At 39.8% G+C, this 72,089-nt stretch overlaps 1 protein-coding gene across 1 annotated transcript; it reads left to right on the plus strand.

Moving 5' to 3' along the window:
* Positions 1-30,931: 30,931 nt before the first annotated feature.
* Positions 30,932-55,266, plus strand: LOC129883545 (uncharacterized). Its single transcript, XM_055958183.1, has 8 exons — positions 30,932-31,522; positions 31,797-31,853; positions 31,970-32,031; positions 32,296-32,371; positions 33,059-33,187; positions 33,935-34,177; positions 44,033-44,219; positions 55,100-55,266. Exons 1-8 carry the CDS (start codon positions 30,932-30,934, stop codon positions 55,264-55,266), a joined length of 1,512 nt encoding a protein of 503 aa, XP_055814158.1.
* Positions 55,267-72,089: the final 16,823 nt, after the last annotated feature.

Raw genomic sequence — 72,089 nt, forward strand, 5'->3', positions numbered from 1 at the left:
TTTGAGTTAAGTTTTCTTTTCTGGGTGACTCCGTTATGAACATCCAATCATCCATTTGAACTCTGAATGTTGATGTCGATTATCTGTATATCATTTCTGCCATTTCTGGGTTGTTTGTCAATAGTTTGCTTAATCTTGTTTGGCATACCAGCTTAGTCTTTTCCCCAACAGGGGGACTTATACACTCTGTCTTACCACATCTTGTAGGGGGTCATCTGGATACTAGAATGGTAGCCCTTCTTATAGGCAAACTCAATAAATGGTAGACGATCATCTCAGTTACTCTTAAAGCCAACCATATAAGGCCGCAATATATCTTCTAACGTCTGATAGTATGCTCAGTCTGTTTAGCAGCTCGAGGGACAAACTGGGGTACTAAGATCTACTTGTGTTCCCGATCTCTTCTTGGATTGATGCCAAATGTTAATCATTTTTGAAGTAGATATTATCTGGGGAAACCTCACGGAACCTTACTATCTCTATGTTCTATAACTCCACCTAATTTCAGCTGCATAGGTGCTCTTGATTGGAAGCAATTGAGCTGATACCTTAGCCTACTCACAATAACCCATATAGCACCCTACTCTTACAGAGTATAAAATAGGTTCATAATGACGTTGATAATTTGGGAACCGTTAGCCTCGTATAGTCCTTCTCGACTCTTTTTAGAACTTTAACTGGCATTCGATCTTTTGGGTCCTTCTTCCCCTCTTTTTTCCAATCCTTAGGGTTGGCTACCGAATAATGCTGCAGTCCCCCTCATATAATGGCTCTCATAGTCATTCTGTGCTTTGTCTAACATGATCTGGTATAATTTCGAAGGAATTTTGGCATAGAAGCTTGCCATCCTATAGTAACCAGCTAGTTCTGCCAGTTTCACTTAGACCCTTTCACAATTTCCCGTACCCCCGCTTGTAATCCTCTAGACACATTATCTTGTGTCATTCTTTACCTTTACAAGAATATGAGAGGGTACAAAAAGTATCCTAGCGCTATCTTGTTAGTTTTCATGTTTTACCTTGCCTTTTTCTCCCTTATACTACACTCAATGTTGGGGTAGATCTTTGGTCCAATCATGGCCATGTTTTACTTCACCCATAGTACTAATTCCATCTCGGTAGTTTGGCTTAACCTATCTTCGCATCTCTCGGTAGTTAATTACAACTTGGGTTCCTTCGCCTGGGATAATAGCTGTGGGGACTCCGTAAGGTCCTACCACTCCTTTACCCTAGAACTTTACACCTTCTCGGCTGAGTAGGTAGTCTTTTATTGAAGGAGCAGGGGCTAATATCGTTAAACCACAAGTAACATTCCCTCCAGAGTCATCTGGCGCTGGAGTGCGAAGTGAGTCTTGTAGTCCTGATCATATTGTGGAATTTTTGACCTTGGGTATTACTTCCTGTTATCCATAAATTACATCGGTTGGTACCCTTACCTTTTGGGTTTTGCTTTTTCACCCTCAGAGTTGGCTGCCAAGTGGTGTCGAAATTCCCTCGCCCAGTGGCCCATATAGTCCTTTTGTGGTTTTCCTCTCATTAACTGGTACTATGTTGAAGAGATGTGGCATTTGAGTGCGTCGTCAGTTAGCAGTTAGCTAATCCTTCTAGTCTTGCTTAAATCCTTTTTACAATACCCTCAATGTAATGTATAGTACTCCAGGAACATAATCTCATGTCGTTTCTCCGCCGTTAGTTCTGATTCTTCCATCTCGCGTGATCATACCAGCACTAACGCATTAAGTTCCATCAGAATTTCGAAGTTAAGCGTGCTGGGGAGAGAGTAATACTAGGATGGGTGACCTCCCTGGGAAGTCTTCGTGTCGTATTTCATTGTAATCCTTGCCATAATGTGCGGGGCACTCAACTTAGCTCTAGATTTACCTCAGCGTTGTCTTGCGAGTCTTTATGTTTTTCCTTATCCTTTCCTCTGTTATCTTGTAACCAGTATCGGCGTAGACCTTTAGCTCTACTATGACTATGTCCCCCCTTTTTTGGTCATTTTGATTTAAATTCTCCTATTGTATTCCCCCCTTTTTCGTACACACCCATTCATTAGGGTGGGCTACTGAGTAGCGCTAAAGTTAGTTCATATCATGACCTTTGGAGCCGCTTTGAGTTTTGGCTATTATTAGCTGGCATAGCTTTAACGGAATTTGACATATAAGCTCCCCTATCCTCTATTCACTTTGGGTTCTCCTCATTTTCTACCACAGGAGGCTTTCTATTCCTTTTTCTTTGATTATTTATCTATCGCAACATCATTTGCGACTAACTCTATAACCAACATTTTGGCTTTTGGTCTAGCATGCTGTCATTATCCTTCGTAATGTCTCTTAAGTTGGTCGATATCCTTTCATGGTTACACTCTTTTGTTTTTATATGCAGTCGCCTTCTAGTGTTATGTTGTTCAGGGTCTCGTCACAAACTTCTTAACGCTACCTTATGTAGCATTCTGGCTTCTATCCAACACCTTTCTAACTTTGTTCAGCAAGATATCTTATTGAAGTTTTGACGTCTATCTCAAATATATTGCCATATCAATTGCCTCCTCCTACTTTTGCCATTTTCTCATTAACTTCACCCCTTTAGAGGGTACTCGTACCTTCATCTGCTTGTACCTTGCTCTATGTCTCTTTGTCCAGTCTCAATTTCACCCAATCTCTTCCTCCAATCTACTTGGTACTGCATCATGTCTCCGTCTATTTGCATATTTTATAATCAGAATATCCACATACGGAACCTTGGCTATATTACAAAGCGACGAGAACCTTTCCATATTTAATGTGATGTCTTGTCTACTAATCGGTACTTGAATAATGTGACCTAAGGAACAACTCATCCAAGGCCACCTTCGACTTTTCCTTTTCCCAGAATTACTTTACACCTATAGTCGTTCCAACTCCAATTAGGCAGTGCTAGTAATCTGATGATAACTATTTAAGGTTTTCTTGAAGTAGTAGCTTTATCCCAACCTATATCCTTTGCTTCTTGGGGAGAATAGAAGTTGCCCCATTTGTTCCTTAAGTTTTCCATCCTCGTCCCTTAAGGGTTCCACTATTTCTGGGGCGACGTTGTGTACACGCGTCATTTTTTTTGTATCTTAAGCCCCATGCTCTTACTGCATTCTCAACGCAGGCCTTTAACTTAGTCAACGCGTACTAAGTGCATCTTACTAGTGGTTCCACTTTATCCCTGCATACTCGTATCACACTGTTCAATTTAATCTTATATATCCCCCTTTTAATTCGTATTCGTGTTTAGTTCCTGATATCTCTTTGAGGTGCTTCTATTAGAAGTTCTTTTCCCAATTATGTCACGACCCAACCCCATGGTCCGCGACTTGGTGTCCGAGCTGGACACTAGCATATACCCCTGGTAACCAAAAGTAAACCTATCGCCTGGTTGGGTCACAGCATCTCAATAGGCAACACAACCTATAAGCCGGCGAGGCTATCGTAGCTTGTGGGGTCGTCCCATTATAAACATACACGTGAGCCGACAAGGCTGCCTCGAATAAGGGAACATCCCAAACAATAAGTCATACAGGCACAATTGAACACGCATATATACACAACCCACATACGTATCTATAGACCTCTAAGAGTATTAGTGATAACATAAGGCAGGACAGGGCCCCTGCCGTACCCCTAAATAAACAAATATATACATCAGAGGTTTAGTACCAAAAGCTAGGCTCCGATATAGTGGAGATTTTCCTAAACTTGCCGAGTGAAACCCTAGGCTGGCGGATCCCCAAAGCGCGCATCTATACCTGCGGGCATGAAATGCAGCCCCCCGAGGAAAGAGGGTCTGTACGACATATGTACTGAGTATGTAAGCATGTAACAATATATGAAGAATTACAGTTAAAACAGGGATACAGGGGCAATTATAATATTTAACCATTCACCGTGCCTGTATTTTATGAAATAAAGTTGTACATACTATTTTCATGTACCATACTTGGCCAGTTCAAGTACTCGGTTTTATAAACACATTATCTATCATGATAGGCATATGCATATTATTAGGACTATGGGACGTACAACCCGATCCATGTATATAGTAAACACATGCCGAGGAACGACGGCCCGATCCATATGTCACATGATAACGCTGAGGTACGACGGCTCAATCCGTATCTAATATATTAGTGCCGAGGAATGACGGCCCGATCCGTATATATGCATATCATATACTAATGTCGAGGTACGACGGCCCGATTCGTATAATGCATAATCTATCGTGGAATGTATGACCCAATCCTTGAATAGCAAAATGTGACGAGGTACGTTCGGCTTGATCCATATATATATCATAATGCATATACGTGTACGTAAAACTCCGTAAAATATCAAACATCCCACATATATCATCCTAAAGCATGTTTAAGAGCCCTAGGTATAGGAGCTTACACATCCCAACACTATTCAACCTATAGGAGGCATAAGGGTCGTAGTTCAACTACTTCAACGTCCTTATCATTCAGAAATGGGTACAAGTTATGAGTTATATACAGAATTTATAAATGGAGCTATCTCCAAATCCATGTTCTATAGTACCTATCGTCCAGTCTTTCTAGAAGTAGGAAAAGACAAGCTTTACATGTACAATTTCCTATCACATGGAAGACTTTAAAAAGTAATGACTCAACTTGTTACAGGAGTTCTAATCAGTAGGAAGTGAACAAGAGTCTTAACTCACCCTCAGAGTTTTAAGAGTGGAATAACTTTAAACTTCATATACACAATACTTACATCTAAGTCATGCCAAAAGAGAGGAAGAATAACTTTACATACACTATTTCTCAGCATATAGAAGACTTGAGGAATGGAAGCTTAACTACTTTAAGAGTCTTAACATTCAACAGTGAACACAAATTATGAATCATGAATCATGTTCAGAGCTCATGAATAGAGTTACCCCAAGCTTTCTACACATATCACTTGTCACTTAGATCTAAGACATGCCCAAAGAAAAGAACACATAGGCTTTACATACTTATACCAAAATATGCCAAAAGAAGGAATAGCTTTACATACCTCTTACGGATTAATATTTACCGTGTGAAATATGAATGTCAACAACCCTAGACTTTTCAGCGTCTTAAGTTATACATGAGTATTCATAGAACTCCTTTCCTCGCTCGCTTCCTCGATTAGTTCTTTAGTTAGCTAGAAAGTTAATGGAAACCGGGCAGCACCTCCCCTATAACATACCCTATCCGAATTTCAAATTACATCCCTAAGCAATACAGTCAACCAACAACAACAACCTGCAGCATATATACAAGAAATTCACTTCAACGTTACATAATACAAACTCCAAGCGACTCGCTCAAAGCTACGATAACAAAATAGGGTTTTTAGTTTCTAGTTCGTAAAACCTTTAACTGTACGAAGTGGAGGGTCATGTGGATTCAACCAGAAGCTTCCACACCTATTTTAGAACACTTTTAGGACCTGCAACACATCACTACGCACCTTCGGCCACACACCACAAGCACAACACCTTGCTTCGATTACAATTTAACTATAGCAACTCCAATTTGATTTATTTTGAACGTCAAGCATATCTATGGAATTTACCTATTTCTAGCCACTTAATAAACGTCTAATACACTTCATAACAACACCATAAACTCCAAATTTGAAGGAAAACCCTTACCTTAACCTAAACTTGTCAAACTCGCCAAAATTATCAAAATGTGAATTCTGGACAGCTTATTGTCTTGTATTGTCGGTTAGTTTTGAAGGGGTAATTGAGGGAAACAGGATTTGTGTCCTCAATGAAAGTTATAGAAATATGTCTTAGGGTCTCATAAAATTTCGAATTAACCCTACAGCAATTGTTTACAACACGATATGCCCAAAATACCAACAACAGTCCTTGTAGAATTTCTAAAACGAAATCTGGGCAGCAGCTCCCCCATGCTTCACCACCCTTTTTCCAGAAGAGAAAAGCAAAAGTGGGTTTTAGAGGCTAAATAAAAGTTATATCCCTATGAAATATATTTCCAAAAAATCTTGAATCACTTGAAACGAAGCCTTACACAAGGAGTTATACTTATTTTACTAACAGCAGTATCATTAAAAAATGGGTCTGTTAACAAGAACAAAAACCTCATCTTTTCCCTAACGATAATTTTTATGTTTTTAAACACCGTCATATCACCGTAGGATACCTAAATAATTAATTCACGAAAAGAAATCGGGGAACTTACCTTTATTTTTCTTGGCAAACTCGTAGGTCTCTCTCTTGTGCTCTTAAGTTTTCCTTCAATTTTTCCAAGTGAAGGATGCTGAAAATAAGATTAATTAGTCATCACTTAACATATATATCCCCTTTTGGAAGGTGACACATGTCATCCTCTAAGGGTGACACATGTCACAACCTTAAGCAGCCATGTCACCTCATGCAACCAATCACATGTTGCCATGTGGCAATATGGGACCAACCTCAAGTAGGTGCATCACCTACTTAGTCAAAGTAGGTGCATCACCTGTTTGCTTCCAAGTAGGTGCTACGCCTCCTTCCTCCTCTCCCATGGGTTCATAATCTCGTCTTAGTTTAGGAGCCTATATAATCCTTGCTATGTAAGCTCAACATGTACTCCATTGGCTTAGTTATGTAAGTCGTCCAAGTTGGTAGCTTACGTAGGTAAGTCGAGTCCTACGACTTGTTATTTTGGCCTCTAACTCATTTCAAATCCTTATAGACCTATTTCCAACCTTCACTCTTACGGGGCATCACGTCCTCCCTTTCTTAGAGTTATTTAATCATGTTATAGATAATCTGGGTCACGGGACAACTTTCAAGAAGCTTAAGAAGACGTTCTGAAGCATAAAGGTATGGGGTATAACAAATTAGTCGGTGGAGAACTATAAACTATTATCGTAAACCATCTTTCAATCATTGTTGGTTTCGAAACCAGAACCTCTTAAACATCACAGTACTTCCCTTTTAATACTTGCCCAACCTGGTCTCCTTCCAAGTTTATCCTCAAGTTATGAACAACTCGTCTAATTTACGATAGGAATTGAGGGCTTGGGACTTTCAAAAAGAGTGAAGCTCAATTACTAGACACCTTACCCTTCAACCTGAGCTTCTCTTTTTTATTCCTACAACACAATTATGGTTGGAGATACTGCGGTCTGAACTGTACTACTTAGACAGACTTTTGTTTCTTTAAAATAAATTTCCCCAAGTAAAAAGGGTGTCCCTTATCGACGACATGAAGAGTATCTCTTACAACTTTAATTTAGCATCCTATAGATACCCGGTATCAATTTCCAATATATGTTATAAACTATGTTTTATTCCCTTCTTCTTGTATTGGGAAAATTTCAGCAGAGTTTCCTCTACATTTCTTACTATCCCAAAACCTACACGCAGAAAATACCAACAATGCCTCACAGGGCCAATAATACATATCATATCACAGCCGCATAGGGCTTTTAATGTCATCTCATATCACAGCCATACAGGGCTTTCAACGTCAACAATAATATAAAAATACTGGACTTACCTCATATGTCCAACTTCAAACTGCATTTGTTGCACTTCTTGTCTGCTTTCCTTTCAGGCTTCAACTTTACATTTCAATAGTACTTCAATACCTTACCCGACAGATATCTTCCATGGCTTTACTTTACTTACATGCATGCTTCATAACTTTCCATGTCGTCAATTACGTCCTTCTGTTGGTGTCGTCCTTCTATTAAGATCCAAGGTTAGTATAAGGAATTTTCCTATGACTCGGATCTAAAGCACGATCTTAGATGTGAAAGAAAGGTAACATCCTAAATGTCCTGTAGTTTCTTATTTATGGATGTGGCACGCAACACATCGATAATCAAGACTCTACTAGACACGGTATGTAGACAATCCAAGGACAAACTGCTCTGATACCACTTCTGTCACGACTCAACCCCGTAGGCCGTGACTAGGGTCCAACCTGGACCCCCCATATACTTAGCTATCAACTATGGTCAAATTGAACTGTAAATAAAACAATATAATGTAATAGAGCCCCACTAGGCGATAACATTTTCATAAACCTGTAGCTCTTTTCGTTTGTATCACAACATAACAGGGTACGTAAGCCGACAAGGTTTCCATAACATAATAACATATATCATATATCATGTAGACCCAGCTTAATCAAACTAAAATACACAACCCACATATACATGTCTGCAAACCTCTAAAAATATTAACGATAACATATGGCGGGACAGGGCCCCCGCCATACCCTGAATAGACACAACAATTTTACACATCAGTGGTCCAGATAAATAACTAGGCTTCGATACAATGAAGCCTCTTCCAATTGAGATGAATGGAATCCTAAGCTGACGGACTCCCAAAACCTGTACCTGTGGGCATGAAATACAGCCCCCTGTAGAAAGTAGGGTCAGTACGATATATGTACTAAGTATGTAAAACATAACATATTGCCACTAGAAGCATATCTGAGGTAGAAAAGCAGGGGCTAAAATATCAAAATTGGAAACTTGTACCTGTACTATGTGAATCATGAAAGCATGCATGCTTAATTTATATAATATAGCTGGCCCTTTCAGGGATCCGGCGAATCACATCTGTAGGACCATCATAGGCCCGGCGCCATCACCACCTTATTACAACACATCATCATATATATATATACATACGTACTTATCCCTCTAGTGAGGGGCTCGATGGGTAATGAAGTGAGTTGTGCATGATAACGTACCTGGCTCGAGACTCGGTGAAAGAAGGGTTACAGTATACACAAGTAGAGTAGTGAGTAACTATATATAATTTAAATCATTATCAGAGACTCGATAAAATAAGAAAATTAAGCTTTTGTTTGAGGATCCGAGTAACGGTGTAGTCATCTCGAGTGTCCTCTAAATGCCATTATGGGCTGTCTCAAAAGTAATCTCGGGGACCCTAAATATTATCAATATAGGTGCAAATTATTTATGGAATCAAAAACACTTAGTCTTATATAGTCTTTAAGACTTGGAGCCTGTACATTTGGTACCTCTTTAACGTATAGAAATTTCTAGGGAAATAGTTCAACTACTATCAGAGTTCGATATTCAAAAGTAAATAGGAGATGTTAAGAATTGAGTTACTCCGGAGCTCACATCATATTTAACTTACAACTAAGACATGCTAGAAAAGAAAGAGAGTAAACTCTATATAGTCTGTACTTTCCTTCAGGTGGTCATTATATACATATCTCATACCCGGCCCATCCTGGGGCTCAGTGAAAAACTATGGCATCATAATCTCATTTTCATACCAAGTACATATCAAGAGAAAGGAAAGATAGTTTCCCATACACTACTCTTTAGCACATAGAAGCCTTAACAGGCAATGCTCAATTCTTGTAGGGGTGTCAACACCTAATTGTAGTTAGGGATTATGAGGTGTACCTGGAGTTCTGGGAATGGAATTATCCCCACATTCCACATACAATTCACTTAAGGCTAAGAGTTTCCAAAAGGAAAGAAAGATAGTTGCATGTACTTATACCAAAACATGCCAAGAGAAAGCTTTACATACCTCTTGTGAGTTACTCCTTATCCCATTTGCCTCGTCGTCCTTTGAACCTATTCAACATGAAAGTAATACGAATATCAACCACTCTTAACTTTCCAGCATCTTAGGTTGTACCTTAGTATTCACGGAATCTATTTCCTTGTTCGTCTCCTCGGCTAGTTCTTTAATTGATTAAGGCGTTAACGAAAATTGGGCAGCATCTCCCCTATAATGCGCCCTATCCAAATTTCCAATCAGATCCCTAAATACCACAGCCAACCAACAACAAAAATCTACAACATACATTTAAGCAATTCACACCAACAATATACAGCATAACCTCCAAATGACTTGCTCGAAATTATGATATCAAAATGGGGTTTCTAGTTTCCATTTTGTAAAACCTTTACCCGTACGAAGCGGGGGGTCATTTGGATTCAACCAGAAGATCCCCCAACTCATTTATAACCTATTTAGACCCTTCAACATGCGCCACACAACAAGCAGAAGCCTCCACACACACAACGCCTCATTTCGACTACAATTTAATTACGACGACTTCAATTTCAATTGTTTCTACCGTCGAGCATTTCCACGATTTTTTTAAACTTACATAAGCCTAAGAGGTGTTTAATACACCCTATAATAACACCATCAAGTACAAATTTTAAGAAGAAGCCTTACCTTATCCGAAATTGGCCAAAACTAGCCAAAATTATGCCTCGAAACTTTTTCTAGCGTGACTTGAACACCGTGGCTGCTTGCTGTCCAATTTTTGCTGCACCAAGACATGATTTTATACTAATAATACCTCCATATCATCGTTTTATACTCTAGATAATTACTTTACGGAACTAAATCGGGACTTACCTTATTTTTTCCTCCAAGCCGTCACTATTTTCTCTCAACTTTAGGGTTTGCTTTCTTTTGTTTGCTGCTGCAGTTTTGTGAATATAAAATGAATATAAGTTATGATATACATGTATATTGGTGGTCCTAGGAGGTGAAACGTGTCAGCCCCTAAGGGGGACACGTGTCCATCCCCTATTGGGCCACTATATCTATGCAAGCAAGGAGAGGCTGCCACGTGGCAGTGGGGCCCACCTCCCATGGGTCACCTACTTGACCCCAAGCAGGTGGGTCACCTGCTTGCTTGAGGTGCTGCCATGTGTCACTCCTCCATTACCTTCCATGTGTCATCTTTTTCTCCTTCCTCGCGGGTTCGTAATCTCATCTTATTTTAAGAGCCTATGTAATCCATGCTACGCATGTTTGGTACGTACTCCAATAGCTTAAGTATGTAGGACTTCCAAGTTAGTAGCTTACGTAGGTAAATCGAGTCCAACGACTCATTACTTAGCTTTCAATTCCTTCCGAATTCTTATGACTCCATTTCCAACCTTCTCTACTATGGGGTATCACATTCTCCCTTCCTCAGAGTCGTTTGATAGTTTCATAGCGTATCTGGATCACATGATAATGTCCAAGGAACTTATGTGACATTCCGAGTTTAAAAGTGTGGGGTGTAACACAGGACCTCCGCCGTACCCCTGAATAGACAAAATAATTTTATACATCAGTGGTCAGTACCAAAAACTAGGCTCCGATACAATGGAGTCATCCCAACTACTCTTGTAGTCAGTAATGCAGGCCTGCAACATACCTTCTAGCATCTAGATAATACGCTAGTCCTTCCCATTAGTCTAGGGGTGAAATGTTATACCGAGATTCACCTAGGTTCCCAATCCCTTCTGGAATAATCTTCAAAAGTTAGCCACAAATTGAATTTCCCTATCCGAGATAATAGATGTGGGAACTTCGTGAAATCTTACTGTTTCCTTAATATATCATCTCGCATAACCCTCAGCTGAATATATCTTCCTACCTGGAAGAAAATGGGTTAATTCTATCAGCCTATCTACCATAACCCATATGAACTCATACTTCTGTAGAATGTGAGGTCAGCTTGTACTATAATCCCAATTAACTACTTTCCATTTCTGAGTCGGGACTTCCATTTCTTATAATAGGCTATCATGCTCAATTTTGTTTAAGCTATTGTACAATTCCTCTTAATACAACTTGTAACACTTTAGGCATGTCATACTACGCTCTTACTCAGATCTTCCTTCTGGTTCTTTTACCACCCATCACATTGCAATCATGTTGCTATTACTGACTTCTTTTTATCGAGTAACCACTCAATCTAATTCTTAGCATACCAATATTCTTAGGTTGCATACCGTTCTTGTACCTTTGTAGAAAGTGCGTGCAATTCTAGTAATAGTCTTTCCTGCTCTTGGCTTACTCTGCTTTAAGTGTATCGTTGTACTAACACGTACTTGCAGTCTCTTTTGGGTCACACTTGTTTTGATGCCTTAGCGTACCCTTAAAGTTTTCTCATATTCTATCATAGGAGAGATTTCTTATCCTTCCTCTTTTGCTATTTGTACATCACAATATCAGTAGCTAGTAACTATGTTATCAATATCTTAACCTTTAGTTACATATAACCTGGCCATCTCTTACAATATCCTTAAGTTACTTATTATTATTCTCTTGTCGTATTCATCCCTTTTTGTATGCACTCATCCTTTGATGTCATACTATTCAAGGTCTTTACCAATTATTTCCAAAAAAATAATTCCATACCAATATTGACCTCCTCGTTACCACTGCTATCACTTCAGTAATTAACTTATTTCTTGAGGTCAGCCATATTCGTAGTTTAGTCAAAACTCATTCTTATTATGGACAAGGCATACTACAACACTGTATCTTATTCTCCTTTTATTTGTAGAAAAATTTGGGCAGGGTTTCCTCTGTATTTCTTACTATCTCAAACTTTCATACAGAAAATTCCAACAATGCCTCACAGAGCCAACACATATATTCATATCATATCATATCATATCACAGCCACACTGGCGCCCAATATCAACAATATAAAAATGGACTTACCTCGTATGTCTACTCGAACTGCACCTGTTGCACTTTCCTGTTTACTTTCCCTTCCAATTTCAACTTTAAGTTTCAAGCGTACTTCAATACTTTATCTGACATATATCTTTTTTGCTTTTTCTTACTTGCGTGCTTGGTAACTTTAAATATCGTCATTCACTTGCTTTAGTCAAAAGTTAGTATAAGGAATTTCATTCCCTATGACTCAGCTCTATCACATGATCTTAGATATGAAGGAAGTAACATCGTAAAGGTCCTGTAGCCTCCTGTCTATAGATGTGGTACACAACACACCGATAGACAAGACTCTACTAGATATTGTTACACCCCACATCTTTGAACTCGGAAGGTCCCTTAAGTTACTTAGAAGCTAGTATGTGAGCCACTTAAGTTACGACACTATCAAACGGCTCTAAGGAAGAGAGAATGTGATACCCCATACTAGAGAAGGATGGAGATGAAATCATAGGAGTCCGGAAGGAATTGGAGGCCAAGTAATGAGTCGTAGGACTCGATTTACCTATGTAAGCTACTAAGTTAAAATTCATATGCACTTGAGCTACTTAAGCATATATCAAACTTACGTAGCACGGATTACATAGGTACAAAAAATAAGACGCGATTACGAGCCCGCGAGGAAGGAAAAACAAAAGACGACACGTGGTAGCCAATGAAGAAGCGACACGTGGCATCACCTCAAGCAAGAAGGTGACCCACCTGCTTGGGGTCAAGTAGGTGACCCACCTGCTTGGGGTCAAGTAGGTGACCCACCTGCTTGGGGGGGTGGACCCCACTGCCACGTGGCAGCCCCTAGTTGGCAGCATGATACAGTGGCCAATTATGGCTCGACACGTGTCACCCTAAGGGGATGACACGTGTCACCTCCAAGGCATCCCATATATACATGTTAAAATGACTCTTAGTCATTCACTTGTCCAGAATTTCAGCCAAAAACGTGAACAAAAGGGAGAAAAAACAACCTAAGGCTAAGAGAGAGTGTTATGGCGGCAACAAGGAAAACAAAGGTAAGCCTCCACTTTTGCTCCATAAATTAAGTATATACAGTGTTGCTTAAACATGTGGAGGTGTATATATGTGTCTTAGGATGCCTACGGAACCATGGTTTCAATTTTACACTTGGAACAAACAAGAAAAAGTTGAAGGAAAACTTAGAAAGCCAAAAAGAGAGGGTTACGGGTTTGGTCTCCAAAAGGTGAGCCTATGAGTTTTGTTCCGTGAATTAATTATTTGAGGTGTTACAAGGTTATATAATAGTGTTTGAAAACCAAAAATTTCAATTTGGGGCAGCAAGGAAGTCATACAAACAGTCCTCCTAATTTCAGCACGTCTAGAGAAGTTCCGAGGTGCGACTTGACAATTTTGGCCAATTTCGGGTAAGGTAAGGTTTCTTCTTTTAAGTTGGACTTTATGGCGTTGTTATAAAGGGTGTTACACGCCCTATTGGTGGCTGGAAATATGAAAATGGCTTAGAAATACTTGGCGTTCGGAATAAACTAATTTGTAGTCGTTATAGTTGAATTGTTGTCGAAACAAAGTGTTGTTCTTGTGAGGTGCTGCTGCAGGGGTGTGGCTTGTGGTTGCAGGGCCTAAACATGTTCTAAATTAGGTGGGGGAGATGCTGGTTTCATCCACACGACCCCCGCTTCGCACGGTTAAAGATTTGACAAAAATGGAAACTAGAAACTTCATTTTGATATTGTATTTTGGATAGGTCGTTTGGAGTATATATTATATATTGTTGGTCTGAGTTGCTGCAGGTTATTGTTGTTGGTTGGCTGTAGGTCTTAGGGACCTAATTGGAAATTCGGATAGGGCACATTATAGGGGAGGTGCTGCCCAATTTTCGTTAACGCCTTAACAAACTAAAGGACTAGTCGAGGAAACGACTAAGGAAATAGATTCCATTAACATTAAGGCATAATCCAAGATGCTGGAAAGTTAAGAGTAGTTGATATTCGTATTACTTTCATATTGAATAGGTTCGGAAGACGACGAGACGATCAGGATAAAGGGTAACTCCCAAAAGGTATGTAAAGCTTTCTCTTGGCATGTTTTGGTATAAGTTCGTACAGCTATCTTTCTTTCCTTTTGGCAAGTTTTAGCTTTAAGTAAAGTGTGTGTGGAATGTGGGGATAATTCCATTCCCAAAACTCCAAGTATGCCTCATAACCCATATCTACTGCTTAGTATTGGAATTTCTGCAAGAATTGAGTATTGCCTAGTAAGGCTTCTATGTGTTAAACACTAGTATGTGGAAAGCTATCTCTCATTTCCCTTGATACGTATTTAGTATGGAAGTGAGATTATGATGCCATAATGATTCACCGAGCCCCATGATGGGCCGGGTATGAAAAATGTGTATGCAGATCCCATAGAGGAAAGTACAGACTATATATAGTTTATTCCCTTTCTTCTTCTGGCATGTCTTAGTTGTAGGTTAAACATGATATGAGTTTCGGGGTAACTACATTCTTAGCAGCTCTTATTTACGTCTGAATATCGGACTTTTATAATAATCGAACTATTTCCCTGGAAACTTTTATACGTTAAAAAGTAACAAATGTACAAGCTCAAGTCTTACAGACTATATGTTAACAAATGTTTCTGGTTCCATAAGCAATTTGGCTTTACTTTAGTACGTGTCTAAGGACCCCGAAACACTAGCTAGTATAGCCCCTAATGGAATTTAAATGGCATTTAAGGTGATTACATTACAATCCTGATTCTCAGACAATAGCTAAATTTTCTTCTACGATTGAGTCTTCGATAATGATTTAAATTGCATATAGTTGCTCATTACTCTACTCGTGTATATTGTAACATTTCTTTCCCTGAGTCCCGGGCCAGGATATGTTCTCGTGCACAGTTCACTGCATTATTCACTGAGTCCCTCAATAGAGGGCCAGGATACGTGTATAAATATATGATGATGTGTTGTAATAAGGTGGTGATGGCACTGGGGCCATGATGGTTTTACAGAGATGATTCACCGGACCCCCGCAAGGGCCGGCTATATGATATGACTCGAACATGCATGTTTTTGTAATTCATAAAGTACAGGTACAGGTTTCTGAATTGATATCTTATCCCCTGATTCTCTATCTCAGATATGTTTCCAGTTGTATTATATTATATTTTACATACTCAGTACACATATCGTACTGACCCCCTTTCTCGGGGGGCTGCATTCATGCCCGCAGGTACAGATACAGATTTTGGGAGTCCGTCAGCTTAGGATTCCATGCAGCTCAGCTGGAAGAGGCTCCATTGTATCGGAGCCTAGCTTTTGATACTGTCCACGGATGTATAGAAATTGTTTTATCCATTCAGGGGTACGGCGGGGGCCCTGTCCCGCCATATGTTGTCATTTATATGTTTAGAGGTCTGCAGACATGTATATGTGGGTTGTGTATGTCAGTTTGATTCAGCTGGGTCTACATGATATATGATATATGTTATTATGTTATGGCAGCCTTGTCGGCTTGCGTGCCCTATCGGGTTGTGGTACAAATGAAAAGGGCTACAGGTTTATGAAAATGTTATCGCCCAGTGGGGCTTTATTACATGATATTGTCTTATTTATGATTCAATGTGACCTCAGCTAATAGATATATGTACGGGGGGTCCAGGTAGGACCCTAGTCGCGGCCTACGGGGTTGGGTCGTGACAGATATTGTCTATAGACACTCCAAGGACGAACTGCTCTGATACCACTTCTGTCATGACCCAACCCCGTAGGCCGCGACTAGGTTCCGACCTGGACCCCTTTATACATATCTATCATATATAGTCAAGTTGAACTTTGTATAATATGATACTACACGTAAAAAACCCAATGGGTCAAAACCTTTTCATGTACACATAGCCTGGGTTCTGACCTGGACCCCCATATACATACCTAAGAACCCCCAATGGGTCATGACGTTTCTATATACATATAGCCCCTTCTCTTTTTTTATCTCCGTAGGAGTTACCACTGATCGTATCGTGGAAGGGAACGCAAGTCGACAAGGCTGTCCTGACATAAAAACATTTACAACACATCAAATAGGCACAATTAAAACAAACTTACAAATAACCACATGAACATAGCCCTGAATAAACAAATATATACACTAAAAGAGTAGTACTAAAAACTAGGCTCCAATACAATATAGCTTTTGCCCAACAGATGCAGTTTGAAGTTAGACATATGAGGTAAGTCCGTTATTTTTATATTATTGTTGACGTTGAAAGCCCTGTGTGGCTGCGATATGAGATGACATTGAAAGCCCTGTGCAGCTGTGATATGATATATATATATATATGTTGGCCCTGTGAGGCATTGTTGGTATTTTCTGCGTGCAGGTTTTGAGATAGTAAGAAATATAGAGGAAACTCTGCCGAAATTTTCCCAGAACAAGGAACAGGGAATGAAACATAGATTTTTTGAGATGTCTGAGGAATTGATACCAAGTACCCCTACTGTGTTTAACTAAAGCTGTAAGAGGTATCCTTTAGGTCGCTGACAAGGGGCACCCTTTTTACTTGAAGAATTTTATTTCGGAGGAACAAAAGCTTAATTAAGTAGTAAAGTTTAGGTTACGGTATCTCCAACTGTATTTGTATTGTAGGAATATAAACAGAGGGCTCAGAATGAAGGATAGGATGTCCCGCGAATGAGTTTCACTCTTTTGGAAAAAAATACCAAGCCCTCAACTTCTAATTGTAAATTAGATAAGTTGTTCCTAACTCGAGATAAACTCAAAAGGAAACCAGGTAGGTCGAGTATAAAAATGAAAGTACTATGATGATTAAGGGATTCGAGTCTCTTCCAACAATGATTGGAAAAGGGTTTACGATAACAGTTTATAGTTTTTCACCGACTAATTGGGGAAAGAACTTCTAATAGAAGCACCTCAAGGAGATGTCAGGAACTGAATACGAATACGAACAAAAAAAGGGGGATATATAAGTATGAATTAAATAATGTGATACCAGTATGCAAGGATAAAGTGAGACCGCTAATAAGGCGCCATTAGTAGCGGCTAACTAAGTTAAAAGTCTGCGTTGAGTACACAGTAAGAGTATGGAGCTTAAGATACAAAAAAATGACGCGGGTACACCACGTCACCCCAAAAATAGTGGAACCCTCAAGGGACGAGGATGGCAAACTTAAAGAATAATTGGAACAACTTCCATTCATCCCAAGAAACAAAGGATATAGGTTGGGACAAAGCCACTATTTTAAGAAAACCTGGAATAATTATTCCCAGAATACTAGTACCGCCTAATTGAAATTGGAATGACTACAAGTACATACAGAGGAAAGCACGAGCACCCTCTAAAGGGGGGAAGTTAATGAGAAAATGGAAAAAGTAAGGTGAAGGCAATCGATATGGTAATATATTTGAGATGGACGTCTAAACTTCAATAAGATATCCTGCCGAACCAAGTTAGAAAGGTCTGGAAGCCACCAGTAATTGAACGGAAGCCAGAATGCTACATAAGGCAACGTTGAGAAGGTTGTGACGAGACCCTAAACAACATAACGCTAGAAGGCGGCTGCGTATAAAAACAGAAGAATGTACCAATGAAAGGATATTGAATAATTCAAGAGACACTACAAAGGATAACGACAGTATGCTTGACCCAAAGCCAAAATGTTGGTTATAGAGTTAGTCACAATTGATGTTGCGATAGATAAATAACGAAAGAAAAAGGAATAGAAAGCCTCTTGTGGTAGAAAATAAGGAGAACATAAAGTGAATAAAGGATCGTGGAGCTAAAGGTCTACGCCGATACTAGATGCAAGATAACAGACGAAAAGAAGGACAGGGCAAAACATAAAGACTCGCGAGACAACACTGAGGTAAATCTTGGGCTAAATTGAGTGTCCGCACATCGTAGAAAGGATTACAGTGAAATGATAGACGAAGACTTCCCAGGAAGGTCACCCATCCCAATATTATCTCGCCCTAGCATGCTTAACTTCAAAATTCTGATGGAACTTAATGCGTTAGTGCTGGTATGATCACGCGAGATGGAAGAATCTGAACTAGCAACGGAGAAACGATATGAGATGATGTACCCAGAGTATTATAAGATACATTAAGGCAATTCTAACAAGAACTTAAGCAACACAAGGAGGATTAGCTAATTGCTAACTAACAACACACTTGAATGCCACAGTTCTTCAACATAGAACCAGTTAACGAGTGGAAAACCACAGAATAACAATATAGGCCAATTAAAGTTCTGAAAAGAGTCGAGAAAGACTATACGAGGCTAACGGTTCCCAAATTATCCACGTCATTACGCACCCATTTTATACTCGGTAAGAGTAGGGTGCTATATGAGTTGTTGTGATTAGGCTAATGAATCAGCCCATTTGCATCCAATCAAGAGCACCTATGCTGCTGAAATTAGAGGGAGTTATAGAACATGGAGAATGGTAAGGTTCCGTGAGGTTTCCTTATCCAATATCCCAGATAAAGGGACTTCAATTATAATTAACGTCTTGAGATCAGTCCAAGAAGAGGTCAGGAGCACAGACAGGTCTTAGTACCGCATTTCTCCCTCGAGATACTAAACAGACTGAGCGCACTATTAGACGCTAGAAGATATGTCACAAGCCGGGAGATTAACTTTGAAGGTAGCCGGAATGATTATCCATCACTTATCAAGTTGCCTACAATAATAATTACTACACTAGTATTCCAATGGCCTCGACATGATTAAGCAAGTTATTGACTAAAAGCCAGAGTCGGCAGGAATGACATACAGATAATCGACGTCGACATACAAAGTTCAAGTTGATGATTGGATGTTCAACATAGGGTCACCTAGAAAAGGAACTTGACCCAGAATACGTTAAACAATATCAAGTTACTCATAAGGTGGGAAACGTGGCTAGTAAGTTAAGCTTACCACCTTAGTTGGAAACTATACGCCCAGTCCATTAAATACTGACGAGTCACCCAGGGTATATTCCATAAATGAGGTCCAGTAGATGGAATCCTATGAGGAAAATCCTACCACCATCCTGGATCGGCAAACTGGAAGATTGTAGACTAAAGACGTATCTTCCGTCAAGTTATGGTGGAAAAACCAAAACCAGAAAGAGGATGATCGGGGAACTGAAGAGAACATGGAATACAAGTATTTGCACATGTAACCGATGTCTACAGGTAACTCCAACTCTTGAGAACTCGTATGTTAATAATATAGATGGGAATGCATGTGATAGCATAAAGGAAAGGAAACCCTCTATAATTTATATAAAGTCTTAAAAAAGGTTGCATTTAACATTCGAGGACGAATGTTCTAAAGGGGGGAAGGATGTTACACCCCACATCTTTGAACTCGGAAGGTCCCTTAAGTTACTTAGAAGCTAGTATGTGAGCCACTTAAGTTACGACACTATCAAACGGCTCTAAGGAAGAGAGAATGTGATACCCCATACTAGAGAAGGATGGAGATGAAATCATAGGAGTCTGGAAGGAATTGGAGGCCAAGTAATGAGTCGTAGGACTCGATTTACCTATGTAAGCTACTAAGTTAAAATTCATATGCACTTGAGCTACTTAAGCATATATCAAACTTACGTAGCACGGATTACATAGGTACAAAAAATAAGACGCGATTACGAGCCCGCGAGGAAGGAAAAAAAAAAGACGACACGTGGTAGCCAATGAAGAAGCGACACGTGGCATCACCTCAAGCAAGAAGGTGACCCACCTGCTTGGGGTCAAGTAGGTGACCCACCTGCTTGGGGTCAAGTAGGTGACCCACCTGCTTGGGGGGGTGGACCCCACTGCCACGTGGCAGCCCCTAGTTGGCAGCATGATACAGTGGCCAATTATGGCTCGACACGTGTCACCCTAAGGGGATGACACGTGTCACCTCCAAGGCATCCCATATATACATGTTAAAATGACTCTTAGTCATTCACTTGTCCAGAATTTCAGCCAAAAACGTGAACAAAAGGGAGAAAAAACAACCTAAGGCTAAGAGAGAGTGTTATGGCGGCAACAAGGAAAACAAAGGTAAGCCTCCACTTTTGCTCCATAAATTAAGTATATACAGTGTTTCTTAAACATGTGGAGGTGTATATATGTGTCTTAGGATGCCTACGGAACCATGGTTTCAATTTTACACTTGGAACAAACAAGAAAAAGTTGAAGGAAAACTTAGAAAGCCAAAAAGAGAGGGTTACGGGTTTGGTCTCCAAAAGGTGAGCCTATGAGTTTTGTTCCGTGAATTAATTATTTGAGGTGTTACAAGGTTATATAATAGTGTTTGAAAACCAAAAATTTCAATTTGGGGCAGCAAGGAAGTCATACAAACAGTCCTCCTAATTTCAGCACGTCTAGAGAAGTTCCGAGGTGCGACTTGACAATTTTGGCCAATTTCGGGTAAGGTAAGGTTTCTTCTTTTAAGTTGGACTTTATGGCGTTGTTATAAAGGGTGTTACACGCCCTATTGGTGGCTGGAAATATGAAAATGGCTTAGAAATACTTGGCGTTCGGAATAAACTAATTTGTAGTCGTTATAGTTGAATTGTTGTCGAAACAAAGTGTTGTTCTTGTGAGGTGCTGCTGCAGGGGTGTGGATTGTGGTTGCAGGGCCTAAACATGTTCTAAATTAGGTGGGGGAGATGCTGGTTTCATCCACACGACCCCCGCTTCGCACGGTTAAAGATTTGACAAAAATGGAAACTAGAAACTTCATTTTGATATTGTATTTTGGATAGGTCGTTTGGAGTATATATTATATATTGTTGGTCTGAGTTGCTGCAGGTTATTGTTGTTGGTTGGCTGTAGGTCTTAGGGACCTAATTGGAAATTCAGATAGGGCACATTATAGGGGAGGTGCTGCCCAATTTTCGTTAACGCCTTAACAAACTAAAGGACTAGTCGAGGAAACGACTAAGGAAATAGATTCCATTAACATTAAGGCATAATCCAAGATGCTGGAAAGTTAAGAGTAGTTGATATTCGTATTACTTTCATATTGAATAGGTTCGGAAGACGACGAGACGATCAGGATAAAGGGTAACTCCCAAAAGGTATGTAAAGCTTTCTCTTGGCATGTTTTGGTATAAGTTCGTACAGCTATCTTTCTTTCCTTTTGGCAAGTTTTAGCTTTAAGTAAAGTGTGTGTGGAATGTGGGGATAATTCCATTCCCAAAACTCCAAGTATGCCTCATAACCCATATCTACTGCTTAGTATTGGAATTTCTGCAAGAATTGAGTATTGCCTAGTAAGGCTTCTATGTGTTAAACACTAGTATGTGGAAAGCTATCTCTCATTTCCCTTGATACGTATTTAGTATGGAAGTGAGATTATGATGCCATAATGATTCACCGAGCCCCATGATGGGCCGGGTATGAAAAATGTGTATGCAGATCCCATAGAGGAAAGTACAGACTATATATAGTTTATTCCCTTTCTTCTTCTGGCATGTCTTAGTTGTAGGTTAAACATGATATGAGTTTCGGGGTAACTACATTCTTAGCAGCTCTTATTTACGTCTGAATATCGGACTTTTATAATAATCGAACTATTTCCCTGGAAACTTTTATACGTTAAAAAGTAACAAATGTACAAGCTCAAGTCTTACAGACTATATGTTAACAAATGTTTCTGGTTCCATAAGCAATTTGGCTTTACTTTAGTACGTGTCTAAGGACCCCGAAACACTAGCTAGTATAGCCCCTAATGGAATTTAAATGGCATTTAAGGTGATTACATTACAATCCTGATTCTCAGACAATAGCTAAATTTTCTTCTACGATTGAGTCTTCGATAATGATTTAAATTGCATATAGTTGCTCATTACTCTACTCGTGTATATTGTAACATTTCTTTCCCTGAGTCCCGGGCCAGGATATGTTCTCGTGCACAGTTCACTGCATTATTCACTGAGTCCCTCAATAGAGGGCCAGGATACGTGTATAAATATATGATGATGTGTTGTAATAAGGTGGTGATGGCACTGGGGCCATGATGGTTTTACAGAGATTATTCACCGGACCCCCGCAAGGGCCGGCTATATGATATGACTCGAACATGCATGTTTTTGTAATTCATAAAGTACAGGTACAGGTTTCTGAATTGATATCTTATCCCCTGATTCTCTATCTCAGATATGTTTCCAGTTGTATTATATTATATTTTACATACTCAGTACACATATCGTACTGACCCCCTTTCTCGGGGGGCTGCATTCATGCCCGCAGGTACAGATACAGATTTTGGGAGTCCGTCAGCTTAGGATTCCATGCAGCTCAGCTGGAAGAGGCTCCATTGTATCGGAGCCTAGCTTTTGATACTGTCCACGGATGTATAGAAATTGTTTTATCCATTCAGGGGTACGGCGGGGGCCCTGTCCCGCCATATGTTGTCATTTATATGTTTAGAGGTTTGCAGACATGTATATGTGGGTTGTGTATGTCAGTTTGATTCAGCTGGGTCTACATGATATATGATATATGTTATTATGTTATGGCAGCCTTGTCGGCTTGCGTGCCCTATCGGGTTGTGGTACAAATGAAAAGGGCTACAGGTTTATGAAAATGTTATCGCCCAGTGGGGCTTTATTACATGATATTGTCTTATTTATGATTCAATGTGACCTCAGCTAATAGATATATGTACGGGGGGTCCAGGTAGGACCCTAGTCGCGGCCTACGGGGTTGGGTCGTGACAGATATTGTCTATAGACACTCCAAGGACGAACTGCTCTGATACCACTTCTGTCATGACCCAACCCCGTAGGCCGCGACTAGGTTCCGACCTGGACCCCTTTATACATATCTATCATATATAGTCAAGTTGAACTTTGTATAATATGATACTACACGTAAAAAACCCAATGGGTCAAAACCTTTTCATGTACACATAGCCTGGGTTCTGACCTGGACCCCCATATACATACCTAAGAACCCCCAATGGGTCATGACGTTTCTATATACATATAGCCCCTTCTCTTTTTTTATCTCCGTAGGAGTTACCACTGATCGTATCGTGGAAGGGAACGCAAGTCGACAAGGCTGTCCTGACATAAAAACATTTACAACACATCAAATAGGCACAATTAAAACAAACTTACAAATAACCACATGAACATAGCCCTGAATAAACAAATATATACACTAAAAGAGTAGTACTAAAAACTAGGCTCTAATACAATATAGCTTTTGCCCAAAACCGCTAAGTAGAGTCCTACCCTAGCGGATCCCCAAAGTGCTTATCTGTATCTGCGGGCATGAAATGCAGACTCCTCGAAAAGAGGGGGTCAGTACGACATATGTACTGATTATGTAAAGTACAAAAAATCAAAAGGAGATCACAACTGATATAGGGATGCAGGGGGAAAATATAACATCTAACAAAGTATTGTACCTGCATCTTACAAAATAAAGTCATGTATACCATTGTGGATAGGCTGACAAAATCAGCCTATTTCCTCCAATTAAGACTACATAGTCAATTGAGGACTATACGAGAATGTGTATCATAGAAGTAGTGGGATTTCATAAAGTCCCCATGCCTATTTCTTTGGACAGGGGTGTTTAATTTACAGCTAACTTTTGGAAATCATTTCAGAAGGGATTGGGAACATAGGTGAATCTTGGTATAGTATTTTAGCCTCAGAGTAGTGGACAGGTCAAGCGCACTATGCAAATGTTAGAAAATATATTATGGGCCTGCATTGTTAACTTTAGAAATAGCTGGAGTGATCACCTATCCCTAATTGAAGTTACTTATAATAGTATCCAAATGGCACCATAGATAGCTTCGTATGGCAAAAGGTGCAGAGCACCTACTAGTTGATTTTAGGTGGATGAAGATGCACTAATGGGCCCGGACATTAGCTAACAAGCTATTGATAAAGTGAAACCTATTCAGGAGGAACTATTAGCAGCCTCAAATTGACAGAAGTCATACTCAGAATTTGAAGTTGGGGACTGAGCATTCGTGAAAGCATCACTCGTGAAAGGTGTAATGGGACTCGACAAGAAAAGGAAACTTGGCCCATATCACATCAGGGATAGAATAGGCAAAGTTGCCTATGCATTGGACCTACTAGCCAATTTGAAGCAATACATTCCGTTTTCACAGATCAATGCTCCACAAATATATAAGTGACCCTCCCAAAATATTCTTCGTGGATGAGGTCCATATAACAAAGAAGTATCCCATGAGGAGCAACCTATTGCCATCTTGGATCGATGGATTAAAAGGTTGCAAACTAGGGATGTAGCTTCTGTTAAAGTATGGTAATGAAATGAGCATATAGAAGAAACGACCTAAGAAGCAGAGAACAAATGGAAAAGAAATATTTGTACCGGTCCCCTATACCTACGGGTAATCTATCCTCTTAAACTGATCATATGGGTTAATAAGAGGCCTATGGATGACACCCAATACAGAGAAATCTTGAAGCACTCGTAAGACCTTATGAGACTAGTTAACATTCTAGGACGAATGTTCTAAAGGGGGGAAGGATGTTATACCCCGTACTTTTGTACTTCAGAACATTTTCTTAAGCTTCTTAAAGGTTGTCCTGTAAACTAGATTATCTACCAACTTGGTGTAAGTCCCATCATTCCTCAACATTATCACACGATATACAGATCAGGCCGTCATTCCTCGGCATTATTACATGATATGTGGATCGGGCTATTGTTCCTCGGCATGTACTTGCTATATACATCGATCAGGTTGTACGTTCCACAGCGCTAATGGAATATATATGCCTATCATGATAGATGATGTATTTGTAACACCGAGTCCCCAGCAAGACGGGTACAGGGTTGATGAAGGTATACATGACTTCAATTTATAAGATGTAGGTACTGTAGTTTTGTGAATGTTATGTATGTCCCCTGCATCCCTATGTTAGTTGTGCCCTCATTATGATGTTTTATACTTTACATACTCAGTACTTATGTTATACTGACCCCCTTTCATTGGGAGGCTGCATTTCATGCCCGCAGGTACCAACGCATGTTTTGGGGATCTGCCAGCTTAGGATTCTACTCAACAAGTTTGGAAGAAGCTCCATTGAGTTGGAGCTGAGTTTTTGGTACCAATCCTTTTATGTATATATTTGTTTATTTGAGGGTACGGCGGGAGCCTTATCCTGCCATATATAGTTGTTAACACTCTTAAAGATCTGTAGACAAGTGTGTGGGTTATGTATGTGCATGTATTCGATTATGTCCATATGATTTATAGTTTGGGACATTTCTGTTGCCATGGTAGCCTTGTCTGCTCGCGTGTATGTATATAATGGGACGACCCTACATGCTATAATAGCCTCATCGGCTTATGTGTTATGCTGCCTAAATAACAAGTTGTAGTCTCTCTAAAGGCAGGCTTACTTATAATTTATAGGTGTATATGTGAGTGTCCACCTCGGGTACTTAGGCACGGCCCACGGAGTTGGGTCATGACAGAAGTGGTATCAGAGCAGTTTGCCCTTGGAGTATTTATAGACCGTGTCTAGTAGAGTCTTGTTTATCGGTGTGTTGTGCACCACATCTATAAACAGGAGGCTACAAGACATTTAGAATGTTACTCTTCTTTCATATCTAAAGATTGTATAGTAGAGCCGAGTCATAGAAAATGAAATTCCTCATACTAACCTGTGATTTCAGCAGAAGGACAACATCGATAGAAGAAAATACTGACAAAGGACATAGGTAAGCAAAGGCATAAAAGATATATGTCAGGTAAAGTATTGAAAAACGATTGACATGTAATGTTGAAAATTGAAAGCAAGAGTAGACAAGAAAGTGCAATGGGTGCAATTTGAGCTGAACATACGAGGTAAGTCTATCATTCTACAATCTTGTCTCTATTGGGCGCCCTATGTGGCTGCGATATGATATGATATAACTATATATGTTGGCCTTGTGAGGCCTTGTTGGCATTTTTTGCGTGCAGGTTTGAGATAGTCAGAAATACAGAGGAAACTCTATCCAAATATTTCCAAGAAACAACAAAAAGAAAATGAGATAGAAGTTCATAATACGTCTTGGAAGTTGATATCGATAGGGTGAACTTATTATGTTAAACTAAAGCTGAAAGAGGTACCCTCCAGGTTATTAGTGAGGGGCACTACTTCTACTTGGGGAGTTTTATTTCGAACAAAGCCTATATGAGCAACAAAGTTCGGAATTCATTTAAATGGAACCAAGATATTTTCCAGTCGTATTTTTTCCTTGGAAAAAGCTCATGTTGAAGGAAAAGATGTCCAGCAGTTGAGTTTTACTTCCGTGGAAAAGTACAAAGCCCTCAACCCCTAATTGTGAACTTGATAATTTGTTCGCGACTTAAGAATAAGCCTAGAGGGAGACCATGTGAGCCAAGTGGGAAAAAGTACTGTGATGCTTATTGGATTCTAGTTCCCTTTGGGCGGTGGTTGAAGAATGTTTCATGGCAACATTTTACTAGTTCTCTGCCTATTAATTAGAGGTGTAACTTGCGAACAGAAAATATAAATTCGTGGACTATTCAATGTTAGGTGTTAGTGATAAACTGCTAACATAATTTAGAAGGGCTTGTGATACTAGGGGATTATTTAGACAACGGTCAAGAACATTTACCTCCTCTAGTGTAATTAACCCATCATAGGAATTATGAAAAAGGATAAGAAGTGTTATACTATGGGATTGAATGCGAACAGGTATCATGTGAATCTAATGGAAATCGTTATGAGGATAAGCAAAGCCTAGAAAGGAAGCACTCAAGATAGACGTGATTAATTAAGAATGAGTATTGGACAAGAAGGGAAATAGACAGCTATGAACTAAAGGTGTAGTGCGATGAAAAGGTGATTAGATAAGGCCAGTATTGGAACAAAGTTAATATGGTTTTAAGTAAGATTAAAAGTCAGCATCAGGTACATGACAAAGGTAAAAGCTCCTGAGGCATAAACAAGTAATGAGTATACGTGACTACATCGTGGAAAATAGTAATATCCTTAACAAATAAGGAAAGTAGATTTGTAAAACAACTGATGCATTGAGAATTTAGTAAAGGAACAAGTGATATCCACTGGGATAAAGACAATGTTGTTACACCCCACATCTTTGAACTCGGAAGGTTCCTTAAGTTACTTAGAAGCTAGTATGTGAGACACTTAAGTTACGACCCTATTGAATAACTCTAAGAAGGGAGAATGTGATACCCCATGGTAGGGAAGGTTGGAAATAGGGTCAAGAGAAGTCGAAAGGAGTTGGAGGCCAAGTAACGAGTCGTAGGAATCGACTTATCTACATAAACTACTAATTTAGAAGTCTTACATATGTGAGTTACTTGATTACATACCGAGATTACGTAGCAAGGGTTTCATATGCTCTTAAAGTGAGACGAGATTACAAATGAGATTACGAACCCATGAGAAGGAAAAAAATTGTGTGGGGCAGCCAATGGGAGGGTGACACATGGAAGCACAAAAAGAAAGCAGGTGACCCACCTTCTTGGGGGAGGTGGGCCCCACTGCCACGTGGTAGCTCCTCCTTCAGCATGTAGATGTGGTGGCCCAATAGGGGCTGGACACATGTCACCTCTTGGGGATGACACGTGTCACACCCTAGGGCCACATATATGTATGTATATGTATCATATACTCCAGCTTCCTTCATCAAATTTTCAACAAACAAAGATGATGAACAAACCCTAATTTAGGGAGAAAAGTGTGACGGCTTGGGGAGAAAAATAAGGTAAGTCCCGATTTCGTTCTGTAAATTAATTATATAGCGTATACCACAATGATATGGAAGTATTAGTAGTATATAATTAGAGTTCGGTGCAGCCAAAAAATGGACAGCAAGCTGCCACGATGATTCTGCGCGCTAAACAAATTCCGAGGTGCGATTTCGGCGAGTTCTAGCCAATTTCAGGAAAGGTAATTTATTCCCCTCTAATTTGAAGCTTATCATATTAAATTAGGGTGTATTACGCAACCTAATGGCTTCTGGAAGTTGGGTAAAAGGTTTGAAAAGTTTGGCGTTCCAAATAAACGAATTTGGAATCACTATAGTTGAATTATAATCGAATAACGCGTTGTGCTTGGGGTGTGTGACTGCTGGTCATGTATTAGTGTGTTGTGATGCTGGAAAATGATTTAATGAGGGAGTGATATCTTCTTCTTGCAGCCACACCACCCTCCGCTTTGTACATGTAAAGAATTCGCGAAAGAAAGATTGAAAACTTTAGTTTTGGTCTCATAGTTTCGAGTGAATCATTGGGGGTTTATATTGTGTAATGTTGGCATAATGTGCATATATATGGGCTGCTGGTTTTATTGTTGGTTGGCTGCAGGTGTTTAGTACATTGTTGGGAATTCGGATAGGACACATTATAGGGGAGGTGCTGTCCGATTTCCATTAACACCGTAACTAGTTAAAGAACTAGTCGAGAAGGCGAGTGAGGGATGAATGCTATGAATATTAGTGGTTAGCCTAAGTTGCTGAAAAATCTAAGGGTTATTAATACTCGCCTTACTTTTGTGTTATATAGGTCGCGAGGACAACGACATAAACACGATTAAGGGGAGTCCATAAGAGGTATGTGAAGCCTATCCCTTCTTTTCTTTTGGCATGTCGTAAAGCTAAGTAAACAGTGATATAACATCTAAAGTAATTCCATTTTTGAATGCTCCTTATTCAGTTCTGAATGTTAAAGCTTGTATGATAGTTAAGCTAATTTCCTTGAATCATTTATACACTGAGGACTTAATGAATATACGGACTCCTAGTCATAACACTATTTGAAGACAAATACTCTAGAATTCTTAAGTAAATAGTCTTACTTTGGTATATGTCTAGGAACCTCGAGATGTAATTAATGTAGCCCCTAATAGCATTTAGAGGGTAGCTAGAATGACTATACTGTTTCTTGAATTCTTAGATAATACTTTAGTCCTCTTATAGAGTTGAGTCTCAGATAATGATTTAAACTGTGTTTTATTTCTCACTACTCTACTCGTGTATACTGTAACACTTCTTCTTCGAGTCCCGAGCCGGTTATCAAATTCGTGCAATTCACTGCATTGTCCACCGAGTCCCTCACTAGAGGGCCGGCATCCATTTGTATATATATGATGATGATGGGTTGTAATAAGGTGATGATGGCCTGGGGCCTGATACTAATACTATGATGATATGTTGTAATAAGGTGATGATGGCACGGGGCCTGATACTGATACTATGATGATGTGTTGTAATAAGGTGATGATGGCATAGAGCCTGATACTGAAACTACATATATGATTCACAGGACCCCTGACAGGGCCGGCTATATTGAAAATTTTAGCATGCATGTTTTTATGATTCATAGAGTACAGGTACATGTTTCCGATTTGATAAATTGTTCTCCTGCTTCTTTGTTTTGGATGTACTTTCAGTTTTGTTACATTACACTTTACATACTCAGTACATATGTCGTACTGACCCCCTATCTTTAGGGGCTGCATTTCATGCCCATAGGTGCAGGTACACACGTTGGGGATCCACCAGTATAGGAGTCCCACTCAGCGGTCCAAGAATGCTCCATTATGCTGGAGCCTGATTCTGGGTATTAAAACTTGATTCGTGTATATACGTTTTGCTCACGGGTACGGTGAGGGACCTCTCCCGTCTTATGTTACTATTCTTTTGACTCTTAGAGGTTTGTGGATATAGATGTGGGTTGTATGTGTGTAGAACGTATGTGTATACAAGCTGTATATATGTTGTATATGAACTGTATCTAAGCTGTATATGAGTTGTATATAAGTTGTGTATGGGCTGTATATGAGCTATACCTGACTAGTATATGAGCTGTATATATGGGTATGTACGGCGGTACTGATATCACTTATGATTTAGGGCATTCCCGGTATTGTGGCGGCCTTGTCGTCCCGCATATATATGTGTCATGGGACGACCCCATGTGTTACAATAGCTTTGTCGGCTTATAAGCTTTCTTATCTATTAATGTATTTTGAGTATAACCAGGGGACAGACTATGTATAGTTGGTCAGGGTAGATAAGGGTGTCCAGTTCAGGCACCCGTCACGGCCTACGGGGTTAGGTCGTGACAGAAGTGGTATCAGAGCAGTCCTTTCTCGGAGTATCCACAGATTGTGTCTAGTAGAGGCTTGTTTATTAGTGTGTTGTGCACCACACCTATAAATAGGAGGCTGCAGGACATTTAGGATGTTACTTACTTTCTTATTTTAGATCGTGCAATAGAGCTATATTTTTAGGATGACCCCTCACTAACCGATCTATATGTTTACAGTAATGCCTCCAAGGAAAGCGACCATGACCTAAAAGGGCAAGTTAGCAACGGGAGAAACTAGTCAGACCCTAATAATTACCAAGGCCTGTGCCCAGTCTATGCCGAGGATTGTACTCCAGTCGGCAAGCTGTACTATGCCGCCACCTTCAGAGGAGCTTGGGGAAGCACCAGCTGCAGATCCTGAACCTCTAGAACAGGAGCCTCCCATCATACAGCAAGAGGCAGAGGATAGAGCTATGAGAGATGTCGTGCAGCTGTTGACTGGGCTAATGGCAGGACATGCCCGGAGGTGTGGCCTAGATGATGCCAACAGACAAGATAGCTTGAGGGTTTGTGACTTCCTAGCTTGTAACCCTCTAGAATTTTATAGATCAAGGACTACCGAGGACCCACAGGAATTTAGTCGACAAATACAGCGTACACTGCGAATTATTAGGGCTTCGGAAACTGAGTCAATTGAATTGGCCTCCTATCGGCTACGTGACGTAGCCGCTAACTGGCACGAGTCTTGCGAGTTATCGAGGGGCAAGGGTGCTCCTCTAGCTGATTGGGATGAATTTATAGAAGCCTTTCTTAGCCACTTCCTGCCTCCAGAAATAAGACAATCCAGGGTGGATAGATTCTTACAATTAAAGCAGAACGACAGGAGTGTTCGAGACTATAGCCTCGAGTTTGACTCATTGGCAAGGCATGCCCCTACAGTCGTAGTTGATATGGCAGATAGGGTGCATCGATACGTTATGGGCTTGGATCTTTATTTGGTTGATAGTTGTATGGCCATGTCTTCTCAGCCAGGCATGGATATTGCCCGGGTACAAGCATATACCCAAGGGGTAGAAGAGAAACATAGAAGGCGTCAGCCTAACAGAGGGTTTGATAGAAGTCAACCTAAAATGGCTAAGTCAGTTGATTATCCAAGCGAATTTCACAGCAGGCGATTCCAGTAGTTTGGTAGATACCCCTCCTTACCAGCTTGGAGCGTACCTCCACAGTTTCTAGGTGGATGAGTTAAAAGCGTTAGATATTCAGGGGCCGGACAAAGTTCTAGAGCTTCAGGTATACATGGAACCAGAGTTCTCGACAGTCAAGACCACTGATACCCTAGTGTCCTTGTTATAATAGGACTTATTTTAGGGAATATCGTTGGACTACCGGTGCGTATTTTTCTTCAGGGCCATATTGGGAGAGAATGCCCACTTAAGAGTACTCTAGGTGGTATGGCTCAGCCAACTAGGTCAGTTGCGGGTTCTTCTTCTTCTGTGGCTATGCACCTGATGGGGCGGGGAATATAGATACCAGCAGGCCGTGGTAGAGGCCGTGGTGGAACTTCCAGTTTTGGTGGTCCTTCTAATCGTATATATGCTTTAACTAGTAAACAGGACTAGGAAGCGTCGCTGAATGTGGTCACAAGTACATTATCAATCTTTTCTCAAGAAGTATATGCGTTGATAGATCCAAGTTCTACTTTATTATATATATTTCCTTTTGTTGATAGTAGAATCGGAATTAAGCCAGAGTTAATAGAATCGTTTGAGGTTGCTACGCCAGTAGGGGACTCTATTGTGGTAAAGCAGGTATATAGACATTGCTCGGCAAATGTGTATAGTCATTGTACCTTGGACGATTTGATAGAGTTAGATATGGTGGAATTTGATGTTATTATGGGTATGGATTGGCTAGCTTCTCGTCATGCCAACATAGACTGTAAAAATAAAATGGTTCGATTTCAGTTCTCAGGCAGATCAGTTGTCGAGTGGTTAGGAAACACAGCATTACTAAAGGGTAGGTTTATTTCATATCTTAAGGCAAGGAAAATGATTAACAAGGGGTACATTTATCATTTAGTCCACGTACACGATCTGGAAGCTGAAGTGCCAACTCTTCAGTCGGTGCCCGTGGTTAATGAATATCCAGATTTGTTTCCAGATGAAATTCCAGGCCTCCCTCTAGAACGGGAAATAGAGTTCACTATAGACGTACCACCAGATACTCAGCCTATTTCTATCCCCCCATATAGAATGGCACCAGCGGAATTAAATGAGCTAAAGGAGCAGTTGAGGGACCTACTGGAGAAAGGGTTTATTAGGCCCAGTACATCACCATGGGGAGCACCAGTACTATTTGTGAAAAAGAAAGATCGATTGCTGTGAATGTGTATTGACTACAGGCAGCTGAATAAGGTAACAGTTAAGAACAGATATCCCCTCCCTAGGATTGATGATTTGTTTGACCAGTTGCGGGGTGCCCAATGTTTTTTAAAGATAGACCTGCAGTCAGGCTATCATCAGGTGCGGGTAAGGGAGGAAGATATACTAAAGACTGCATTCAGGACCCGGTATGGGCATTACGAGTTCAAAGTGATGTTCTTTGGGCTGACTAATGCTCCAACAGTATTCACGGATCTAATAAACCAAGTCTTCAAACCATTTTTAGATTTGTTCGTAATAGTATTTATTGATGATATTCTGTTATATTCACGATCGAAGATGGAACACGCGAATCACTTGTGGGTGGTACTAGGAGTATTCCAACACCAGCAATTATACGCTAAGTTTTCTAAATGTGAATTTTGGTTAACTTCAGTGGCTTTTCTAGGACACATTATTGGGATTGATGGTATTCGCGTAGATACGCAGAAAATTGAGGCCGTAAAGGCTTGGCCAAGACCTACAACCCCTACGGAGATACATAGCTTCTTGGGATTAGTAGGATACTATAGGAGGTTCGTGGAAAAGTTTTCTTCCATTTCGGCGCCCTTAACAAGATTGACTCAAAAAGCAGTTAAGTTCCAATGGACTGACAGTTGTGAATGAAGCTTCCAACTTTTAAAAGAAAAATTAACTACGGCTTCTGTCCTCACTCTTCTAGAAGGACTCGACGGGTTTGTTATTTATTATGATGCTTCCGGTATTGGATTAGCGTGTGTTCTGATACAGCATGGTAGAGTTATAGCTTACGCCTCCCGATAGCTCAGAAAGCACGAAAATAACTACCCAATGCATGATTTGGAATTGGCAGCGGTGATTTATGCCTTAAAAATATGGAGACACTACTTGTATAGCATACATATCGACATTTATACGGACCACAAAAGCCTTCAGTATATCTTCAAACAGAAAGAATTGAACTTACGACAGAGAAGGTGGCTGGAACTACAGAAGGACTATGATGTCGACATCTTATACCACCCTTGGAAAGAGAATGTGGTGGAAGATGCACTCAGCTGTAAGTCAATGGGTAGCTTGGCAGAGGTACAACCTGAACGGAAGGAGATGATCTGTGAGTTCTGCCAGCTTGCCAGCCTTGGAGTCCGCTTAGTTGATTCGGGTGATGATGGGGTTTCTGTTCGAGGAATTGTTGAATCCTCCTTCATGGAGGAAGTAAAACGATGTCAATACCAGGACCCTCTTCTAGCATAGTATAGGGATGAAACTCGCCAAAAGGGAAAGACTCCATTTGAAATTATGACGAGTGGGATACTACGATATCGAGACAGAGTCTGTGTACCGGAAGTTGCAGGTTTGCGACAGCAAGTAGTGGGAGAGGCACATTATGCCCGTTATTCTATTCATCTGGGGTCAACCAAGATGTATCATGACCTCAGGGATTTATATTGGTGGGGTGGTATGAAGAAAGATATAGCCGAGTTTGTAGCCTAATGCCCGAATTGCCAGCAAGTTAAGGTTGAACATCAAAAACCAGGTGGGCTACTACAGGAGATAGAGATTCCAACCTGGAAATGGGAAGCGATTAATATGGATTTCATTACTGGCTTACCTCATACTCCCTAAAAGGATGATTTTATATGGGTTATTATAGATAGGCTGACAAAATCAACCCACTTCCTCCCAGTCAAGACCACATACTCTGCCAAGGATTATGCGAAGTTGTATGTCAAAGAGATAGTGCGACTTCACGGAGTTCCCTCCTCTATTATCTCAGATAGGGGAGCCCAATTCATATCCCACTTTTAGCGGTCATTCCAAGAAGGCTTGGGGACACAGGTAAGCCTTAGTACAGCATTTCATCCCCAAACTGATGGACAAGCCTATCATGACCCAACCCCGTAGGCCACAACTAGGGTCCGACCTGGACCCCCCATACACATATCTATTAGCTGTGGTCATATTGAATCGTAAATAAGACAATATTATGTAATAGAGCCCCACTGGGCGATAACATTTTTATAAACCTGTAGCCTTTTTCGTTTCTATCACATCATGATAGGGCACGTAAGCCGATAAGGCTGCCATAACATCATCACATATATCATATATTAGGTAGACCTAGCTGAATCAGACTAACATACACAACCCACATATTCATGTCTGCAGACCTTTAAAAATATTAACGACAACATATGGTGGGATAGAGCCTCTGCCGTAACCCGGAATAGACAAAACACTTTTAAACATCCATGGTTCGTATCAAAACTAGGCTCTGATACAATGAAGTCTCTTCAAACTGAGATTGAATGGAATCCTAAGCTGACGGACTCCAAAACATGTACCTGTACCTATGGGCATGAAATGCAACCCCCCGAAGAAAGAGGGTCAGTACGACATAGGTACTGAGTATGTAAAACATAACATAATACAACTGAAAGCGTATCTAAAGTAGAGAAGCAGGGGATAAAATATCAAACTTGGAAACCTATACCTGTACTCTGTGAATCATGAAAGCATGCATGCTCAAATTATACAATATAGCCGGCCCTTTCAAGGGTCTGATGAATCATATCTGTAGGATCATCAAAGGCCTGGTGCCATCACCACTTTATTGCAACACATCATCATCGTATATATATACATATGTACCCGACCCTCTAGTGAAGGGATTGGTGGACTCGTTGAAAGAAGTGTTACAGTATACACAAGTAGAATAGTGAGTAACTATATGCAATTTAAATCATAACGGAGACTCGACAGAATAAGAAAGTTAAGTTTTTGCTTGAGGACCCGAGTAGTGGTGTAGTCATCTCGAGTGTCCTCTAAATGCCATTATGGGCCATCTCAATTATAATCTTGGGGACCCTAGATATGTATTAACATATGGCTAAATCATTTATGGAATCAAAACACTTAGTATCGTATAGTCTTCAAGACTTGGAGCCTGTATATTTGGTACCTCTTTAATATATACAAGTTTCCAGGGAAATAGTCAAACTACTATCAGAGTTCGATATTCAAAAGTAAATAAGAGATATTTAAGAATGTAGTTACTCCGAAGCTCAGATCATATTCAACTTACTTACAACTAAGACAAGGACAAGCCCAAAAGAAGAAAGGGAATAAGCTCTATATAGTGTGTACTTTCCCTCAGGTGATCTGCATATACATATTTTGTACCCGGCCCATCATGGGGCTCGGCTAACCACTATGGCATCATAATCTCATTTTCATATCAAATACATCTCAATGGAAAGGAGAGATATCTTCTCACACACTACATTCTAACACATAGAAGCCCTACTAGGCAATACTTAATCTTTACAGGAACTCTAATACTGAACAGTGGATAGGGGTTATGAGGAGTACTTGGAATTCTGGGAATGGAATTATCCCCACACTTCATATACAATTTACTTAAGGCTAAACATTTCCCAAAGGAAAGAAAGATAGTTGTACGCACTTATACCAAAAACATGCCAAAAGAAAGTTTCACATACCTCTTGTGAGTTACTCTTTATCCTATTCGTCTCATCATCCTCTGAACCTATTCAACATGAAAGTAATACGAATATCAACTACTCTTAGCTTTCCATCATCTTAGGTTGCACCTTAGTATTCATGGAATCTATTTCCTTGTTCGTCTCTTTGACTAGTTTTTTAATTAGTTAAGGCGTTACCGAAAATTGGGCAGCACCTCCCCTATAATGTGCCCTATCCAAATTTCCAATTATGTCCCTAAACACTACAGAAAACCACAACAAAAACTTGCAACATGTGTTTACGCAATTCATATAAACAATATACAACATAAACTCCAAACGACTCACTCAAAAATACGATATCAAAATAGGGTTTCTAGTTTCCATTTTGCAAAACCTTTAACCGTACGAAGAGGGGGTCATGTGGCTGAAACCATCAACTCCCCCACCTAATTTAGAGCATACTTAGACCCTGCAACAACCAGCAACATCCCTGCAACAGGACATCACAAGAACAACACTTTACTTTGACGACAATTCAACTATGGCGACTCCAATTTAGTTGATTCCGAACGTCAAGTGTTTATATGACATTTTCACACTCCATAAAAACACCATAAAGTCCAAATTAAAAGGAGAAACCTTACCTTATCCGAAATTGGCCAAAATTGTCAAATTGAAACTCAGAACTTCTTCAAATGCGTTGAAATTGAGCGGGCTATTTGTATGACTTCCTCGCTTCCCCAAGAAGTAACTTTATGTTATTAGAACCCTAAATTCATCATAGTATACCTTAGATAATTTATTTACGGATCGAAGCTCAGAGGCGTACCTTGGCAGCCCCTAGGTCGTAGCCCTCCTCTCTTCTTTCTCTCACGTTTCTGTCCAACTTTTCCAAGTGTACATCTGAAGAAATTACTTCTTAGTAATCATAATATACACATATATACGTATATTCATCTCCACGTGCTTGAGGAACACCGTAGATAATTAATTCATGGAGTAAAATTGGAGAATTTACCTCAAATCCTTCAAGACATGGCTTCCTTTCCCTTCTTCCTTTTTCACGTTTTTCTTTCTACATGCTTGGCTGATTTTTGGCCAAGTATGTTGTACTTATTCATTACATATATATCCACCCTTTTTAGAAGGTGCCACGTGGCAGCCCCTAGGATGCCACCTAGGTTCATGCGGTCTATCACACGTCGCCACGTTGCAGCGGGGTCCACCCCCCAAGCATGCAGGTGAGTCACCTGCTTGGTTGAGGTGCTTGCTTGTCACCTGCTTGCTTGAGGTGCTTGCTTGTCACCTGCTTGCTTCACTTTCGTAAGTTCGGAAACTAGTTTTTGCTCCCTCTCGTAGGTTCGTCATCTCATTTTATTTTAAGAGCCTATGTAATCCATGCTACGCAGGCTTGGCATGTCCTCTAGTAGCTCAAGTATATAAAACTTTTACATTAACAACTTACATAGGTAAATCGAGTCCTACGACTCGTTACTTGGCCTCCAATTCCTTCCAGATTCTTATAATTCCACTTCCAATCTTCTCTACTATGGGGTATCACATCCTCCCATCCTTAGAGTCATTTGATAGCTTCGTAGCATATCCGGCTCACATGATAATGTCTGAGGAACTTATGAGACATTCCGAGTTTTAAAAGCGTGGGGTGTAACATCCTTCACCCCTTTAGAACATTTATCCCCGAATGTTAGACAAAACTTCTCTTAGCACCTTATACAAATCATAGGGAGATCTATTTCCCTAAAACATACTTCCATACAAGTACTTAATATACGCGTTTCAAGAGTTGGGGTTACTTGCAGACATCGATTATAGGTGCGAATACTTGTGTTTCATGTTCTCTTCAGTTTCCCCGATCATCCTTTTTCTGGTTTTGGTTTCTCCACCATATCTTGACAGAAGGCACGTCTTTAGTCTACAATCTTCCAGTTTGCCGATCTACGATGGCGATAGGTTTTTCCTCACGGAATTTCATCTCTTGGACCTCATCTATGGAATATGCCCTGGGTGACTTGTCAGTACCCTTGCGAAGCATTCTTATCTAATGGGCTGGGTCGATAGTTTCCAAATAAGGTGGTAAGCTCAACTAACCAGCCACGTTGCCCACCTTATGAGTAACTTGATACAGTCTAATATATTTTGGGTTAAGTCCCCTTTTCTGGGTTACTCTGTGATGAACATCCAATAATCCATTTAAACTCTGAATGATGATGTCGATTATCTGTATCTCATTTCTGCCGACTCTGGGTTGTTAGTCAATAGTTTGCTTAATCCTGTTTGTCCTACCAACTTAGTCTTTTGCCCCAACAGGGGGACTTATACACTTTGCCTTACAACATCTTGTAGGGGGTAATCTGAATGCTGGAATGGTAGCCCTTCTCGTAGGCAAATTCACTAAGTGGTGGGCGATCATCTCAGTTACTCTTAAAGCCAACCATATTAGTCCACAATATATCTTCTAACGTCTGATAGTATGCTCAGTCTATTCAACAGCTCGAGGGAAAAACTGGGTACTAAGACCTACCTGTGTTCCCGATCTCTTCTTAGACTGATCTCTAGACATTAATCATAATTAAAGTCCCTCTATCTGAGGTATTAACTAGGGAAACCTCACGGAACTTTACCATCTCCATGTTCTATAACTTCCCCTAATTTCAGTAGCATAGGTGCTTTTGATTGGAAGCAAATAGGCTGATTCATTAGCCTACTCACAATAACCCATATAGCACCCTACTCTTACAAAGTATAAAATGGGTGCGTAATGACATTGATAATTTGGGAATAGTTAGCTTCATATAGTCCTTCTCGACTCTTTCCAGAACTTTAAATGGCATTTTATCTTTTGGGTTCTGCTTTTCAATCGTAAGGGTTGGCTACTGATTAATGCTGCAGTCCCCTCATATAATGGCTCTCATAGTCGTTCTGTGCTTTGTCTAATATGATCTAGTATAATTCCGAAAGAATTTTGGCATATAAACTTCCCATCCTGTAGTAACTAGCTAGTTCTGCCAATTTTACTTAGACCCTTTCACCATTTCCCTTACCCCCGCTTGTAATCCTCTAGATCCATTATCTTGTATCTTTCTTTACCTTTACAATATTATGAGAGGGTACAAAAAGTATCCTAGCGTTACCTCGCTAGTCCTCATGTTTTACCCTGTCTTTTTCCCTCTTATCCTACACTCGATGTCGGGGTAGATCTTTGGTCCACTCGTGGCCATGTCTTACTCAACCCTAGCACTAATTCCATCTCGGTAATTTGGCTTAACCTATCTTTGTATCTCTCGATAGTTAATTACAACTTGGGCTCCCTTGCCTAGGACAATAGCTGTAGGGACTCCATAAGGTCCTACCACTCTTTTACCCTACAATTTTAGACTAACATCGTTGATCAACAAGTAACCTTCCCTCCAGAGTCATCTGGAGCTGGAGTGCGAAATGAGTCTTGTAGTCCTGGTCATATTGTGAAATATTCGACCTTGGGTATTGCTTCCTGTCATTCGTAAATTACATCAGCTGGTACCCTTACCTTTTGGGTTTTGCTTTTTTTTTTGCCCTCAGAGTTGGCTTCCAAGTGGTGTCGAAATTCCCTCGCCCACTAGCCCATATAGTCATTCTGTGGTTTACCTTTCATTAACTAGTTCTATGTTGAAGAGCTGTGGCATTTGAGTGTGTCGTCAATTAGAAATTAGCTAATCCTTCTTGTTTTGCTTAATCCCTTGTTACATTTACCTTAACGTATCTTATAATACTCTAGGTACATAATCTCATATCGTTTCTCCGTTGCTAGTTCAGATTCTTCCATCTCCCGCGATCACACTAGCACTAACGTATTAAGTTCCATCAGAATTTTGAAGTTAAGTGTGCTGGGGCGAGAGTAATATTGGGATGGGTGACCTCCCTGGGAAGTCTTCGTGTCGCATTTCATTGTAACCTTTTCCACGATGTGCGGGAACTCAATTTAGCCCCAGATTTACCTCAGCATTGTCTCGCGAGTCTTTATGTTTCACCTTCTAGTGTTATGTCATTCAGGGTCTCGTTACAAACTTCTTAAAGATGCCTTATATAGCATTCTGGCTTCCATCCAATTATTGGTAGCTTCCGGACCTTTCTAACTTGGCTCGGCAAGATATCTTGTGGATGTTTAGACGTCCATCTCAAATATATTGCCATATTAATTGCCTCCTCTTACTTTTGCCATTTTCTCATTAACTTCCCCCCTTTAGAAGTTACCCGTACTTTCCTCTGTTTGTATATTGTTCTACGCCTCTATGTACAATCTCATTTTTTGTCCAATTCCTTTCACCAATCTATTTGGTACCGCATCAGGTCCCCGTCTTCCCGTATATTTCATAACCTGATTGTACGTGTACGAAATCTTGGTGAAACTACAAGGCGACGAGAACCTTTCCATACATAGTGCAACATCTTATCTATTATTCTATACTCTAGTAATGGGATCCATGGAACAACTCATTTGAGGCCACATCTTACTTAACTTCATCAAAATTTAATTAGTACTTGTAGTCGTTCCAATCCTAACTAGGCAGTGCTAATATTCTGACGATAACTATTCCATGTTTTCTTTAAGCAATGGCTTTGTCCCAACCTATATCCCTTGTTTCTTGGGACGAACGTAAGTTGCACCATTTATTCCCTAAGTCTGCCATCTTTGTCTTTTAAGGGTTCCCCTATTTTTGAGGCGACGTTGTGCACACACGTTATTCCTTTATATCTTAAGCTCCATACTCTTACTGCGTACTCAACGCATGCTTTTAACTTAGTTAGCCTCTACCAAGGGTGCCTTATTAGCGGTCTCACTTTATCCCTGTATAATTATATCACACGGTTTAATTCATATTTAAATATCCCCCTTTTAGTTCGTACATATATTTAGTTCCTGACATCTCTTTGAGGTGCTTCTGTTAGAAGTTCTTTCCCCAATTAGTTAGTGGAGAACTATAAACTGTTACCATAAATCATTTTCCAACCATTGTTGGAAGAAATCAGAACCTCTTAAACATCACAGTACTTCCCTGTTAATACTTGCCCTACCTGGTCCCCTTCTGAGTTTAACTCAAGTTATGAACAACTCGTCTAATTTACAATAGGAGTTGAGGGCATGGTATTTTTTCAAAAAGAGTGAAACTCATTCAGGGTACCTCTTATCCTTCATCCTTAGCCCTCTGTTTATATTCCTACAGTACAAATATGGATGGAGATACCATAGTATGAACTTTACTACTTAAATAAGCTTTTGTTCCTCCGAGATAAAATTCTTCAAGTGAAAAGGGTGCCCCTTATCGACGACCTGAAGGGTACCTCTTACAGCTTTAGTTAAACACGGTAGAGGTACTTGGTATCAATTTTCCAGACAACTCAAAAATCTATGTTCCATTCCCTTTTCCTTGTTCTGGGAAAATTTTGGCAGAATTTCTTCTATACTTCTTACTATCCCATAACCTGCACGTAGAAAATACCAAAAATGCCTCATAGGGCCAACACACATATATATATTCAGGTCATATCACAGCCGCATAGGGCTTTCAATATCATCTCATATCGCAGTCACACAGGGCTTTCAATGTCAACAATAATATAAAAATACTGGACTTACCTCATACGTCAAACTTCAAACTGTATTTGTTGCACTCCCTGTCTTATTTCCTTTCAGGTCTCGACTTTACATTCCAATATTACTTCCATACCTTACTCAAACAGATAGATATCTTTCATGCCTTTACTTTACTTACCTGCATGCTACGTGATGTCCCATGTCGTCAATTACTTCCTTCGGTTGATGTCGTCCTTCTGTTAAGATCCAAGGTTAGTATAAGGAATTTTCCTATGACTCGGATCTATAGCACGATATCAGATGTAGAAGAAAGGTAACACCCTAAATGTCTTGTAGCTTCCTGTTTATAGATGTGGCGCGCAACATATCGATAAACAAGACTCTACTAGACACGGTCTGCAGACACTCCAAGGATGAACTGCTCTGATACCACTTCTGTCATAATCCAACCCCGTAGGCTACGACTGGGGTCCGACCTGGACCCTCCGTACATATATCTATTAGCTGTGGTCACATTGAATAGTAAATAAGACAATATCATGTAACAGAACCCCACTGGGCGATAACATTTTTATAAACCTGTAGCCCTTTTCGTTTGTATCACATCATGACAGGGCACGCAAGCCGATAAGGCTACCATAACATAATCACATATATCATAAATCAGGTAGACCCAACTGGATCAAACTGACATACACAACCCACATATTTATGTCTGCAGACCTCTAAAAATATTAACGACAACATATGGTGGGATAGAGCCTCTGCCGTAACCCGGAATAGACAAAACACTTTTAAACATCCATGGTTCGTATCAAAACTAGGCTCTGATACAATGAAGTCTCTTCAAACTGAGATTGAATGGAATCCTAAGCTGACGGACTCCAAAACATGTACCTGTACCTGCGGGCATGTAATACAGCCCCCCGAAGAAAGAGGGTCAGTACGACATATGTACTGAGTATGTAAAACATAACATAATACAACTGGAAGCGTATCTGAAGTAGAGAAGCAGGGGATAAAATATCAAACTTGGAAACCTATACCTGTACTCTATGAATCATGAAAGCATGCATGCTCAAATTATACAATATAGCCAGCCCTTTCAGGGGTCCAGTGAATCATATCTGTAGGATCATCATAGGCCCGGCGCCATGACCACCTTATTGCAATACATCATCATCATATATATATACATACGTACCCGACCCTCTAGGTAAATCGAGTCCTAAGACTCGTTACATGGCCTACAATTCCCTCCGGATTCTTATAATTCCACTTCCAACCTTCTCTACTATGGGGTATCACATCCTCCCCTCCTTGGAGTCATTTGATAGCGTCGTAGCATATCCGTATCACATGATAATGTCTAAGAAACTTATGAGACATTTCGAGTTTTAAAAGCGTGGGGTGTAACAAGCCGAGCGCACTATTCAGACGCTAGAGGATATGTTACGAGCCTGCATAATTGACTTTAAAGGCAGCTAGGATGATCATATACCACTCATTGAGTTTGCCTATAATAACAGTTATCACTCCAGCATTTAGATGGCGCTATATGAGGCTTTATATGGCAGGAAGTGCAGATCGCCTATCGGTTGGTTCGATGTTGGTGAAATGCAATTAATGGGGCCTGACATAGTCCAACAGGCGCTGGAAAAGGTAAAGCTTATTCGAGAAAGATTATTAACCCCCCAAAGCCGACAGAAGTCATACGCAAACAATCGACGTCGACCATTGGAGTTTCAAGTGGGTAAATAGGTGTTCTTGAAAGTGTCTCCCATGAAAGAAGTAATGAGATTCTGCAAGAAAGGAAAGTTGAGTCCGAGATACATTGGTCCTTACTTGATCCTGCGCCGAATAGGCAAGGTTGCCTACAAATTAGACTTGCCAGCCGACCTGGAAGTAGTACATCCAGTTTTCCATGTATCAATGCTTCGCAGATGTGTAGGTGACCCATCCTGAGTGCATTCCGTGGATGACATCCAGGTCACCGAAGAACTAGCCTACAAAGAACAACCAGTTTCCATCCTAGATCGACAGATTAGAAGATTTCGAACTAAAGACGTAGCCTCGGTTAAGGTGCTATGGCGAAATAGAAATCGGGAGGAAATGACCTGGAAGGCCGAAGAGGACATGAAGAACAGGTATCCGTACCTGTTCCTAATATCTACAGGTAACTCCAACTCTTAAGCACTCATATGTTAATAATATAGATGGAAATGTATGTGATAGCATAAAGGAAAGGAACCCCTTCATAATTTATATAAAGTCTTAAAGGAAGTTGCAATTAACATTCAGGGACGAATGTTCTAAAGGGGGGAAGGATGTTACACCTACATCTTTGAACTCGTAAGGTTCTTTAAGTTACTTAGAAGCTAGTATGTGAGCCACTTAAGTTACGACCCTATTGAACAACTCTAAGAAGGGAGAATGTGATACCCCATGGTAGGGAAGGTTGGAAATAGGGTCAAGAGAAGTCGAAAGGAGTTGGAGGCCAAGTAACGAGTCATAGGACTTGACTTATCTACGTAAACTACTAATTTAGAAGTCTTACATACATGAGTTACTTGATTACATACCAAGCTTATGTAGAAAGGGTTTCATAGGCTCTTAAAGTGAGACGAGATTACGAACGAGATTACGAACCTACGAGGAGGAAAAATAAATTGCGCAGGGTAGCCAATGGGAGGGTGATACGTGGAAACACCTAAGAAAGCAGGTGACCCACCTGCTTGGGGTCAAGTAGGTGACCCACCTGCTTGGGGGAGGTGGGCCCCACTGCCACGTGACAGACCCTCCTTCAGCATGTAGATGCGGTGGCCCAATAGGGGCTGGACATGTGTCACCTCTTGGGGCTTACACGTGTCACACCTTAGGGCCACATATATGTATGGATATGTATCATATACTCCAGCTTCCTTCATCAAATTTCCAGCAAACAAAGATGATGAACAAACCCTAATTTAAGGAGAAAAGTATGACAGCTTGGGGAGAAAAATAAGGTAAGTCCCAATTTCGTTCCGTAAATTAATTATATAGAGTATACCACGATGATATGGAAGTATTAGTAGTATAAAATTAGAGTTCGTTGCAGCCAAAAAATGGACAGCAAGCTGCCACGACGATTCAGCGCGCTAAAAAATTACGAGGCGCGATTTCGGTGAGTTCTAGCTAATTTTGGGAAAGGTAAGTTCTTCCTCTCTAATTTGAAGTTTATGATGTTAAATTAGGGTGTATTACACACCCTAGGGGCTGCTGGAAGTTGGTGAAAAAGTTTGAAAAGTTTGGCGTTCGAAATAAATGAATTTGGAATCGCTATAGTTGAATTGTAATCGAATAACGCATTGTGCTTGGGGTATGTGACTGCTGGTCGTGTAGTAGTGTGTTGTGATGCTGTAAAATGATTTAATGAGGTATGGGAGATTCTTCTTGCAGCCACACGACCCTCCGCGTTGTACTAGTAAAGAATTGGCGAAAGAAATATTAAAAACTTTAGTTTTGGTCTCATAGTTTCGAGTGAAGCATTGGGGGTTTATATTGTGTAATGTTGGCATAATGTGCATATATATGGGCTTCTGTTTGTATTTTTGGTTGGCTGAAGGTGTTAAGGACATGGTTGGGAATTCGGATAGGACACATTATAGGGGAGGTGCTGTCCGATTTCCATTAACACCTTAACTAGTTAAAGAACTAGTCGAGAAGGCGAGTGAGGGGATGAATGCTATGAATATTAGTGGGTAGCCTAAGTTGTTGAAAAGCCTAAGGGTTATTAATACTCACCTTACTTCCGTGTTAAATAGGTCGCGAGGACAACAACATAAACACGATTAAGGGGAGTCCATAAGAGATATGTGAAGCCTATCCCTTTTTTTCTTTTGGCATGTCGTAAAGCTAAGTAAACAGTGATGTAACATCTAAAGTAATTCCATTCTTGAATACTTCTTATTCAGTTCTGAATGTTAAAGCTTGTATGATAGTTAAGCTAATTTCCTTGAATCTTTTATACATTGAGGACTTAATGAATATACAGACTCCTAGTCATAACACTATTTGAAGACAAATACTCTGGAATTCTTAAGTGAATAGTCTTACTTTGGTATATTTCTAGGAACCTCGAAATGTAATTAATGTAGCCCCTAATGGCATTTAGAGGGCAGCTAGAATGACTATACTGTTACTCGAATTCTTAGACAATAACTTAGTCCTCTTATAGAGTTGAGTCTCAGATAATGATTTAAACTTTATTTTGTTTCTCACTACTATACTCGTGTATACTGTAACACTTCTTCTTTGAGTCCCGGGACGGTTATCAGATTCATGCAATTCACTACATTATCCACCAAGTCCCTCGCTAGAGGGCTGGCATCTATATGTATATATATCATGATGATGGATTGTAATAAGGTGACGATGGCCTGGGGCCTGATACTGATACTATGATGATGTGTTGTAATAAGGTGATGATGGCACAGGGCCTGATACTGATACTATGATGATGTGTTGTAATAAGGTAACCTTGGCATGGGGCTTGATACTGAAACTACATATATGATTCACCGGACCCCTAACAGGGATGGCTATATTGAAAATTTGAGCATGCATATTTTTATGATTCAGAGAGTACAGGTATATGTTTCTGATTTGATAAATTGTTCTCCTACTCCTCTATTTTGGATGTTCTTCTGGTTTTGTTACATTACACTTTACATAATTAGTACATATGTCGTATTGACCCTCTATCTTCGGGGGCTGGGTTTCATACCCGCAGGTACAGGTGCAGGTACACAGTTTGGGGATCCACTAGCATAGGAGTCCCACTCAGCGGTCCAAGAATACTCCATTGTGCTGGAGCCTGATTCTGGGTATTAAAACTTGATGCATGTATATAAGTTTTGTTCACAGGTACAGAGGGGGCCCTGTCCCGCCTTATGTTACTGTTCTTTTGACTCCTAGAGGTCTGTGGATACAGATGTGGGTTGTATGTATGTAGAGGTATGTGTATATAAGATGTATATACATTGTATATGAACTGTATCTAAACTGTATATGAGTTGTATATAAGTTGTGTATGGGCTGTATATGAGTTGTGCCTGAGTAGTATATGAGTTGTATGTACGGGTATGTACGGCGGTACTGATATGACTTATGATTTAGGGTGTTCCCAGTGTTGTGGCATCCTTGTCGGCCTACATATATATGTGTCACGAGACGGCCCCATGTGTTACAATAGCCTTGTCGGCTTATAAGCTTTCTTATCTGTTGATGTATTTTGAGTATAACCAGGGGACAGACTATGTATAGTTGGCTAGGGTAGACAGGGGTATCCAGTTCATGCACCCATCATGGCCTACGGGGTTGGGTCGTGACAAGTGTTATGATAAAGCTTAAGAAATGTGTCGTCGGAACATAAGTGCTCCCGAATGGAGAATCTGAAATGACTAAATGCACGGGCTGACTACTGATTAGGATAAATAGAAGGTGACTTTGAATAAATTGCTATGTGACTCGAGTACCAACAATTAGACTAGGTCAGCACCTTACGAGTGTGTTAAGGTATTTTACATGGGTAACCAAAAGCATATGTATACCAAATACGTTGGAAAAGACTCATATGTATTTGGAATGTTGAAATTAAGTAGACAATGACATAAGTATATACCCTAAAGGGGGGAAGTGGATAATAGAAATACCAGCGTAAGATGAAATTATCTGACATTACAGCACATTAATGTAAATACTTAAATTCCAAGTGAGATCCCATACTGGAATGATTCGACAAGATCTCAAAATCCGGCAATGGATGGGTAAAAGCTATGATATCTAAGATCAGGTGATTACGTGATAAAGATAATAAGAAGACAGTAATAGCAAAGTGATTGCCATAGTTCGAATGTATTAAAAAAAGATATAAGATGGCTTGAGGCAAAACTGTTAAGATATAATCAGTACTAAGGACAAAAGCTATAGTGGAGCCCTGACATCAACTGAAGGAAGTAAGAAATGATACGGATTAACATAAAGACTAGTATGGCGATGCCAAGGCATCTTCTGGGCTACTTTAATCTCCTACACACGTTCATGTAAAGGGTGCAATATGATGTGTAGTAAGAGAACTAGAAAGAAAATCTGAGTGCAGTAGGACATGCCTAGAGCATTACAAGTTGAATTAAAAGAAAATTGTATGATGGCCTAAACAAAATTGAGCATCACAATCCTGGTAGCCTATTACGGGAGAGGAAAATCCCAACTTGGGTGTAGAAAGCAATTAATATGGATTGTAATATAGGGTTACCTCATGTTCTATAGAAGTATGAGTTCATGTGGGTTATTGTGGATAGGCTGACAAAATCAGCCCATTTCCTCCAGTGAAGACTACATAGTCAATTGAGTACTATACGAGACTGTGTATCATAGAAGTAATGGGATTTCATGAAGTCCCCACTCCTATTCTTTTGGACAAGGGAGTTTAATTTACGGCTAACTTTTGGAAATAATTTCAGAAGGGATTGGGAACATAGGTGAATCTTGGTACAGTATTTTACCCTCAGAGTAGTGGACAGGCCGAGCGCACTAAGCAAACTTTAGAAAATATATTAGGGGCCTGCATTGTTAACTTTAGAAATAGCTGGAGTGATCACCTGTCCCTTATTGAAGTTACTTATAATAGCATCTAAATGGCACCATAGACAGCTTCATATGGTAAAAGGTGCAGAGCACCTACTAGTTGATTTTAGGTGGATGAAGATGCACTAATGGGCCCGGACATGAGCTAACAAGCTATTGATAAAGAGAAACCCATTCAAGAGGAACTATTAGCAGCCCCGAGTCGACAGAAGTCATACTCAGAGTTTGAAGTTGGGGACTGGGCATTCGTAAAAGCGTCACCAGTGAAAGGTCTAATGGGACTCGACAAGAAAAGGAAACTTAGACCTTATCAGATCAGGGGTAGAATAGGCAAAGTTGCCTATGAGTTAGATCTACCATCCAATTTGAAGCAATACATTCCATTTTCATAGATCAATGCTCCGTAAATATATAAGCGACCCTCCCAAAAAATTCTTCATGCATGAGGTCCATATAACAAAAAAGAATCCTACGAGGAGCAACCTATTCCCATCTTGGATCGACAGATTAAAAGGTTGAAAACTAGGGACGTGGCTTCCATTAAAGTATGGTAATGAAATGAGCATAGAGAAAAAATGACCTAAGAAGCCGAAGAAGAAATGGAAAAGAAATATCCGTACCTGTCCCTTATGCTTACGGGTAATCTACCTTATTAAGTTGATCATATAGGTTAATAAGAGGCCTATGGATGACACCCAATACAGATAAATCTTGAAGCACTCGTAAGACCTTAGAGACTAGCTAACATTCGAGGATGAATGTTCTAAAGGAGGGAAGGATGTTATACCCCGTACCTTTGTACTTCGGAACATTTTCTTAAGCTTCTTAAAGGTTGTCTTGTGACCCAGATTATCTATTATATTATCAAAAAACTCTTAGAAAGGGAGGACGTGATGCCCCATAAGAGTAAAGGTTGGAAATAGAGCTATAAGGATTTAAAATAAGTTGGGGGACAAAATAACAAGTTGTGGGACTTGACTTACTTGTGTAAGCTACCAACTTGGACATCTTACATACTTAAGCTACTGGTGTACATGTTGAGCTTGCGTAGCAACGATTGTATAGGTTCTTAAAGTGAGATGAGATTACGAACCCACGGAAGGGGCGGAAGGAAGAGTAGCACCTACTCGAAAGTAAGTAGGTGATGCACCTACTTGGACTAAGTGATGCACCTACTTGGACCAAGTAGGTGACACACCTACTTGGGGTGGGTCACATATGGCCACGTGGCAGCCTAGGAAGGGATGTATAGATATGGTGGCCCAATGAGAGTTTGACATGTGTCACCCGTAGAGGATGACACCTTTCACTTCTAAGGGAGGATATATATGTACATAAGATGACTAAGTAATCACTTTCGTTTCTTTTAACTTAGAAAAATAAGAGAGAGTTGAGAGAAACTTAAGGGAAAGAAGAAGGAGAGAGCTACGGGTTTGAGAGGCTACCAAGGTAAGGCCTGATTTCGTTCCGTGAATTAATTATTTAAGATATCCTAAAGTGATATGACGGTGTTTAATAACAAAAAATTTCTATTTGGGGCAGCAAAAACGTGACACAAATAGTCCACTAAGTTTCAGCACGTTAAAAGGACTTTCAAAGTGAATTTTGGCAAGTTTCGGACAAGGTAAGGTCTTCCCTTTAAAAGTGGAGTTAATAATGTTTTTATGGAGTGTATTATATGTGTTAAATTAAGTTGGAAGTAGGAAAAATGTATAAGTATGCTGGACATTCTAAGCGAACAAAATTGAAGTCGTTTAGCCGAGTTAAAATTGTTAAGGTTGTATAGTGTTGTTGTGATTGTGGCGTTGTGTTTGGAGATGGTTTTATGGCGTATTGAAGGGTTGTAACATGGGTAAAAATATGTTTGGGTGCTGCTGGTTTCAGCCACCTAACCCTCTATTTCGCGTGGTTAAAGGTTTTATGAATTAACAATTGAAAACCTTGTTTTGGTATCGTATTTTTAAGCGAGTCATCTGGACTTTGTATTGAGTAATTTTGAAGTGGTTTACTTGTATACGAGCTGATGATTGTTGTTGTTGGTTGGATGTAATGGTTGAGGATGTAATTGGAAATTTAGATAGGGCAAGTTATAGGGGAAGTGCTGCCCGATTTTCGTTAACTTCTCAGCCGATTAATAAACTACTTGAGAAAGGCACCTAGGGAGATGATTCCTATGTATGCTTAGTGATGGTTTGGGAAGATGGAAAGTTGAATTTTATTAATGTTAGTATTACCTTTGCGTTAAATAGGTTCAGAAGGCGATGAAGCAAAAGTGGTTACGATTACTAGATAAAAGGTATGTAAAGCCTATCTCTCCTTTTTTTTGGCATGTCTTCAAGTTAATTTATGAATTATATGATCTTCAGGGTAAATCTACTCATATATGCCAAGCGTAATCCACGTTTCTTATTTACTTCTCGATGATGGAACTCTTACAATATTTAAACTAGGGCTTCTCAAGCCTTCCATATGTTAAGAAGTGATGGGTATGTAAAGATATCTTCTTCTCTCTTGGCATGTCTTAGCCACAAGTGATTAGTATATGTAATGTGGGGGACAATTCCATTCTTAGAACTCCTGCGATAGTTGAGTTATTGTCTTGTAAGCCTTCTATGTGATGAAAAGTAGTATACGTGAAGCCTATCCCTTCCTTCTCTTGAAATGGCTTACTGTAAGTGAAATGATGTATGATATGAGTTAGAGGTAATTCCATTTATAGGTTACGGATATAACTTATGACTTGTACTCACTTTTGAATGGTAAGGATCTTAAAGTAGTTGAACTACGACCCTCGAGCCTTCTATATGCTAAATAGTGATTGGATGTGTAAGCTTCTATACTTAGAGGCTCTTTGACATATATACATGTATATGCATATTTTTCTATGTAGGGATTGGGCCGTACGTTCCTCGGAATATTACATTATATATGGATCAGGCTGTATGTTCCTCGGTATCACTATACGATATACAGATCGGGCCATTATACCTCAACAGATTATATGAGATATGGGTGGGCCCATTGTTCCTTGGCATTATCACACGCTATACAGATCAGGCCATCGTTCCTCGGTATTATTACACGATATGTGGATCGGGCTGTCATTCCTCGGCATGTACTTGCTATATACATCGATCGGGTTGTATGTTCCACAGCGCTAATGGCATATAGATGCCTATCATGATAAATGATGTATTTTTAACACTGAGTCCCCTAGTGGGCCGGGTAAAGGGTTGATGAGGGTATACACGACTTCAATTTATAAGATGCAGGTACTGTAGTTTTGTGAATGTTATAACTGTTGGTCCCCTGCATCTCTATGTTAGTTGTGCCCTTTTTATGATATTTTATACTGTACATACTCACTACATATGTCGTACTGACCCCCTTTCTTCGGGAGGGCTGTGTTTCATGCCCGCAGGTACCGATGCATGTTTTGGGGATCCGCCACCTTAGGATTCCACTCAGTAAGTTTGGAAGAAGCTCCATTGAGTCGGAGCTGAGTTTTTGGTACCAAATGTTCTATGTATATATTTGTTTATTCGGGGGTATGGCGGGGGACCTGTCCCACCATATGTAGTTATTAACACTCTTAAAGGTCTGTAGACAAGTGTGTGGGTTGTGTATGTGCGTATGTTCGATTATGTCTATATGATTTATGTTTTGGGACGTTCTCTTTGCTGTGGTAGCCTTATCGGCTCGCGTGTATATATATAATGGGACGACCTCACATGCTATGATAGCCTCCTCGGCTTATGTGTTATGCTGCCTAAATGACAAGTTGTGGTCTCTTTGGAGGCAGGCTTATTTATGGTTTACAGATGTATACGCGAGTGTCCATCTCGGCCACCCGATCATGGCTCATGGGGTTGGGTCGTGATAACAAGCATATGTATAATATTAGCACCGTGGAACGTATAGCCCGATCCATGCATATAGTAAGTTAGTGCCAGGAACATTCGGCCCGATCCTCATACATATAACACGTTAGTGCCAAGGAACGTTCGGCCCGATCCCTATACATATAACACGTTAGTGCTGAGGAACGCCCGGCCCGATCCCTATATATATAACACCTTAATGCCAAGGAACGTCCGGCCTGATCCCTATATATTAACACGTTAGTGCCGAGGAACATTCGGCTCGATCCTTATACATATAACACGTTAATGCTGAGGAATGTCTGACCTGATCCCTATATATATAATATAATAATGCATATACGTGTATGTAAAACTTGGTAACATATCAAACCTCCCTCAAATATCATCATAAAATATATCCAAGAGACTCTAGGTCTAAGAGCTTACACATCTAATTATTATTCAGTAGGTAGAAGGCTCGAGGGTCATAGTTCAACTACTTTAATACCTTTACCATTCAAAGGTGAGTACAAGTCATGAGTTATGCCCGGAACCTACAAAGGGAATTACCTCTAACTCATATCATATATCGCTTCACTTATATTAAACCATTTCAAGAGAGGGAAGGGATAGGCTTGACGTGTACTACTTTTCTTTGTGTCAACGACTTACAAGGCCATAACTCAACTATCGTAGGAGTTTGAATATCAAGAAGTGAATAACATTTACGAACCATACTTGGGGTTCTATGAATGGAATTATTTCCACATTACATATACAATCCACTTAAGACTAAGACATGCCAAAAGAAAAGAGAGACAGGCTTTACATACCTCTTATCGATTGCTTTCAACCCGGCTTGTCTCGTTTTCCTCTGGACCTATTTAACATAAAGGTAATACTAATATTAATAACCTTCAACTTTCCAGCTTCTAAATCCACAACTAAGCACCCATAGAAACAATTCCTTATTCGCCTTTCTTGACTAGTCTCGGCTAGTCTTTTAGTTAGTTAGAAGTTAACGGAATTCGGGCAGCATCTCCTCTATAACTTGCCCTATCCGAACTTCCCATTACATTTAGAATTATTACATCCAAGCAAAAACAACAACCAGAAGCCAATACACAATTATACCACCTCAACGTCACACCAAACAAGTCCCAAACAGCCCGCTTAAAACTATGACTCCAAAATATGATTTTCAATATTTATTTCTTAAAATCTTAACCATACGAAATGGGGTGTCATGTGGCTGAAACCAGAAGCACTTATACCCATATTTAGACAAATTTCCATCCCTTCAACACCACAAAATAATTCACAATAAGACACTACAATAACAACAACACTAGTTACATTTTAAGCCACTAGAATACATCAAAATAGTCCTTACACGACCTGCAACTTCCTTTAGGCATAACATCCATATTTTCATGTTTACAATCCATATTTATACATTAATAACACTTACAAACCCTTAATAAAATGTGGGAAAAGATAATCACACCATACCTTAAAAACGACTTCCCAAACTTATTGAAAATTGGCCTCGGAAGTTCCTTAACGTGCTGAAACTTTAGCGGACTGTTTGTATATATTTGGTGCTTCTCCAAACCATAAATTTACATTACTAACCCCTTTATTTCATCGTGTTATACCCTAGATAATTAATTTATAGAATGAAAATTGGAGTCTTACCTTGAAGGAGACAATCCGTAGCTCTCGCTCTATGCCTTCAACGTTTTTCTCTTTTTTTCCAAGGATAAACATGCTGTAATGAAATATATTTCAGCATAACATACATATATACACGTCCTTAGAAGGTGACATGTGGCATCCCTCTAGGGGTGACACATGGTAGCCCCTTAGGGCGCCACCTCATCCATGCGTCCACTCACATGCTGCCATATGGCAGTGGGGTCTACCCCAAGCAGGTGAGTTACCTACTTAGCCCAAGTAGGTATGTCACCTACTTGTCACCTACTTGTCACATACTTGCTTTCCTTTTCGTTGGTTCGTAATCTCGTCTTACTTTAAGAGCCTATGTATTTTTTGCTACTTAAACTTGATATGTACTCAAGTAGCTTAATTATGTAGGACATCAAAGTTGGTAGCTTATGCAAGTAGATCGGGTCCTATGACTTATTATTTGGCCTCCAACTCCTTTTGGATTCTTATAACCCTATTTCCAATCTTTCTTATTATAGGGTATCTCATTTTCCTTTCCTTAGGGTTATTTGATAGCATGGTAGATAATCTAGGTCACGTGGCAACTTTTAAGAAGCTTAAGAAAGCGTTCTGAAGTACAAAAGTACGGGGCATAACATATGAAAATCATAGGTGTCGACCATTGATATTTGTTGTCGATGATAGGGTGTTCCTCTATGTATCGCCCATGAAGGGCGTGATGAGATTTGGGAGGCAGGGCAAGCTTAGCCCTAGGTATATTGGCCCATTTAAATATTGAGGACAGTTGGTGAGGTTGCATATAAGTTATCTTTTCTTCTGGCCTTTTGAGCTATTCATACGGTCTTTCAAGTTTTGATGATAAATCGGTATGTTCTAGATGAATCCCATATGCTTCAGTATGACGAAGTTGATTTGGATGATTGTTTGAGCTACATTGAGAAGCCAGTTGCTATTTTAGACAAAGATGTCAGGCAGTTGCCATCTAGAGTCATTCCTGTGGTTAAGGTCCATTGGAGGCATCAACCCATCGATGAGGATACATGAGAGATCGAACATGAGATGCGGGCACAATTTCCTAGCTTATTTGTGCCTTCATGTCATGATCCAACCCCATAGGCTATGACTGGGGTCCGACTGGACCCCCGTGTACATATTAATCAGTCATAGGCTAGTCGAACTATGAACAATGTGATACAATACATAAGGACCCTAATGGGTCATAACATTTTCATATACATATAGCCTCTTTCATTTGTATTGTATCATAAAAGGACACGCAAGCCAATAAGGCTGACATAACATAGCAATATTTAGAACACATTGTATAGGCACAGCTAAAACAAACTTATAAACAACTCACATATATATTTCTACAGACCTCTAAGAGTATCAATGATATCATATGGAGGGATAGGGCCCCCACTGTACCTCTATACAAATAAATATATACATCAAAGTTGAGTACCAAAATATAGGCTCCGGCACAATGGAGAACTTTCAAATTGTTGAGTGGAAATCCTAAGCTAGCGGATCCCCAAAATGCATATCGGTACCCGCAGGCACAAATCGTAGCCCCCCGAAGAGAAGGGAGTCAGTACGATATATGTACCGAGTATATAAAGCATAACACGAGTATATAAAGCATAACATATCATAAATGAGATCACATATAAAGTAGAGGTTCAAGAGATAAGTATGGTACTCAAGAAATCATTGTACTTGTTCTTTATGAAATCAAATAATGCATAATATTGCTATGTTAGTGCCGAGGAACGTATGGCCCGATCCCTATATATATATATAATAATGCTGAGGAACATACGGCCTGATCCTTATATAGTAAAATAATATCGAGGAATATACGGCCTGATCCATATACATGTATATCATACCCGGCCATCTAATGAGGGACTCGGTGAATTAACCATATCATTGCATTATTGTGTCATCATATAGCGTACCCGGCCCTTTAGTGAAGAACTCGGTGGACAATGCAGTGATTTGTGCATGAATATATACCCATCCCGGGACTTGGTGAAAGATGTGTTATAATATAAACGAGTAGAGTAGTGAGTAACCATATGCAATTTAAATCATCATGTGAAACTCAATAGAAGAAGTGGAATAAAACATCGTGTGAGGATCAGAATAGTGATCATCCCAAGTGCCTTCTAAATGTCATTAGGGGCCATATCAAATGGAGTCTCAGGAATCATAAACATTTATCAGAATAATGCCAAATGGCTTATTTAATCAAAGACCCTTATCACCGTAGATTCCTTAGGAATGGGAGCTTATACTTCCAATTACTATTCAACATATAGAAGGCTCGGGGGACATAGATCAACTACTTAAGAGTTTTAACATCAAACAGTGAATAAGAGACACAAATCATGTTTAGAACTTGTGAATGGAATTGCTCCAAAGGTCATATCATTCACCACCTACATCTAAGACATTCCAGAAGAAAGAAGGGATAGACTTTGCATATTTACTACTTTTTATCACATAGAAGACTTGAGAGGCAATAACTCAATTATTGTAAGAGTTCTAACATCAAGAAGTGGATAAGAGGCATGAAGCATACTCGAAGCTTTATGAATGGAATTATCCCCACATTTCATATACAAACCACTTATAGTTAAGACATGCCAAGAGAAAAGAAGGATAGCTTTACATACTGACTACTTTCCAACATATAAAAGACTTGAGAGGTAATAGCTAAAATATTGTAAGAGTTCTAATATCAAGAAGCAAATAGGGATCGTGTATTACACTCAGCATTTATGAGTCGGCATTTATGAATAGAATTACCCTCAAGCTCATATCATTCATCACTTATGTCAAAGACCTGCCAAAAGAAGGAAGGGATAGCTTTACATACTGACTAATTTCCAACGTATAGAAGACTTGAGAGGTAATAGCACAAATATTGTAAGAATTCTAACATCAAGAAGCAAATAAGGATCGTAAATTACACTCGGCATTTATGATTAGAATTACCCTCAAGATCATATCATTCATCACTTATGTAAAAGACATGTCAAAAAAAGGAAGGGATAGCTTTACATACCTATGGTACACCAACCGCAACAAAGCCTGCTTTGTTATTCCTTTAACCTATTAACATGAAGATAACATTATCATTAAGAACCTTCGACTTTTCAGCTTCTAAATCTACAACCAATTATCCTTAGGAATCACTTCCTTGTTCATGCTTCTCGACTAGTATGTCGACTAGTTGAGAAGTTATCGGAAATCAGGAAGCATGTCCCCTATATATAACTTTCCCAATCCGAACTTCCATTTAACCTCTAATCGACTCATCCATACCAACAATAATAACCACCATCCATATACAATTAAACTACTTCAACATTAGCCAAAACAAGTCCCAAACAGTCCACCTAAAACCACGACTTCTAAAATATGGTTTTCGACCTTTATTTCATAAAATTACAACCACACGGAAGGGAGCACAACATGACTGCAACCAGAAGCACTCGTACTCATCTATAGATATATTTTCATCCCTTTAACATGTACAAATCACCCTTAAATACAACACCAAAATAATGACGACACTAGTTAAACTTTAAGCCAACTAGAATAATATCAACACAACCCCTACACGACTTGCAACACCCTTTAATAGTAACATGCATATTTTCACCTTTCCAACCCATATTTACACATACATAACATGCTTAAACCCTTACTCAAACGTGTGAAAAGAGAATCAAGCCATACCTTAACAACTTAGCTTCCAAAACTTGCCAAAAGTTATAGGTTCGCGTCGACCTCCTTGCTTCCCCAAGACTTTATTTACGTTGTTAAACATTGTCACTTAATCAAAGAATACCTTAGATAATTAATTCATGGAGTAAAAGTCAAAACCTTACAATAGAGCAGCCCTAGCCGTAGCTCTTCCTTTCTTTCTCTCCATTTTCTTCTCTATGTTTAATTGCAGCAAAGTCAAGTGCAACAATGTTCAAGTGCAGCAAAAACATCAACTAAGACTTAGTTCTTAGTCATTCTTGACTTTTATAACTCATTTTTGGAGGTGACACATGGCAGCCCCTAAGGGTGACACATGTCCAGCCCCTTCACGTGTCCAACCCTAAGGGTGACATATGTCCAACTCCCATAGGGCCACCTCCTCCATGCTCCCACCAGATGCTGCCACGTGGCTTGGTAGGGCCCACTTTCTAAGTAGGTGCATCACCTACTTATAGTAGGTGCATCCCCTACTTATAGTAGGTGCATCACCTACTTCCCCTTTTTCGTAGATTCATAATTTCGTCTTACTTTAAGAAACTATATAATCCTTGCTACTTAAGGTCGACATGTACTCAAGTAGCTTGATTATGTACAATATCCAAATCATTAGCTTACGCAAGTAGGTCGATTATCATGACTCATTACTTGGCCTCCAATTCCTTTTAACCCTTCCAACCCTATTTCCAACCATCACTACTCACATTGAGCTAGCTTATGCACACTTTGGGGTATTGCATCCTTCTCCTTTCCTTAGACTTATTTGATAACTTCATGGGTAACAAGGATCACATGGTAGCTTTAGAGAAGCTAAACAAATGTTTCCATGTATCGAAAGTAGGGGTATAACATCTTTCCCCTCTTTAGAACATTCGTCCTCGAATGTTAACTAGTCTCATAATGTCTTACGAGGACTTCCGGGATTCTTTATAATAGTTGTCCTCCATAGGCCTCTTATTCATCAATACAACCAATTTAGGAGTTTAGATTACCTGTAGACATAGGGACCAAGTACAGACATTCATTTTTCATCTCTTCTTCGGCTTCCAAGTCATCTCTTTTCTATTCTTATTTTGCCATAATACTTTAACAAAAGCCACTTCCTTAGTTCACATCCTTCTAATCTGTTGATCCAAGATGGCGATAGGTTGCTCCTCATAGGATAACTACTCTATTACGTGGACCTCATCCACAGGGAAGATTCTGGAAGAGTTCACTTATACATTTATGGAACATTGACATATGAAAAACTGGATGTATTATTTTTAAATCAGATGGTAGGTCCAACTTATAGGCAACTTTTCCTATTCTACGAATGATCTGATAAGGACCAACATACCTCGGGCCAAGTTTCCCTTTCTTGCTGAATTTTATTACCCCTTTTCTTGGGTGACACTTTCAAGAATACCTAATCCTCAACCTCAAACTTTAAGTATCGATGTTGGTTATCTGCATATGACTTCTGTCAACTCTGGTCTGCTAATAGGTTCTCATGAATAAGCTTCACGTTATCCACAATTCATTAAACCATGTCTGGGCCTATTAGTTTAGCCTCACTAATCTTAAACCAATCAATAGGTGCACTTTTTGCCATATGAAGCTTTATATGGTGCCATTTGGATACTATTATAAGCAACCTCAATAAGTGACAAGTGATCACCCCAACTACCTATGAAGTCAATAATGCAAGCCGCAACATATCTTCTAGCATTTGCATAGTGCACTCGGCATGTCCATTAGTCTGAGGGTGAGAGTTTGTGCTAAGATTCACCTGTATTCCCAATCCCTTTTTGGAATGATCTCCAAAAGTTAGTTGTAAATTGAACTTTTCCATCTGAGATAATAGATGTGGGGACCTCGTGAAGTCTTAATATTCCCTTAATATATATAACCTCGCATAGTCCTTGGCTGAATATGTAGTCTTAACTGGAAGGAAATGGGCTGATCTTGTCAGCCTATCTACCATAACCCATATGAATTCATACTTCTGTAAAATAAGAGGTAAGCCTATAATGAAGTCCATATTAATTGCTTTTCATTTCTAAGTTAGGATTTCCATCTCCTATAATAGTCTATCGAACTACACCTGTTACACTTTCCTGTCTAATTTTCCCTTCAAGGTCAACTGACATGTCAATTGTATTTCAATTCCTTACCTGACATATATCTTTCGTGCCCTTGCTTACTTGTGTGCTTTGTAACTTCCCATATCGTCAGTCACTTTCTTCCATCTATATTGTTCTTCTGCTGAAATCATAGGGTAGTATAAGGAATCTAAGTTTCGATAGCTCGGCTCTATCACACAATCTTAGATATGAAGGAAAGGTAGCATCCTAAATGTCCTGTAACATCATGTCTATAGATGTGGTGCACAACACACCAATAAACAATACTCTACTAGACACGGTTTTTAGACACTCCGAGGATGAACTACTTTGATACCACTTTTATTACGACTGAACCACGTAGGCCATGACTGAGGTCTGACCTGGACTCCCGTGTACATATAAATCAGTTGTAAGCTAGTCGAACTATGAACAATGTGATACAATACATGAGAACCCCAATGGGTTATAATATTTTCATATACATGTAGCCTCTTTCATTTGTATTATATCATGAAAGAGCACGTAAGCCGATAAGGCTGCCATAACATAATAACATTTACAACACATCGTATAGGCATAGCTGAAACAAACATATAAATAACCCATATACATATGTCTATAGACCTTTGAGAGTATCAATGGTATCATATGGCAGGATAAGGCCCTCGACGTACCCCTATACAAACAAATATTTACATTAAAGCTGAGTACCAAAATCTAGGCTCCGGCATAACGGAGCACCTTTAAATCGTTGAGAGCAAATCTTAAGCTGGCAGATCCCCAAAATGTGTATCTGTACCTACGGATAAAAAATGCAGCCCCTCGAAGAGAGGGAGGTCTGTACGATATATGTACTGAGTATATAAAGTATAACATATCATAAATGAGATCACATCTGAAGTAGACATTTAAGAGAAAAGTATGGTACTCAAGAAATCACTGTACTTGTGCCTTATGAAATCAAATCATGCATGATCATATCATATATCATATCCGATCCATTATGGACTCGATGAATCTGTTATGTACCGGTATCATATCTGTTAGTGCCAAGTAACGTATGACCCGATCCCTATATACATATAATAATGCCGAGGAACGTACGGCCTGATCCTTATATAGTAAAATAATATCAAGAAATATATGGCCTGATCCATATACATGTATATCATACCCGGCCCTCTAATGAGGGACTCGATGAATTACCCATATCATTGCATCATCATGTCATCATAGATCATACCCGGCTCTTTGGTGAGGGACTCGGTGGACAATGCATTGATCTAGGCACGAATACATACCCGGGCCGGGACTAGGTGAAAGATGTGTTACAATATACACGAGTAGAGTAGTGAGTAACCATATGCAATTTAAATCATCATGTGAGAATCAATAGAAGAAGTGGAATAAACCATTGTGTGAGGATCAGAATATTGATCATCCCAACTTCCCTTTAAATGTCATTAGGGGTCATATCAAATGGAGTCTCAGGAATCATAAACATTTATCAGGATAATGCCAAATGGCTTATAAAATCAGAGACCCTTGTCACCGTAGAGTCCTTAGGAATGGGAGCTTATACTTTCAATTACAATTCAACATATAGAAGGCTTGGGGGACATAGCTCAACTACTTAAGAGTTTTAACATCAAACAGTGAATAAGAGACACGAATCATATTTAGAACTTGTGAATGGAATTGCCTTAAAGTCATATCATTCACCACCTACATCTAAGACATTCCGGAAGAAATAAGGAGTAGGCTTTAAATATTAACTACTTTTCATCACATAGAAGACTTGAGAGGCAATAACTCAATTATTGTAAGAGTTCTAACATCAAGACGTGGATAAAAGGCATGGATCATACTTGAAGCTTTATGAATGGAATTATCCCCATATTTCATATACAAACCACTTATGTTTAAGACATGCCAAGAGAAAAGAAGAATACCTTTACATACTGACTACTTTCCAACGTATAGAAGACTTGAGAGGTAATAGATCAAATATTATAAGAGTTCTAACATCAAGAAGCAAATAAGGATCATGAATTACACTTGTAATTTATGAATAGAATTACCCTCAAGATCATATCATTCATCACTTATGTCAAAGACATGCCAAAAGAAGGAAGGGGTAGCTTTACACACTGACTACTTTCCAACATATAGACGACTTGAGAGGTAATAGCTCAAATATTGTAAGAGTTCTAACATCAAGAAGCAAATAAGAATCGTGAATTACACTCAACATTTATGAATAAAATTACCCTCAAGCTCATATCATTCATCACTTATGTTGAAGACATGCCAAAAGAAGGAAGGGATAGCTTACATACCTTTGGTAGACCAACCGCAACAAGCCTGCTTTAACCTATTTAACACGAAGAGAACATTATCATTAAGAACCTTCGACTTTCCAGCTTCTAAATCTACAACCAATTATCCTTAGGAATCACTTACTTGTTCACGTATCTCGACTAGTATGTCGACTAGTTGATAAGTTATATAATATTGGGAAGCAAGTATTTTACACCCCACACTCTTGAGCTCAAAATGTCTCCTAAACTGCTTAGAAGTTATCATGTTATCACGACCCAACCCCGTAGGTCGCGACTGGGGTCCAACCTGGACCCCCGTATACCTACCTGTCAGTTGTAGTCATACTGAACTATGAACAAGGGATACTACTCGCAAAAACCCCAATGAGTTAAAACTTTTTCGTGCACATGTGGCCTCGTTTACTCATTTCATATCACATAAGGGCATGCAAGCCGACAAGGCTGTTGTACCATAACTATATTCACAAAATGTCATATAGGCACAATCAAAATGAACTCACAAACATCCCACATCCATATGTCTACAAACCTCTAGGGATAGTAACAATAACATATGGCAGAATAGGGCCCCCGTCGTACCCCTAAATGTACAAACATATACATTAAGTGACCAGTATCAAAAATTAGGCTCTAGAACAGTGAAGCACTTCCGACATAGCTGAGAGGAACTCCTAAGCTGATGGATCTCCAGAATAGACATCTATACCTGCGGGCATGAAATGCATCCTCCCCCCCCCCCCCCCCCGAGAAAAGAGGGGTCAGTACGATATATATACTGAGTATATAAAGCATAACGCATCAAAACTAAGAGAACAACTGAAATAGGGATGTAGGGAACAAGTATAAAAGTTAATAAGGCACTATACCTGCATCTTATAACATAAGGGCATGTACACCATCTTCATATACTATATCCGGCCCGCTAGGGGACTCGGCGTTACCATGTCATCGCATATAAGGTCGTGTCATATGTTACAATTACATTATTATGTTTTCACATGCATGCCTATCTATCATTATATATCATACAATACCCAGCCCAGTATGGGTCTCGGTGTTATAATTATATCATCACATACCGTACCTATCCCATTAAGGAACTCGGTGTTATCATCATATCATCATATACCATACTCGGCCCTTTAAGGGACTCGGTGTTATCATCATATAATCATATATAAGTAGATCATTATCTAGGACTCACTAGGGAAATCATACTGAACTATCATTTGTGGATCAGGATAATAATCATCTCAGGTGCCATTTGAGTGCCACTAGGGCTATATTAAGTGAAGTCTCAGGAATTATAGACATATTTTAGGGCAATGCCAATGGCTTAAGGAAATCATAAACATCTGTCATCACAGAGTCCTTAGGAATAGGAGCTCTAAGTCCCACTATTAATTGACATATAGACGGTTTAGGGAAGGTAGCTTAACTACGATGAGAGTTTTCCTGCCAAGGAGTGAATATGAGACATATAGCGTATTCGGAGCTTAAGAATGGACTTACTCTAGAGCTCGTATCATGTATCATTTTCTTTAAGACATGTCAAAATAAAAAAAGGATAGGCCTCACCTGTTTGTCCCTTCCTATCCCAAAGGAGTTTGAGAGACAATAATTCACCTATCGTAGGCGTCCTAGTGTTTAGTAGTGGATAAGAATCTGGAGGTATGCTCGGGGCCTTATGAATGGGATTATCCCCACTTGCCTACGCAGATATACATATTGCACTTCTATCAAGTATATGTCAAGAGCAAGGAATTAGCTTTACGTACCCTCTACCTTCCATTATCTAGGAGACCATGAGAGATACTAACTCAATTAGCATAGGAGCTTTTACCTCCAGAAGTAGGTAGGGGTCATGAATCATATTCGGAACTTCGTGACTACATTCATCCCTACATGTTATATAAACATCATATTTAGGACTAAGACACGCCAAGATAAGGGAAGGATAGCCTTACATACTCATAACTTCCTAACGTATGGAAGGCTTGAGAAGCCCTAGTTCAATTACCGTACGAGTGCTTTCATCACGAAGTAAATGAAGACCGTGAATTACGCTTTGGAATTTATGAGTAGATTTACCCTCAATCCTATATCATTCATTACTTAACTTGAAGACATGTCAAAAGAAGAAACAAGATAGGCTTTACATAGTTATGCCAAAAACATGCCAAAAGAAAGCTTCACATACCTTGTCTGAATTATTCCTTATCCTATTTGCCTCGCCGTCCTTTAAACCTATTCAAAATGAAAGTAATATGAATATCAAACCCTTTTAACTTTCCATCACCCTAGGTTACACCTTAGTGTTAATGGAATCTATTTCCTTAGTCGTTTCCCCGACTAGTTCTGTTATTCCCTAAGGCGTCGACGAAAATTGGGCAGAACCTCCCCTCTAATGTGCCCTATTCAAATTTCAAATGAGGTACCTAAGACCTACATCCAACCAACAACAAAAAACTGCAGCAATTCACACCAATAATATACAACATAAACTCCAAACGACTTATTCAAAAATACGATATATCAATAGGGCGTCTAGTCTTTATTTTGTAACGCCTTTAACTATACGAAATGAGGGGTCATATGGCTGAAACCAGAAGAATCCACACCCATTTTAGAATGAATTTAGGCCCTGCAACAATACATTACACCCCTGCAGCAACAACTCACAAGAACGACACTTTATTTCGACGACAATTCACTTCTAACGACTCCAATTTAGTTTGTTCCGAACGTCAAGTGTTCCAATAATATTTACAAACTTCCATCCACAAAAAAGGTGTATAATATACTCCATAACAACACCATAAAGTCCAAATTTAAATGAGAAACCTTACCTTACCCGAATTTAGCCAAAATTGTCAAAGCGCAACTCGGAACCTCTCCAAATGCGCTGAAATTGAGCGGGCTGTTTGTGTTACTTCTTCGCTTCCCCAAATTGAAATTTTATGTTATTAAATACCATTATACATTTTAGGGACACTTAAAATAATTAATTCACAAAACAAAACCCGAAAGCTTACCCCAAAAGGGCCAAACCCGTAGCCCTCCTTCCTTGCCCCTTTAATGTTTTTCTCTTCTTTTTCTTCCAAATTTCCAATTCTAAAGCTGAAGTTTTGGTTCCATAAACATCATAAAACACATATATACATATCCACGTAATTAGGGAACACCATGGATAATTAATTCACGGAAGAAAAGGAAAGAACTTACCTTAATTTCTTCCAATTTGTGGTTGTCGTTGTGTACTCTCTTTATCTCACGTTTCTCTCTATCCTTTGGCTGAATTTTAGACTTAAAATGACTTAAGAGTCATTAACATACATATATATGGTCCCTTAGGATGTGACACATGTCATCCCCTAAGGGTGACACGTGTCAAGCCCTTATTGGGCCACCTCAACCATGCGGCCAATGAGGGTGCTGCCACATGGAAGTGAGGTCCACCTCCCCCCAAGAAAGTGGGTCACCTACTTGACCCCAAGCAGGTGGGTCACCTTTCTGCTTGAGGTGCTGCCACGTGTCATCCTCCTGGGCTGCCACGTCATCATTTGTTTCCTCCCTCATGGATTTGTAATCTCATCTTACTTTAAGAGCCTATATAATCCATGCTTAGCAAGCTTGGTACGTACTCCAATAGCTTAAATATGTGATACTTCCAAGTTAGGAGCTTACATAGGTAAATCGATTCCTACGACTCATTACTTGGCCTCCAATTCCTTTTGGATTCTTATGACTCCATTTCCAACCTTCCTTCTCACGAGGTGTCACAATCTTCTTTCCTTAGAGTTGTTTGATAGTGTCGTAGCTTATCTGGCTCACATGATAGTGTCTAAGGAACTTAAGAAGACATTCCGAGCTCGAGAGTGTGAGGTGTAACATCCTTCCCCCCTTTAGAACATTCGTCCCCGAATGTTGAATAACATTTCCCTTAAGACTTCATACCAATTGTAGGGAGATTTCTTTCTACTGGAATAACATACATTTTCATCCAAGTAATTAATATACGAGTTCCAGGACTGGGGGTTATCCATAGACATCGGGAATAGGTATGGACACCTATTTTTCATGTCTTCTTCAACCTCTCAGGTTATGTATTCACGATTCTTATTCCACCACAGTACCTTGATTGAAGCTATGTCCTTAGTTCGCAACCCATTTAATCTGCTGATCCCGGATGGAAATGGGTTGCCCCTCATAGGATAACTCACTATTATGTGGACCTCCTCCATGGGAAATATTTTGGGAGCGTTGTTTATATTCTTGCGGAGCATTGATCTGTGAAAACCGAATGTATTGTTTCAAATCGGACGGTAGGTCTCACTCATAGGTAGCTTTATCTATTCTACAAATGACCTGAGAAGGATCAATGTATCTCCTTCTTGCCGACTCTAGGCTTCTAATCGATAGCTTGTCCCGGATTAAGCTTTACTTCATCAATAATTTACTGGATCCCCTCTGGGCCTATCCATTAATCGAAGGGCGAAATGTCATACTAAGATTCACTTGTGTTCTCAATCCTTACCGGAATGATCTCCTGCAATTAGTCGTACGTTGAACTTCCCCATCCGAGATAATAGATGTGGGAAACCCGTGAAATCTTATTGTTTACTTGCTATGTCATCTCGTATAACCCTTAGCTGAATATACCTTCCTAATTGGAAGAAAATGGGTTAATTTTGTCAGCTTATCTACCATAACCCATATGAACTTATACTTTTGTATAGTGCGAGGTCAGCCTACACTATAACCTACATTAATCTCCTTCCATTTCCGAGTCAGGATTCCCATCCCCCGTAACAGGCTATCAAGTCTCTGATGCTCCTCTTCGTTTAAGCCATTATACAACTCCTCTTAATTCAACTTGTAACACCTTAGGTATGTTATCTTGCTCCTTTACTCAGATCTTCCTTCCAATTTTATTACCACACGTTATACTATAATTCTTATACAAATGTGTGTAGGTACATAGAGCCATTCAGAAAATGCTTTAGTGTCTCTATACTAGCGACTTACCTCCTTCGGTCCAGGCCAAGGCTCCGCTATGGCTTTTGTCCTTAATACCGATTATATCTTAATAGTTCTGCCTCGAAACATCTTACACTTTTCTTTAATAGATTCTAAATATGGAAATCACATTGCTATTACTGACTTCTTTTTATAGAGTAATCATTTGACCTCATTCTTAGTATGCCAATGTTCGTAAGGTGCACAACTATTCTTGTGCCATTTTTATGAGGTGCGTTGTATTTCAGTCATAATCTTTTCTGCTCTTCGCTTACTCTGTTCTATATGTGTCATTGTACTAACATGCCTTTATAATCTCTTTTTGTCATACTTGTTTCGCTTTATTTCTCACTTCCTAGAGGGTCACCCATCCCAGTGCTACTCTCGTCCAAACAAGCTTAACTTCGGAGTTTTGATGGAATCTGATGCATTAGTGTGGTTATGATCGCGTCCATCCCTTATGGGGTCTCGTTTGAAGTTTAAGCGTTCCCATTTACATACGATAGCGCCAGTCAATTTTCTCTTACGCTTGTACTTCTCTTGTCCACTTCCCCCTTTTTAGGGTGTACCCATGTCATCCTCTGTTTATTTTCAGCTATTCATATATGAATGATTTCACTCTAACATATTTAATGTGCTGCACCATATCTACATGTTCTGTTAAATCTTCCATACGTTAGGTTGCCTTTATAGGAAATCCTAGCACAACCATAGGGTGTTTTAGTATTTGGAATATATCATATAAAATCTCATCTAACGATTGATACTCGAGTACTATCTGTAATGTAGCAGTGCATTCAAAGCGACATTTCATTCATCCCAATCAGTAATTAGCGAGGGCTCATAATTGGTGCAAATTCCCCACTCGAGTATACTTATACTTTAATGACTCATGTTTCAAGCTTCGTCATTATACTAACTTTATTCCCGTGGATACAGCTTATTCTTCTAATAACCTCGTAATGCAGCAGTTGTTCTACAAATTGACATACCCTCTCCTTACAGGATCTCACTAATCATTAAGGTGGAGTCATGTATATTAACGTTGTTATGCCTCATGAGCTTTAATCTTTGTCATGTGCCTGATTCTCACTTTTAATTTTTACTCGAAATCTCATCAATTTCGCTTTAACAGCGGTCTTATCTTTTTCTTTTATTTCTAGGAAAATTTGGGCAGAGTTTCCTCTGTATTTCTTACTATCTCAACACCTGCACGCAGAAAATACCAACGATGCCTCATCGGGCCAACATATATGTTCATATCATATCATATCGCAGCCATACAGGGCTCCCAATATCAATGCATATATATTCCGAAAGAAAATTAATAATATACCTGTAACCATATTTGGTGGTGCCTCCTGGCCTTGTCTACTAGACAGGGTGTATATGCGATTTGAAGGACCAGTGAATTTGGAAGCTCTACCACGACCTCTACCACGGCCTGCTAGTGTCTGTAGACCCCGCCCCTTAGGGCGCATAGCCACAGAAGAAGAAGGACCGGCAACGGACCCAGTAGGCTCAACTGTGCTTTCCGACCTGCCCCTAAATGGGCACTTCCTCATAACATGGCCTTGACGGCCGCAAGCAAAACAAGCGTCGGTGGCAAAATGGCATTCCGCAAAATGAAACCTACTACAATGAGAACACTGGGGCAAAGATAGCCTTGATTGATGCGGACCCCTATTTATTTGTGAGCCTGAAACCCTAGAGCTCTAACCGGCTCCTGAATACGTTGTGCTATCAAATCTACTACCTGGGAACTATAAGGGTGTACTCTGGGCCGGCTGAGAAGGGTATATACCATACTATTGAGGCTTCCCGCCTCGAAAGATACCATAATAACCGGCTGATTTAGTCCTCTTACGCTGGCCTCTGCCAAAAGCTCTCTCAAGTTGTCATCCTCAATGCCGATCTTCCACCCCTTGTGCATATGCCTGTACCCGGGCGATATCCATGCCTGGCTGAGAAGCCATGGCCACACAGCTATCAATTAAATAATAGTCCAACCCCATCACATAGCGATGCACCCAATCAGCCATATCAGATACTATACCAGGCGCATGCCTTGCAATGAGTCAAACTCGAGGCTATAGTCTTTAATGTTTCTACCATTCTGCCTTAACTATAAGAATCTATTAATTCTGGCTCGTTTCATTTCTAGAGGTAGAAAATGACAAAAGAAGGCTTCCATGAACTCATCCCAGACTACTAGAGGAGCACCCTCGCCCCTCGATAATTCCCAGGACTCATACCAATTAACGGCTATGTCACGCAGCCGATATGAAGCCAATTCGACTGACTCAGTCTTCGAGGCCCTAATTATTTGCAATGTACGTTGCATCTGTCGAAAGAACTCCTGTGGATCCTCTGTAAGTCTCGACCCATGAAACTCTGGAGGGTTACAGGCCAGGAAGTCACGGATAGTAACAATAACATATGGCGGAATAGGGCCCCCATCCTACCCCTGAATGTACAAACATATACATTAAGTGACCAGTATCAAAAATTAGGCTCCAGAACAGTGAAGCACTTCTGACATAGCTGAGAGGAACTCCTAAGATGATGGATCTCCAGAATGGACATCTGTACCTGCGGGCATGAAACGCAGCCCCCCGAGAAAAGGGGGGTCAGTACGATATATATACTGAGTATATAAAGCATAACGCATCAAAACTAAGAGAACAACTGAAATAGGGATGCAGGGAACAAGTATAACAGTTAATAAGGCACTATACCTGCATCTTATAACATAAGGGCATGTACACCATCTTCATATACTGTATCCAGCCCGCTAGGGGACTCGGTGTTACCATGTCATCGCATACGGGGTCGTGTCATATGTTACAATTACATTATTATGTTTTCACATGCATGCCTATATATCATTACATATCATACCGTACCCGGCCCAGTATGGGTCTCGGTGTTATAATCATATCATCACATACTGTACCTGGCCAATTAAGGGACTTGGTGTTATCATTATCTCATCATATATAGGTAGATCATTATTTGGGACTCACTAGGGTAAACATACTGAACTATCATTCGTGGATCAAGATAATAATCATCTCAGGTGCCCTTTAAGTGCCACTAGGGCTATATTAAGTGAAGTTTCAGGAATTATAGACATATTTTAGGGCAATGCCAACCGGCTTAAGGAAATCATAAACATCTGTCATCACAGAGTCCTTAAGAATAGGAACTCTAAGTCCCACTATTAATCGACATATAGATGGTTCAGGGAAGGTAGCTCAACTACGATGAGAGTTTTCCTGCCAAGGAGTAAATATGAGACATATAGCGTATTCGGAGCTTAAGAATAGACTTACTTTAGAGTTCGTATCATGTATTATTTTCTTTAAGACATGTCAAAAGAAAGAAAGGGTAGTCCTCACCTCTTTTTCCCTTCCTATCCCAAAGGAGTTTGAGAGACAATAATTCACCTATCGTAGGTGTCCTAGTGTTTAGTAGTGGATAAGAATCAGGAGGTATGCTCGGGGCCTTATGAATGGGATTATCCCCACTTGCCTATGCAGATATATATATTGCACTTCTATCAAGTATATGCCAAGAGCAAGGAATTAGCTTTACGTACCCTCTACCCTCCATTATCTAGGAGATCGTGAGAGATACTAACTCAATTAGCATAGGAGCTTTTACCTTTAGAAGTAGGTAGGGGTCGTGAATCATATTTGGAACTTCGTGAGTAGATTCGTCCCCACATGTTATATACACATCATATTTAGGACAAAGACACGCCAAGATAAGGGAAGGATAGCCTTACATACTCATAACTTCCTAACGTATGGAAGGCTTGAGAAGCCCTAGTTCAATTACCGTACGAGTGCTTTCATCACGAAGTAAATGAAGACCGTGAATTACGCTTTGGAATTTATGAGTAGATTTACCCTCAATCCTATATCATTCATTACTTAACTTGAAGACATGTCAAAAGAAGAAACAAGATAGGCTTTACATAGTTATGCCAAAAATATGCCAAAAGAAAGCTTCACATACCTTGTCTGAATTATTCCTTATCCTATTTGCCTCGCCGTCCTTTAAACCTATTCAAAATGAAAGTAATATGAATATCAACCCCTTTTAACTTTCCAACACCCTAGGTTACACCTTAGTATTAATGGAATCTATTTCCTTAGTCGTTTCCCCAACTAGTTCTGTTATTCGCTAAGGCGTCGATGAAAATTGTGTAGCACCTCCCCTATAATGTGCCCTATCCAAATTTACAATTAGGTCCCTAAGAAATAAATCCAACCAACAACAACAACCTGCAGCAATTCACACCAATAATATACAACATAAACTCCAAATGACTTATTCAAAAATACGATATCACAATAGGGCGTCTAGTCTTTATTTTGTAACGCCTTTAACTATACGAAACGAGGGGTCATGTGGATGAAACCAGAAGCATAAACACCCCTTTTATAATGAATTTAGGCCCTGCAACAATACATTACACCCCTGAAGCAACAACTCACAAGAACGACACTTTATTTCGATGACAATTCACTTCTAGCGACTCCAATTTAGTTTGTTCCGAACGTCAAGTTTTACAATAATATTTACACACTTAAATCACCAAAAAGGTGTATAA

Source organism: Solanum dulcamara, chromosome 3 (genome assembly GCF_947179165.1).
Source record: "Solanum dulcamara chromosome 3, daSolDulc1.2, whole genome shotgun sequence".
NCBI classification, from domain to species: domain Eukaryota; kingdom Viridiplantae; phylum Streptophyta; class Magnoliopsida; order Solanales; family Solanaceae; genus Solanum; species Solanum dulcamara.

Excerpts from the sequence above, each read along its gene's own strand:
- LOC129883545 (XM_055958183.1), top strand. The coding sequence starts at position 30,932 with ATGCCGCCACCTTCAGAGGAGCTTGGGGAAGCACCAGCTGCAGATCCT. Across the intron at positions 31,854-31,969 it reads ACAAAGTTCTAGAGCTTCAG|GGCCATATTGGGAGAGAATG; the intron begins GTATACATGGAA and ends ATTTTTCTTCAG. Across the intron at positions 34,178-44,032 it reads AATCCTCCTTCATGGAGGAA|GTCACCGAAGAACTAGCCTA; the intron begins GTAAAACGATGT and ends GATGACATCCAG.